Raw genomic sequence first — 71,890 nt, 5'->3', positions numbered from 1 at the left:
AGTGCAGCTGCTGGGGAACAAGAACTTGACAAATGAATTCGGGGAAACTGCACTGCTGTATTTATTTATTTTAGGGAATGCAAAAGTCTCCTGGCCCCACCCCCAAAGTCCCCAGATATTTTCTGAGTTGGACCTGGGAACCCTAGTTCAGAGGTGGCTTGCCATTGCCTGCCTCTGTGTCAGGTAGGGTTGCCAGCCTCCGGATGGGACCTGGGGGGTCTCCTGCTTTTACAACTGATCTCCAGCTAGCAGAGATCAGCTCCCCTGGAGAAAATGGCTGCTTTGAAGGGTAGCCTCTATGGCATTGTACTCCCCTCCCCAAACCCCACCTTTTCCCAAAGCCACCCACAAAGTCTCCAGGTATTTTCCAACACAGACTTGGCAACACAGACTTGGCAAACCTAGTCAGGCCCTGATATTCTTTGGAGGTCTCTATCCAAATACAGCAAGGGCTGACCATGCTTAGCTTCTAGAACTGGATGAGATTGGGCTAGCCTGAGCTAGTCAGGGTTTTCTTAGATTTTGTTTAAAGGGAATGATTCAGGGTGCTCAGGAGTCATGCTTAGAAGAAGCAGACTGGGAGAGCCAGTTTGGTGTAGTGGTTAAGTGCATGGACTCTTATCTGGGAGAACCGGGTTTGATTCCCCACTCCTCCACTTGCACCTGCTGGAATGGCCTTGGGTTAGTCATAGCTCTTGCAGAGGTTGTCCTTGAAAGGGCAGCTGCTGTGAGAGCTCTCTCAGCCCCACCCACCTCACAGGGTGTTTGTTGTGAGGGGAGAAGATGTAGGAGATTGTAAGCTGCTCTGAGTCTCTGATTCAGAGAGAAAGACGGGGTATAAATCTGCAATTCTTCTTCAATATCGTGTTCAGGCCTCCATTTTAATGAGGGGCTTCCTGATTTCCATTAGTGGTGGTGGAAAGTGCCATCAAGTGGCAACTGCCTTATGGCAACCCGCAGAGGATTTTCAAACCAGGACTTCCTTGATGGTCTTCTTCCATCAAAGTAGTAAGCAGGGTCGATACTGTTTAGCTTGTGAGCTCCAGCTTGATCTTACTCCATGTGAAATAGCCTTTCTAAAATTAAGAACACACGTGCCATCCAACTGCACAGAAGACTTTGAAAGGCAGTGATTACTGTTAAAAACACGAAGGTAAATACATCTATACTTTGTTTTAGTTCTAAATAGTAATTGTTCACTTTATAAAAGACCATTGTCAATGCAGATGTTCCTTTCATGTTATCTATTTAGGTGGGTAACTCTATAGCACCATTGAGGTGACAATATCTTCCCAGCCAACCAAGGTAATCCCAAACCAGTCTATGAAAAATGTAGAATTGAGGTACAGTAGATGACTTTGCTCTCAACATAGTGATCTCACTGTCTTTAAATATTGATACCAGAATTCTTCCACCGTATTTCCATAACCAGTTCAGTTTCGTCCTGGGCAGTCAACCAAACTGTTAGTGCGTAAGCCCAGAAAACAGAAAAGTGAACTCCCATTTGGTTTTGGGAAATGCTTGGGGGACTTTGGCAATATAATTGAAGTAACAGGGAAGCCAGCCTCCAGGTGAGACCTGGGGATCCCCTGGAATTACAGCTCATCTCCAGACTACAGAGATCACTTCCCCTGGAGGCAGTGGATCCTTTGGAGGGTGGACTCTATGGCATTGTACCCCACTGAAGTCTCTGTTGTCCCCAGACTCCATCCTCACATTTCCAGGCATTTTCCAATCTGAATTTGGCAATACTACTTCCCCCACCTCCCACGCTTGGCGAAGGGGGATCTGGCAACCCTAGTTGGCAACCGAACTTCTTTCCCGTGCCATAAAGGAGTGATCAGCAAAGGCATGTACAATCAAGGCTGTTGTGTATATCAAGGTTATTTTCTATTAATAATTTATTGGATTTTGGATATAGGACTGGCTGCAACTTTTGTGTACTGCCTCTTTAAGAAGCTATCCCAGCAGGCCTCAGTGCAAGCAGGTGGGACAGGTTCCTCTTGTCTGCTAGGAACCTGCTGGAATGCTGGCCTGCACAAGCATTCAGAACCAGGCCAAGGCAATCCTGGGCATAATGGACATCGTTATATTTTCTTTTTTTCAAGCCAAGTCATCTGCTCTGAAGTTTCAGTGTTAACCAATAAAGCATTAGGTTAAGGAAGCTGGGTATTTGGTGTTGCTGCACTATGCAACAATAGGGTTGTCAGCTCTAGATTGAGAAATACCTGGAGATCTGTGGGGTAGAGCCTGGGGAGGACCTCAGTGGGGTATAATGCCATAGAATTAGGGTTGCCAGCCTCAATTACAACTGATTTCCAGCTGTCAGAGATCAGCTCCCCTTGAGAAAATGTCTGCTTGAAGGGTAGACTCTATGGCAGGGGTGTCAAACATACGGCCCGGGGGCCAAATTGGCCCCTTGGAGGGCTTCTGTCAGGCCCCCAAGCAACTGGTTTTTGTCTGCTGCTTCCTTCTCCCTCTCTATTGCTCCCTTCTGCATCTCAGCTTGTTTTACAAGACTTGCTGAATCACCCAAGAGCTACAAAGCAAAACTTCAGTTTTCTCCATTGGTTGAGGCTCCTTCCCCTCTGCATCCTCTGGGGAGGAAGGGAAAAAGCCTGAGCTTCCTTTGCCAAGTTCCCTGAGTGCCATGGGAGAAATACAAAGAAAACACCTTTATGACCAACAAGTTCTAATGTTTTAAGCATGTATTAGTCATGTTTGTCTGTATCCTTTAAAAAGTTTATATCTCTGCTACCTAATCTTAAATAGGTACACACATGGCCTGGCCTGACATAGTCTGGCCCAGCCCAATAAGGTCTCATTTATGTCAGATCTGGCCCTCATGAGTTCAAGACTCCTGTTTTATGGCATTGTACCATGCTGAGGCTCCTCCCCTCCCCAAACCCCACCTCTCCCAGCTCTACCTAGGCTTGCCAATCCCCAGGTCCCAGCAGGGGTTCTTCCACTTTCCCAGGCTCCTTCCTGCCCCCAGTCAGCTGGCCGGCGGGGGGACGCGCCACCCCCACAGGACCATGTGCCTTTCCACCTCCAGAGGCTTCAGCCTCCAATTGAAAGGCTTCCTCTTGGGATGGTGTGTCTGTGTTACTTTGAAGAAGTTGGCAGCAACTCATGAGTAGAGAGGCCACTCCCTCGCTTCAGAGTCGCCAGAAACGGGGTGTGTGTGGGGGGGAGGGAAACGTCTGCTGAGCACTTCATTATTCCCTATGTGGAGATCAATTCTCATAGGGTATAATGGGAATTGATCTGGGGGTTTCGGGGGCTCTGGGGGAGCTGTTTTTTGAGGTAGAGGCACCATATTTTCCGTATAGTATCTAGTGTCTCTCCCCAAAGTACCCCCCAAGTTTCAAAACGATTGGACCAGGGGATCCAATTCTATGAGCCCCAAAAGAAGGTGCCCCTATCCTTCATTATTTCTTATGGAAGGAAGGCATTTAAAAAGGTGTGCTGTCCCTTTAAATGTGATGGCCAGAACTCCCTTGGATTTCAATTCTGCTTGTCACACCCTTGCTCCTGGCTCCACCCCCAAAGTCCCCAGATATTTCTTGAATTGGACTTGGCAACCCTAGCTCTACCTCCAAGGTTTCCAGGTATTTTCCAGCACAGACCTGGCAACCCTGTGATAGAGTCCACCTTCCAAAGCAGACATTTTCTTCAAGGAAACTGATCTCTGAGACCTGGAGGCCAGTTGTAATACTGGGGGATCTCCAGCCACCACCTACAGGCTGGAATCCCTAAACAACTATGGCTTCTAACGTATGGTGATAAAGCTGACATGACCAGCATGAATTGAAAGACATTAAAATAAAGAGCTTAAATAAGGTCTATTGTAATCTGAGAATTTCAACACATTTTCTGTTCTGCTTGCCGTAGTGGCCAATTCCTTATGCCAGTCTTCTGCTGGGAATAAGGGAGGAGGGGGGAACTGCCTTGGGTTTCCCTGTAAATAAAAGCACAACTCCCGCTAACAGAAAGGAGGCAGGATTTAGTACCAGTCATTGATGCAGTAACATGATTCCTGAGAATGATTCAATGGCTGCCAGAAGCAAGTTTTGTTAAGTACAAATTGGCCCCGGTGCAATTTGTGCATTTCGTTCTAGGGAATATCATAAATACAATTATACAAGAATCAATGTAAACATATACTTTTTGAAGCTTGTTTTGTACTGCCTAGAACAAAACAACATTTAAACCTCCACCCCCGCAAGGCATCACAGAGATAATCAAATACTAAATACCAACCTGTGAAATGTAGGCTGACTGTGCAATACTTTGAGCTTACCTTTTAGTAGGTTGATTAAAAAATGCTTATTCACAGAACACGTCATTTGTATAGTGACTCAAATGTAGTAAATGCCACGATATGCCAAAAGAAAAATATCAGTAGAAGTAGCTCTAAGTTCACATTGACCCCGTCAGACACAATTTAAAAAGTCTAACTTTAAAATACATTCAAAATCCAAGCCTGGGATAACAGCTCAGTATTTTTATGTAGATCTTGCACAGTTTTAAAAAAACAGTAACATTCTTCACTGCCCTGACCTGGATATCTCAGGCTAGCTTGATCTCACCCAATCTCATCAGATCTCAGAAGCTAGGGAGGGTGAGCCTGGGCTAGTATTTGGATGGGAGACCTCCAAGGAATACCAAGGTCGTGACATGGAGGCAGGCAATGGCAAACCATCTCTGAATGTCTCTTACTTTGAAAACCCTATAGGGTTGCCATAAGCCAAGTGTGACTTGACAGCACTTGCCAACATTCTTTATGACCAATGTAAAAGATTATCTTATCTCAAAATGAAATGCCATGAGGTTAAAGCAGGGCTGTCAAACTCTCAGCCCATGGGCTGGAACTGGCACGCCCAGGCCTTTGATCAGATCTGTGGTGACAATTCCCCCCCCCCTCCTGTCCTCACTCTTTGAAGCTCAGAGGCTGCCAATGATGTTCCCAGCTCTTTCTGCCTTGTCTTTGCTGGCTTAAACTGGAAGCTCTTCTGGGCTTGCAAAGCTGCAAGGAAAACATGGAATGGATTTTCCATTAAGGTCTCTGCTCTGGTCTACACAGAACCATTGAAACCCATTTCTCTTTCACCAAGATGGTACAATAAAAGACATTCCACTTTCTGGCTTACCATACGTGTTGGACACACAATGAAACATTATAGCGGTTTTAAAAATGCAGATGACATCTCAAATTGAACACAAGTGGTCTTAAGTTGAGATGAAGAGGTGAGCATGAAGTATCCCCAGCATTAGCTGAGCTGTTCTGATCTCATGAAATGTTTATGAACATTATAACCATTTAGATATTGCAATTCCTTGAGGGAAAATGTTGAAAACTATCTAGTTTCTGGTATAGAAATAAAAGTTCAGAGTAGCTTGGGAAAAACTTGCAAAAGCTGTAGGGAGATAACAAATGAGTAGCTGAAGAAGATAAAGGCTAGAAAGAAGAAAAGGAAAAAGGATCTGGTAAGGAACTGATCCTAGAGACAAGGTGGCTATAAGATTTTGAGAGTCAAGGCTTCCTTTGTTTGATGTGTCGCTTACTCTTTAGTTATTCTGCTTTAACTTCTGGTTTAGGGATCATGGACAAAACTTCTCTCCCTGAGGAGTATTTTGCTTATTTAGAGAACAGATATGGAAGTATCTCTGCTTTCAGCAGTATGAACATTGCCAAGGTTACCTTGCTCACCTGCTTTAACTTGCAAGGAACACTGTTGCATGAGAGCAGCTCTTCTTTCAAGGTAAAAAGATGCATTGTTCAGGCTTTGCTTAGGTGGGGGTTGGGGACTGCGGTTGTCTTATCAAGATTCAAGAATTCATTGTCGAACCGTCTTGAATGCCAGAAGGTGTCTGTTGACTGTAGTATTTTTTCGATCACTGTGAAAGCAGCAGTCAGCTATTTGCTTATTTTAAACCTGCTTTCCATCTTGTCATCCTGTGCTTTGCTTTTAAGGAACATATGGATGAAATTAAGTAGGTCAAAGCTGAACACAAAGCAGATGATTATAGGGTGTATCTCAGAAATTTGATAGAGGAGATATTGTATAAAGATGTGAGTCCAGAAGCTCCTAAGAGACCGACAACATTTTCCAGGGTATAAGCTTTCATGAGCCAAAGCTGAAAGCCTATACCCTGGAAAATATTGTTGGTCTCTAAGGCGCTCCTGAGCTCAACTTTTGTTTTGCTGCTACAAACTCACCCAGCTACTCACCTGAAACTGTCTTAAAAATTTGAATCAGGTAATAAATGGATGGTTGAAAAAAGAATAAAGACCAATTAATTTGGAATCTTGCATGTTATCTCCCTACAGCTTTTGCAAGTTTTTCCCAAGCTACTCTGTACTTTTATTTCTATACCAGAAACTAGATAGTTTTCAACATTTTCCCTCAGGGAATTTAAATAGTGGGAATTCTGTCTGAAGGTCTTAATGGAATTTGGCAAAAGATCTTTGTGATCTGGAGCTTTATTCTCCAAAGTCACTTGGTTCTGCACAAAGTATCTTTCCAAATAGGAGAAAGCATGAAAAATCTGCAACATTTTTCACGAACTGTGGAACATTAAGATGTCCATGAGATATTCGCTCTGGTGGCACAGCGTAGCAGTGAGATGGAATAGTTTGCTATCACCAGTATTCTTTCACTTCAGAGAGTCAGTCTTATCTCTCTTGCTGTTCTCTCTTGCACCATTCCTTGCCCACACCCAGGGCTTTTTTTTTTAGAAAAAGCCCAACAGGAACTCATTTACATATTAGGGCACACCAGGGCTTTTTTTGTAGCAGGAACTCCTTTGCATATTAGGCCATACTCCCCTGATATAGCCAATCCTCCAAGAGCTTACAGGGCTCTTAGTGCAGGGCCTGCTGTAAGCTGAAGTCCAAAGAAGCTTCAGGGTTAAAATAATTGTATAAATGCCAGATCCTTGCCTCCACCCCCTGCTAAATTTCACTTTGAACCTCTTTTAAAACAACGCCATAAGCCAATTAGATTCAAATCTAGTAGCATCTTAAAGACCAACAAGAGTTTCACGATATACGTTTTTGAGAATCCAAGTTTGCTATGTTCAATATTTGTCAGATATCTGGCATCTCGTATCTGACAAAAGGATCTTTGACTCTTGAAAGCTTATACTCAGAAACTCTGGGTGATCTCTAAGTTGCTATCTGAATTGAATCTGTTCTACTTTAGACCAACATCTCCCCACAGAAACTTAAGCCAAGGCCACCACATCAGAAGGAAGAGCATATCATGAAACTTCGACAGTTTGGGCATTCACTCAAAAATCTACAAAAGCAAAGGCCAAGATCCCAGGACAAAGTAATGCCTTGTTAAACAGTTCTTTATATGGCTTGAACCATTATGAATCTTTGAAGTTAAGTTATACACATTAGCATTCAGGTGTTTGCAAAGCAGATTTAAAAGAAAAAAAAACCATCAGCACATTTATAGCACAATCCAGAGGGGGGAGCGGAAAGTCTTTTGGGAGCAGACGAGTTGTTACGTGGGTGCAGGAAGGGTTTGCACCAACGTACGACCAGCACCGCCACAGTGGAGGGGAGTTGTGTGGGTGGGGGGCAGCCCGAGTGCTGCTCCAACCAAGGGCAGCGGCACCTGAGGGCTGTGCCCGAGCATGGGCGGAGGTGAGGTGGAGCGCGGTGTTCAGGCAGAGGAGGGGGTGGAATTGGGGGTGTGGCCAGGCTTAGGCAGCTTCCTGAGCAGTTTGGCTCATGAAAGGCCCCCTTGAGAGGCGTAACGTTACACTGGCAAACATAGCGGCATGTCCCATAGGCACTCATTGAAACCAAAAACAAAGGTCGCCTCCACTGCTGCAGAAGCTCGCAAACCCCTTAGGGAGTGGCGTGATTGCCTCACCAATCCTCTCACGCCTCGGCCTGGCGAGCCCCCTCCCTGGCACCCAATCGCGGCTCCCCCCTCCTATAAATACTTCCGCTCTGCCTCGCACAACTCAGTTGTTAGGGACAGGTTTGCACGGTGGGCAGCTGTCGGCGAGCTCCCAGCCATACAGACTTAGAGTGAGGGACAGGCAGGCACATTGGTGATGGGTTTTGCACCGCACAGTTGCTTTGACAGTATCTTTGACTTGCGAGGGGGAGACAGAGGTCTCTCCCCTGGGGCTAACTGCTTTTGTTTCCAGGTCTCCACAGGTTCTGGGCTCCCGGAGGCTCTGCATGCGAGGACTGTCACCCATGGCTGGGTAAGTTCCACTGCCCCCTGTCCTCCTCCTCCCCTCGCTCTCAACCACTCCGTGTGCAAGCGTCTCTGGCACTTGAACCTGAGAGTGGGCTGCAGCAGGGGGCATTTGCTGAGCCCACTCCCCTGTGCCTGCTTCCTTCCCTTGGTCTGCTCTTCTGCATTCCCAACCCCTGGAAGGGCACGGTGTGTGTGTGTGGTAGCTGGCCCGATGCGGGGAGGTGGGTCAGAGACTGTCCCTTTAAGAGAGCGCTCGGCTGAAATGCAGCCTGCTCTTCCAGCTGTTGCCTCTGCAGGTGCTCTTGATCTCTGTCTCTGTTTTGCAGGTGAGACTCCAACACAGAGGCTTCCGTGTGTGTTGCTCAACCCCCCCCCACTCCCTCAGCTGCTTCTGCCTGCCACTCGGAATGGAGCCCCACCCACAACGAGACTCCAGGGAGACTGTTGCACTCTGTTCCAGGAAAATAAAGTCTGAGCTGTGCCCTTTGTTGTCTCTCCAGCTTGGCATCAGCTGCGCATTCCCAGGGCAACCCCCCTCCCCGTCAGTGCCCTCTCCGAGGGAATGCCTGGGAGGTGGGCAGACTTGGTTTTTGGAGGGGGAAATGGGCTATGAGCCGCCACACTGCCCCCCATATGGCTGGATAGGGGAGGCGGGGTGCTGCCCCTCAGCCTTCCCGGGCTGATGGCCTACTCGACCGCACAGGGCTGTTGTGCGCTGGGCACTTGGGGGGGTGCTGAAGTGGATGCTTGCCCAGTGGCTCTCACTCTGAGTTCTACAGCCCCCAGGGGAGGTATTTCTTGCACATAGCAAGGGGCGGCAGCAGGGCAACCCTGGGGGGGGGCTCCAGGGGGTGTCTTTTGGACTTGGTCTGGCTGTTCCCAGACACACATTCCAGCCGCTGTCTAGGACAGGGAACTCCTGCACTTGGCACTTCCTGCTTGTCCGCGCATGCCTCTGCCCACCAGCCTGCCATTGGCAGAATCTCTGACAGCGGGAGGGAGTGGGGAGATTGACGGCCTCTCAGATGCAGGCTTTCCGCCTCCTCGCCCGGTCACGTGCAATGAGCTGGCCAATCCCATGGTCCCGCGCGAGGCTGTGCCTCCCCCACCTTCGCCTCGGCAGTGGGCCAATGGCATGCGCCTGGGCGGAATCACCATGGCGACAGGTTCTCTCTCGCTCATCGGGCTGCTCTTCTGCCTCCAAACGTAATGTCTCCCCTTTGGAAGTCAACGAACAGCGCCATAGATCCGCCCATGCCCAAGCGGCCAGCCACCACGTATGTCTGGATTGGGCTGCTCATCACTCAATTATGATTTACTGTCAGAACTTCCTTTGGCATTTGCCTCCCCACCCCCATGCAGGCACTACTGGAGCATCTGATGCCCCAAGAATTTCAAGTTCAATCCTTGTATGGTATAAATCTTGCTTTGGGCTTGGCCAACTGAACTGAAGGACTTCCATTAAGTAACAAAGACTCTCGTAGCACCTTGCAGACTAATTAATTGTATTGTGGTCTCCTAAGCCAGATATCTTTCCATCAGATGCCTAAAGGCAGGTGCACCTTGTGCCTGCTTTTGTATGCATGAAGTGCCCACAGGAGCTTGTACTACAAGGCTTGTTAGATGTTGCAGAATAACATGGCTGCCCCTCTGGCATCAAATGAGTTTGAAAATAGACTGGACTTCTGCTGTGCAGTTAAACAGAGATTTGAAACATGGAAATCAACAGGTGAAACTTTATGGGATGGTGCTAAGCATCACCAGTTGCTAACGGCTGCGGAACAACCAGCTGTTAAAGGAACAACTGCAGTGGTTGGCTCAAAGCTGGCAACTGTAATCCTAAGTAATATCTTACATGGGTGCAGGGCTTTTTTGTAGCAGGAACTCCTTTGCATATTAGGATACCCCTCCTGATGTAGCCAATCCTCCTGGAGCTTACAGTAGGCCCTGTACTAAGAGCCCTGTAAGCTCTTGGAGGATTGGCTACATCAGGAGTGTGTGGCCTAATATGCAAAAGAGTTCCTGCTGCAAAAAAAGCCCTGACAAACTACTACATCAAACAGATGTAGTGACAAACCACTACATCAGCCTGAATCTGAAATTCCACACATTCTCAGTCCAACACATGTGTTTAAGGTTGTCAACAGTAAGCGCTACTAAACAAAGTCCATTAATTCCATGCCTTCTCAATTCTCATGAAGATAGGCTGTTCTATCAATAGTTTATGCACAATCTGACACAACACAGCAAATTCTTGCAGTGACCAAGAACAAAGGACAGTTGGGCCTTCTCTCCTTTGTTACTTTTGTCAGCACATTGATTTAGAAAGCAATGCCTGGAGTGCCCTCTACTGGCATAGAAATCAAAATGTTACAGTTAGTCTAATGGTTGTCATGTCAATAACAATTTTCTGTCAGGACCTATTTTCTTATAAAACAGAGCTGAGTATATTACTGGTGCACAGTAGAAACCTAGAAGTGGTTTTAGCCATTATGTACACATAGACATTCCTGGAACTATTGTTTTAGCATTCCCACTTGTACACTCAAAATATTCTGGAAACTTAGATCCAAACACAAAAGGCCCAGACTACCTTTAGGGAAGAGAGCCCCATGGCACAGAGTGGTAAAGCTGTAGTACTGCAGTCGGAGCCCTCTGCTCACAACCTGAGTTTGATCCCAGCAGAAGCTGGTTCAGGTAGCCGGTTCCAGGTTGACTCAGCCTTCCATGGTCGGTAAAATGAGTACCCAGCTTGCTGGGGAGGAAGTGTAGATGACTGAGGAAGGCAATGGCAAACCACCCCATAAAAAGTCTGCCGTGAAAACGTTGTGAAAGCAACATCATCCCAGAGTTGCAAAGGACTGGCGCTTACCTTTTTACCTTTAGGGAGCCTTTAGAGTGCTGAGGTCCCCAATACAGCACCCACAGGGGCTGTGACACCTGCTGACATCTTTCCTGGCACCCACTAAATGTTTTTAGAAAGTGTGTTGGGTCAGGTGGGCTTTTGGCCAGCAGGACCTCTGATTGGCTGTACAGATTTTTAAAAATGCTTTGGTAGCATCTGCCACCTCAGTATAAAAATCTTCACTACATTACAGAAGATAAGCTGAGTGTAAGCAAGAAAATTCTTTTATATAATCTGTTCATTTTAAACGTCATCCAGCTAAGCAGAGTTTCTGCTTGAGATGTTGAAGAGTTACTATTAGATTTATGGATACACTCAGTCCCTAGTATTTTGTAGTTGGCTCTACCTCCTGTGGCAGACATTTAATTAGGATTGCCATGTCCATTGGACAAATAGGCAGGGAATAGGGAATGCACTTACTGGGAGCGGGGAGGGAAGATGCTGGAAATCAACACAATGTGCCACATCTAGGACTCTCTTGTTTATGGGAATATTCTATGGTAGAATTAGCTTCTTACCATAAAGTTTTGCCCCAAACCCAGAACATCACCCCCTCCCTGACATCACCGACATGCCTACATCACTTCTGGGTGATATAGGTATGTTGCCTTTGTTTTCTTGCCTGTTGGGGGGAGTAATTTTCCATGGTTCCTAATAGACCTGATTTCCCTCAGTTCCTGCCTCCTGTAATAGCCATTTTTTGGCTGTGAACACTACGCTGCGATAAAATTCCAGTTAGGACCCCTGCACTAGGACCTGTGAGCCCTAAATCCCCACTGTGCCACTAGGCTTTCCAAGCCCCCCACCCTGGCGGGGGCCCCCCGAATTTGCAGCCTCCTCCCCCGCTCTCCAAAAATCCGGAAGCGGGGGAGGTGGAGGGGGGGAGAACATACGTGTAGGCATCATGTTGTTGTAGAGCTGCTGATCTGTTTGTAAAATGTGTGCCTTTAAGGCTGCGCAGGAAACAGGAAACAGGAAGGGCTTCATTGGAAAGGGTCAGTAAAGTTTCCATGAAGAACAGCCCCTCCCTTTCTTTTGCTTTCGTTTTCATGGCAAGCAAAGTTCTGCAGGAAGAAGATCTAGTAAGTATTTGTGCATGTGAGAGAGGGAGGGGGCAGGGGATTCCCTGGTTTGGAGGCCCTCCCCCCCTTTAGAAAGCGTGGGGGGGAGGGAAATGTCTACTGGGCACTCTATTATTCCCTATGGAGAACGATTCCCATAGGGAATAATAGGGAATTGATCTGTGGGTATTGGGGGCTCTGGGGGGCTATTTTTTGAGGTAGAGGCACCAAATTTTTAGTATAGCATCTAGTGCCTCTCCCCAAAATACCCCCCAAGTTTCAAAACGATTGGACTAGAGGGTCTAATTCTATGAGCCCCAAAAGATGGTGCCCCTATCCTTAATTATTTCCTATGGAAGAAAGGCATTTAAAAAGGTGTGCTGTCCCTTTAAATGTGATGGCCAGAACTCCCTTGGAGTTCAATTCTGCTTGTCACACCCTTGCTCCTGGCTCCACCCCCAAAGTCCCCAGATATTTCTTGAATTGGGCCAGTTGCACGTGCTCTCTCTCAGCTGAATCTATGTCACAAGGTGGTGGCTGTAAAAATAAAATAGAGGAGGGGAGAATAGTATAAACTGTTTAAGGAGACTAGCAGAGAAAGCATGAATGATTTGATGGTATGATGGAATATATAGTATAGGGGAAAGTGGGGGGGGGCCAACAAATGGAATCAAGAACTAAAAAGGTTAGTTAGGGAAAAAGTCAGGGGCCAATGGCTAAGAACATAAATATAGAATAATTACAAGTAAAAATACATTTATTTATTGCAGAAACATTTAAAAACATATAAGGTCCCATCTCAAGACTCAGAACATAATGAAAGTGGCAAATTCACAAGAAGAAAACCACTTATGACCTAAAATGCTTTGGCCCAATAGGGCATTCCTCAGAGTTCAAACTCTGTAAGGTACACAGAGGCTCCAATCAAAGGTACACAGAGGTACACAATCAAAGGAGAATAAAGAAGTTGACAGGACCAAAAAAAATAAAAAAAAGAATTATGATAAGGAAGGAAGAAAAAAATGTTATTAAATAACAAAATAAAAGGATTGTCCAATTGATTATTACTGAAACTTCATTTTTTTTGTATTAACTTCTAATATGAAATCAAGGGACAGGGAAAATACGACTTCTTTCATGATGGTTGTGTTCTCCCCTTCTCTTTCTCTGACCTCCCTGGCTCTTGCCATTTCTACCATGACATCTGACTTCTCTTTGTGCCCAAGGTAGGTAGCATGTGCTGCTGCCATAACCAAATTTATATCTAAGTTTTTCATATCTTAAGTTGTTGCCTTTAAAAAAATGATTTATCACCTCCTCTCATCTCAAGATCCAGGAACAAAATCGGCAGTAACCTGACAGATTTAAATATCTATTTCAACAAAGGAAATCTCTGCTCTCTTCCTAACATTCAAACTCATAAAATCCATCTTAAGAGGCTGTTGCTGTTTTACCACTTTCCTTGAATGCCAGAGCTGAAGTGGGTGTTTTTAACACATCCTTCAAGACTAACAGATTGGTGACACTCACTGCCCCTTTCTGAAATCACTTTCTCATCCAAGATTTATGATGCTATGCTAGGTGCAAGTATGGCTCATCTAACAATAAACTACAGATGCTCGGTGGACATGCAGGCATCCAAATTTGGAATCACTTTTGTTTCTTTGAAATGTGTCCCTCATATTCATTGATTCTTTAAGTTTATTTGGCCCTCTGCTGGCAAGGAGTCTCAACAGCATTTTTTCTCAAAACCAGCTATGTAGTCTTCTAGTACTAAAGCTAGATTTTTCATAATTCCTGGTAAGAAACTGCCCATTTCAGCACCCATTTAAAGTGAAGCCTAGTTCATACAGAGGGTTAAACCAGAGGGAACACTGGTAATCTGTGCTTGGTCTGGGTTTGAAGTTATACTTGATGAACAAAACCAAAGAAAAATACTAGAACCACAAGGTCAAATGAAGAAGAAGAAGAGGAGGAGGAGGAAGAAGATATTGGATTTATATCCCACCCTTCACTCTGAATCTCAGAATCTCAGACTGGTCACAATCTCCTTTACCCCGCAACCCCCGCAATCTCCCCCTCCCCGCAACCCCCTGTGTGGTAGGTAAGGCTGAGAGAGCTCTTACAGCAGCTGCCCTTTCAAGGACAACTCCTACGAGAGCTATGGCTGACCCAAGGCCATTCCAGCAGCTGCAAGTGGAGGAGCGGGGAATCAAACCGGGTTCTGCACACTTAACCACTACACCAAACTGGGAGCCATGCTGGTCTGAAGCAGCAGAACAAAGTTTGAGTACAGTGGTACCTTTAAGACCAACAAAGTTTTATTCCGGATATAAGCTTTCGGTGTGCATGCACTCTTGTTCAGTTGTAGTTACTCTGAGGAAACAAGGCAAATGTGAATACCTCCTTTGTGGCATACATGGAGTTGAATCTCTTTGTTTTAGCCAATGATGTAACCCAAGGTTTGGTAATGGCACCACACACTAGGATGAACATTTTTGTTTTATCTACATGATTTTCACAATAGAAAAGAGGCAATAGCGTGGACAGAGAGGAGGTGAGTTTGGCGCAGAGGGAAGATGGGGAAGAATTCCAGTATTAAGGTGAAACAAACAATGTGTTGGTGTTCCAGCTCCAGTCCCAGAGGAACACATGCTATTAACTGTAACAGCTTGAGCAAGTATTTCCCTTCTCCCTTGTGAGAAATGACTCCTGTATTATTCTTGCAACAAACTGCACTGAGCAAATTAATTAGACAGCATCTGGTTGTAATTGTCTTCCAGCAATCAGAGCAAGGAGGACAGTTGCTTCCAGAGTCATTCTTTGGAAGCATACCATTGGCATACTCATCTTTTTTTTAAATTTAAAAGTGTCTGTTTCCTTATAATGAGTGAACATCTCTGATATATTCTGTTGTGTTCGTAATATTTATTTGCAAATATACAAGCAGAATGTATTGGAAACAAGTGGATTCCTAAAAGTGAGCTGCATACATCGGCTTCCCCAAAGAGAGACTAGTGACCCCAGTTCAGCTGTTTCTTCTTGAATTAATGTTAATATTTCTCTCATGCAGACATCTTGGTTAGGTAAGCCATTCAGGGGGGAAAACCCTTCCTAAACATTAGCTCCCACTTGAGGAAACATAATATATCCTCTTTGACCATTAGGAGCCCATCAGCTTAAACTAATGGTGCCTGCTTAAACTCCACCCCCCTTGGCCCGGTTATTTTTACACTTCTCCTTCGTGGCTCACTAAAATTTGGGGGTGGAGCCAGGAGACAGGGAATGATGTCCAAAAACTCTTGCAATATTTTGTTTAGGAAAGGTAGGAAAATAGTGGGATTTTGCAACGCAATTTTAAAAATAAAACATTAAGAAAAAGCACAAGGATTACATAGCAGAAAACTAAAAATATAAAATGTTCTTAGCCTGGGAAAACATGAAATGGCAGGGCATTTCAAGCTTCTCTCTCTGCCCCCCAGGAAAGAAAAAGAAAAGAAAGGAAAGGAAAGGAAAGGAAAGGAAAAGAAAGGAAAGGAAAGGAAAGGAAAGGAAAGGAAAGGAAAGGAAAGGAAAGGAAAGGAAAGGAAAGGAAACGAGGAAGGAAGGAAGGAAGGAAGGAAGGAAGGAAGGAAGGAAGGAAGGAAGGAAGGAAGGAAGGAAGGAAGGAAGGAAATGGCAGCACTGGGGAAACATGAAATAGCAGGGCATTTCAAGCTTCTTCTTCCCCTCCTCCAGCCCTACTCAGATTAGCAATGGCAAGATAGGAAAGAAGGAAACGGGGAAAGACTGACAGAAAAAGAGAGAGAGAGAGGAAGGAAGGAAGACGGAAAAAGACTGACTGACAAAAAGAGAAAGAGAGAGAGAAGGAAGAAAGAAAGACAGGAGAAAAGAATGACTGACTGAGAGAGGAAGGGGAGTGGGAAATAAAGCAAATAGGGAAAAAAGACTGATAGAAAGAATGAATGAATGAAAGGGAGGGAGGGGGAGAGAGTTGGAAACAAATAAGAGAGAAAAAGAAAAAAGAAAGAGAAAGAAAATAGGAAGGAAGGAAAAGGTAGGGAAGAAGTGAAAGAAAGGAGGGACAAAAGGAAGAAAGGAAAAGAAAAGAAAAGAAAAATGGGATGGGAGCAACTTACCTTTTAAACTGCTGACTCTGGCTGCTCTGCAAGCCAGGGGAAAATCAGGCCTAGTTTGCCCCCCGTGCCTCCCCCCGAGGCATCGCACCAGCCCCCGTACCCCCTCCTCCCTCCCTTCCCCATCCCAGGTCAATTTCAGACTGTGTAAAGCCCTCTGTTCCCCTCTCCCCACCGACCACAGCAGCGGCAGGGAAAACGGTGTGCGCCAAACGCTGACTCATCACTCAGGCAGGCCAGCAGCAGATCAAAGGGACAGCGTCTGAAAAGGGCGCCATGGCTGCTTCCGCCCCCCCACTTCCTGGATGTGTGGGGGCGAGAGCTGCCATGGTGCCCTTTTTGGATGCCGTCCCTTCGATCTGCCGCTGGCCTGCCTGAGCTATGAGTCAGTGCTCAGAACATGCCATTTTCCCCGCCAATGAGGTGGTCGGCAGCGGGAGGGGGACAGAGGGCCTTACACAGCCTGAAATTGACCTGGGGTGGGAAAGGGAAGGAGGAGGAGGCATGGGGGCTGGCATGGGGGCGTGGGGGGATGTCGGTGAGAGGCCTTGCAACCCAGGATTGAGGCCAGCATGGCTCGGGGCTAGGTTGCAACTTACAACCCTACCATTGGGAAACGACGCACTAGGATATTGTTAGGGGAGATGAAAGGACAGGACATGTTGAAAATAAGAGCAAGTTGAGAAGTTTCTCAAAAACATTTTGTTAACATTAGGATTGTATAGAGGGCTTTAGATTCATGTTGCACCTGTTAATTTGGCAAATCATGGGCAAGTCAATCCTTCAGTGCATAGGGCTTACTGAGACTTACTATCAGCTATCTAGCAATCTCTGGCTTTCATCCACATCCTTTAGATAATAAAAGCCCTACTGTGGTGGAAAATCTGAGGATTTTCATTGGTTGGATGCGGGCTATGGAAGATTGGCTCACACTCTGTCTCTGGCATGCCATTGGATGATTCTGCTCTCCCCTGCCCACCACCAGCCCCATCAGGAGAGAACCCCATCAGATGGCCACTGACCTCTGAGGGAGACCGTTCTCTGCTGACAGGTTCTCCTGGGGGCTTACTGATTACTACTGCCTCTCCTCAGAGCCTGTTGTAGGAAGTCTAGGACAGTCCGTCTCCTCCCACCCACCCACCCACCCACCCACCCACAAACAACACTGCCATGAAGCAAGCAGTGAAGCCAACAGTAAACTGTGAGAGACATGGTCATCAGACAAACAGTAGCAGTTACTTCTCTTCAGCTGACACAAAAGGAATGTTCATTCATAGCAGGGAGGGGGCAGTTCAACAGCAGCAGATAAACTGACACTATACAATGCACCAAGCCCCCTTTCCACCTGCAAACTGCTCTTTCTAGTCAAATTAGAGTACAGTGGGATCATATGATAGAATGGACTCCATTCTATCCTATCAGCCCATAGGACAGAATGGGCTCATAGTATAGAATGAACTCCAATCTGCCCAATGGGCCCATAGGACAGCATGGAGTCCATTCCACACACACACCCCTTTCTGATAACCTTGAAGTGGGGGAGGGCCTCCAAACCAGGGGATCCTCTGCCCCCAACTGGGATTGGCAACCCTAGAGTTCTGGCAATGTAAGCCATCTTTATGGCCAATAGTGGCATAAAGAGTTGACTACTCACCTGACACATCTGCTGCTCACATACATTTTGTAAGATTATTTTCCTTGAGCTAGTATTGCTGAATGGAACTATAGTCACTGGCAGTAAAGAGATGGGCAGTTTAGGGTTTGTAGAATCTTTCGGGATCAAGTGCCGTGTTCTACTGGAGAAAGTTTTCCTTCCAGATGGGCAGTTTGTTTAAGCAATATTAAAAAATTCAAAGCTATTTTCATTCCAGATCACCACACAACTTCTGGAGTTTCTTCAAGTGCAGTTATTTATCTGTTGGGTTATGCTCAGAGCTGTAAATAATGTCCTCCCCCTTCATAGCTGGATTTCAGAGTCTAGTGAAGATCATTTATAAATAAGGACCTTGATAAATCAAGCTGACCTCAAAATGATTCAGTTCCTAGTGTGGAGAGAAGGCAGTGCAAAATTTACAAATATGATTTATTTACCCTTGTTACCAATCTGAAGTGTGATATGACAGTCCATCACAAGTGTCTTCACTTCGTTAACAGTACTAAACCTTGACTGGAAACAGGGTTTGGAATTTAGCACCTGTGTATTGTATTTAAAATATTTCTTGCTTGGAATGTTTAAATTGTCTGTTCAGTAGAGCTGCTGCACTTCATCTCCTCAACCAGCCACCTGATTGTTTGGCAAGTAGTTTTGACACAGCTCCAGTGTATAGACTATGGGCCACATTTTTCAAGACAGCAACCATAAAATCACCTGGGCATCTATTCTTGCACTGTGGAATGTGGCAGCAACTGAAGATTTGGAAGGGACACTAGAGGAAATGTGGTGCTGGAAAGTGCCATCAATTCCATCAGCAGATGGTGATCCCCTTGAGTTTTTCAAGACAAGAGATATTCAGAAGTGGTTTGCCATTGCCTGCCTCTGCATAGAGACCCTAGAGAAGGGTGTCAAACAGGAGCCAAATCAGGCCCTTGGAGGGCTGCTATCAGCCCCTGAACAACTGGCTGTCATCTGCTTCCTTCTCCTTCTATCTTGCTTCCTTCTGCATAGCACTCTGATTGTAAAGACTCCCCATGGACTTCCCCCCCCCTGGAAATACTGAGGGAGAATGTTCCAAAGATCACTAGTTGCCTTGTTCATTTGTGCTTAGGGTGAGAAGAAGAAGAGTAAGTTTTTATACCCTACTTTTCTCTACCCTAAGGAATCTCAAATCTCAGCTTACAATCACCTTCTTTTCCTCTCCCCACAATGGGCACCTTGCGAGGTAAGTGGGGCTGAGAGAGTTCTGAAAGAACTGTGACTGGCTGAAGTTCACCCAGCTGGCTTCAGGTGGAGGAGTGGGGAATTAAACTCAGTTCTCCAGATCAGAGTCTGCTGCTCTCAGCCAGTATACCACACTGCATGAAGAGCAGGTGAACTTTTTGTATTTACTGATGATATAAGACTGGGTGAAAATAGGTTTTAAAAAATACAGGTGGTAATGCAAAATAACCCCATTAGTCATTTTTTCTTCACTGATGATGTATATTCTTCCCAAAACATAAATAAAAGGGAGCTATAAGCCCATCAGAAGCACAGTACAGCTGCAACAAACTAAAAGAAATTCCCAAGCATATTCTCATAAATTGAATTTGCTTGCAAATCTTTTGCTTTTAAAACAACATTCCCAGTGATGGATGCTCATGGGTTTGTTTTCAAGCAAGATACTAATGCTATTTATATTCTTGGTTAACAGGAACATCATTTCTGAAGCTCAGTTCACATGACAGCTTTTCCCCGGGATTGCATCATCCCAGTTCAGATATTCCTAAGAAACAGTAGGAGAGCTTCCATTTCCTCTCTCTATGGTTCCAGGGCTCATATAAAGGGGAAAGCACCATAGATTTTTTCTCCAGCTATTGCCCAAGACAGGGATGGATCTACCCATGGGAGGGTGTACATAATCCTGTTCCACCTTTGTAGATCTAAAAGCATGAGATGAAACCCAAGCCATTCATGTTTTGTCTCTCCATCTGTGTTGTATGGAGCAGGTGAGTTCAATCGCTGGCACCTCCAGTTAAAAGGATTAGGTAGCAGGTGATGTGAACATTCCCATCCTGAGACCCTGCAGGGCCACTGCTGGTTAACATTAGGGTTGCCAGCCTCCAGGCAGGGCTTCCCAGAATTATAACTGATCTCCAGACTACAGAGTTCAGTTCTCCTGGAAATAATGGCAGCCTCAGAGAGTAAACTCTATGATAGACCATAGATTCCAGGTGACATCCTTCCCCAATTCCCCTTTTCACAGGAATCACCTCCAGATCTCCAGGAATTTCCTAGGCCAAAGTTGGCCACCCTGGTCAGAATAAATAATACTAGTGAACGTGACTCAGTGTAGGGCACATTCTTAGGTTTCTTAGAACAATGAATTGTAAAGAAACTTTATTCTACAGTAACCTGGTGCACACAGCGGCTGCACTTACTCACTGAAGGTGGTGGGAGGAAGTGCAGGTACGTGCATGCTGCTGCTGCCCCCCTGCCTCCATGTCACCTGTAGGGTTCACCTTGCAGGGGGCTGGGTGAACTCTGCCTCCCCATGATTAGCAGTGTTCGAAAACATATCTGATGGTGGGGAAGGAGTGTACATACAGCCACTTCCTTCACTCACTCCCATCCTGCAGAGGTGAGTCTGTGCAGAGGCAGGGGGTGGGCCAGCATTCTTGAGCTGCCCTACTCAGTGAATGCATGAGTCCGTCATGTGTACCAAGCTTGTGTGTCTGCTGCATGAACGTTCCAAATGCCTAACATGCGAAATGAGCTTTCCGTAAGAACAATATGATTGAGACCCTTGGGGGATGCACAGTTGCTAGCCCACAATGACATCATGAATTTGAGAACAGTCTATTCCAGCAAGAGCGAGCCTGCATTCAGACCTGGGGAGCAAAAAAAAAAAAAAAGCTGCTTGTCTTGATGTTCTGCCCCTTTAAACTACTTTATATGATTGTTCATGCCTCCTGTTTTGATTTCTGGCAAGTGTTGCACCATTCCCACTCAAAGGCTTCAGGTCAGAGAAAGGGGGGGGGGGGGAGAGAATCAATGTTGCATGAATCATGCAGTAAGTTGTGGAGGTTTACCATGCCAGTTCTTTGGCCTGGCTGTTTGTTGTAGTTCTCTGGAGAGCTCAATACTGTATTGTCTGAATATTACTGTGGGGGGAGATCCTTTGTTCTCCGCGTGGCCGAGTCTCTCATTGTGTTTTGCTTTGTGCTGCCCTTTCTACAGGGAGAGACGAATGGTAGACTAAAAGTCCTGAAGATCACAGGTCCTCATTAAAATTGTAGCTAGTCCTCCCCACACTGGTACCACTGTTCCAATCAAAGCAGTTTCCAGGACACCACCTGCATTTGATAAGTAAAGAAGAAGAACAGGGAGGGAAGCTACTGCTGCCGTGCCAGTCCTTTGTGGACCAGAGCGCCATGTAACAAAGAGCAGTGCCAGCCCGTAATTCTCTTGATGGCCCATGGAATTAGAGAAGTAGACTACGCTCATTAAAGCCGCTCAGTTGATTATTACAGCAATTTACAATTTTGTTGTGCTGTTGCCATCCTCGTTGCTCCCAGTGGAACTGCCTGTACTTTACAGCAAGACCAATGCAATCAGCAGCAACCCACAGTGTAAAAAAAAAAAAAAAAAGGCGGGGGTGGGGGGGGGAGAGAAAAAGACAGAGTACATTTCTACATGAAGCCAATGTGAGGACCTTAATAAGGACAATATGCTAGTTCCTTTACAGCCAGCTGACAGGACCTAGGATAAATGCCCTGTCCTTTATGTTTATACCATAGTGTAGCTGGGCAGCTACAAAGCTCTTGGGTAAATAAATAAATCATTTTTAATTAAGAGACGTCAAGGGGAATTAAGTTCTCTGCTGGGTGGTTTGCATCTATTATAACTTGCTGAGCTTTGAGGCTACACTGGCCTAACTGAAGAACCTGGGTTCAATGGATGAATTTTCAGTGAGTCAACTTGGGCCATGTCAAGAGTTCCACCTAGGCTTCCCAATCCCCAGGTCCCAGCGGGGGATCCCCCAGTTTTACAGGCTTCCCCCCCGCCCCCAGCCAGCTGGCTGGCAGGGGGAAGCCCCATCCCCACAGTCACCATGTACCTCTAGATCTCAGGCAGGTTTAGAAATCTGCAAACAAGTCCATTTTTAAAATGTGTGCCTTTAAAGTTGAGCAGGAAGCAGAAAACAGGAAGTGCTTCATGGGAAAGGGTCGGCACTTGGCAACAGTTTCATCAAAGCACAGACCCTCCATTTGTTTTGCTTTCGTTTTCAGAGCAAGTAAAAGTTGTGGAGGAACCAGACTCAGTAAGTGTTTGTGTGTGAGAGAGGGAGGGGGAAGGGATCCCCCAGTTTGGTGACCCTCCCCCGCTTTAGAAAGCGTGTGTGTGTGGGGGAAATGTCTACTGAGCACTCTACTATTTGCTATGGAGAATGACTCCCATAAGGAATAATGGGGAATTGATCCACGGGTATCTGGGGCTCTGGGGGGGGTGTTCTTTGAGGTAGATGTACCAAATTTGCAGCATAGCATCTGATGCCATTCCTCAAAAGACCCTCCAAGTTTCAAAAGGATTGGACCGGGGGGGGCAATTTTATGAGCCCCCAAAGAAGGTGCCCCTATACTTCATTATTTCTAATGGAGGAAAGGCATTGAAAAGGTGTGCAGTCCTTTTCAATGTAATGGCCAGAACTTCCTTTGGAATTCAATTGTACTTGTTCCAACCTTGCTCATGACTCCACCCCAATGCCTCCAGGCCCCAACCCCAAAGTCCCCAGATATTGCTTGAATTGAACTTGGCAATTCTAGCTCCACCCTAGGCTCCTTTGGACTAAATGCAGATCCTAAGGAACTTTTTAATAGCTCTCAGATCCTGTTAACGTTCTTTCTTTCAGCTACAGCTGGTAGCTGAAACACTCTTTTTTCTGAAATGAAATTGGAGACATCCTTCACCCTGACACCTGATAAAGACAGTTACATGTTTTAGCATATGAATGGGTTGGCTCCACCCATTCTCCAGAGAGCCTTCCTCCACTCTAAGGGACCTTCCTCCAACAGAAGAGCCTCCTAAGTTGGGGGAAGCCTCTTTAAGTGGGAGAAAAGCCTCAGACTTCATTGAGTGAAAAGCTAAGCTACCTGCATGGGGGCAGGATCTCCAGTAATGTTGTGATCAATACTCCCGCTAAGTTGTGTAGTCTCGTAAGCAAAAATTCTGCTTTGTGAGCTATTGGCATTAAAGTTGTGAGTGAGCAATTTGGCTGCTGCATAAATTAGTTTGCTCTGGGGCCATCCTTCCTGAACTAAGACAAAAATGTGTTAGCCAAAGGCTAAAAAACTGTGAGCTAGCTCACACTTAGGCTGATTCCGCATTAGCCTTTGCTCCGGCTCCGATGTTGTGTTTTCCACAGGGCAGATGTTGGTTTCTGCATATTTTGACTTGGGGCGGCAGTTTGACCCGCCTCCAAAGCGGTGTCACCCTGCATTTAGGAGATGGTCATTTTGCAAAAAGTTTATTTTTGATGGGAATTCGGGGTTTGAGATTTATGTGCGCAACTCAGGACAATGCACTGTCAAACTTACGCGTCAGTAGTACACACCCACATAATTCCACACCCAAGATTCCGCCCAGTTATTATGTCCCTTAATTTTACTCCCTTTGAAAATTACCCTCCATTATCCGATAAAAAAAATTATTTTTTTTAAAACAAAGCAGGTTTCGTGTTACAACGCTCCAACATATAATGATGTAATGTGATTTTCTTCTTTTACTGAATAAATCCCTCACTTTCACCCGCCCGTACTCTTTATGGTATTCCACGTGATTTTGATAATATGTCATTGGATTGTGATTACAGGGATGATTAATGCTGCCCTCCATTATCCGGGAAGTACTCCGCCATGCCATTTGTTTGTTCACAAATTTCTTTCCCCCTCCAACTGAAATTACTCCATACTATTATACTTTTTTTTTGCCAATAATATCGTTACAACACAACAAAATAAATAGCAATGTTATGCAAACTACTTTTAAGATGTGCGATCGCCACCTTTATTGTTCCCCCGCTCGCCGTATGGCCTCAAATGGGAATTTGATTATGTTTATAGCTCTTTGTTGATGTTCTGGGGAAAATATTTTTGATATCCTCTCCCTTCAGGCATCTGTTTTTAATTTGTTATAGCTTTTAATCATCCATCATGCACGACATGCAAGCATGCAAACAGCGCTTAGAAGATAATTAAATAAAAATGGTGGATCGCCAACTCAGATTTCCTGGGGCTTAGATAAACTACCAATGGCGGGGCAAAAGGAAAACATGTGACTTTGCCAGTATTGTGCCCCTGGTATTATGTTGTAACGCAAAAAACAAAAACGAAAAACGATTGCGTTGTAACGCAAGCATGCATGCGTGTAAAAAAAAAAAAGGAAAATGCATGGATGAGTAAGGAGGGAGGGGGAAATTGCTCCAATTGTGGTGGAAACTCTGGGAGCAACAGTAATGCGGAATCAAAACACACAGAACAGATTGGGAATTGAATCCGGGATAAATCCTCTAGTCCAGAATCGGGAAATCACACCCACATAGAACAGCCCTGCAGCGAGAGGGAGGCAAATGCCAAATGCAGACTTAGTCAAACGCAGCTTAGAAGGAACACTGCTTGTGATATAACAAGTTATGTCACTTCCAGTCCAATCAGTGTGTAGATGCAGTGCTCTAGCATTCACCTCAAAACTCCATTGTTTAACTTGGTTTAACCATGGAGTTTGGGGGGGATGCTAGACTGTTGACCCATGTGGTGATGTTACTTCTGGGTCACTTAGGAAATGACATTACTGTATTGCTGGTAATGATGATCCTTTCCCATTTGGGGGGAGGATCATCATTGCCTGCCCACCAAGCAGCAGTGGGGGAGGAAGGCAGGAAGTTTCTCACCTAATAGGGCTGCCAGTCTACAAGTGGTGGCTGGAGATCTCCTGGAATTACAAGTGGTCTCCGGGTGACAGAGATCAGTTCCTCTGGAGAAAATGGCTGCTTTGAAGGGTGGACTCTATGGCATTATCCCCCACTGAGGTCCTTCCTCTCCCCAAACCCCATTCTCCCCAGGCTCCATCACCCAAATCTCCATGAATTTTCTAACCCAGAGTTGGCAACCATTTAAGTTTAGTACAAGCTAAGCTTTGTCTTTGCCTGGCAGATGCACCCAACAGGACCCTTCTTATGGCTACTACAGAACCAGAAAGCCCTCTTGAAGCCAATGCAATGACCGGTAGAAAGTGGACATTCAAACACCCTAGTAGGTTTATACAGTTTGTGCCGGGAACAAACTCTTTCTGGGTGGAGGGCATTTCTATCAGGTACATTTCATGTTCCTAATAGTGAATCATTTTTCCCCTTCATTGTTCCTCCCACATTCAAATTAGCTATATTAACTATATTAAAAAACAAGCATGATTTAGGTTAAATCTTAATTGGTTATTATCTGAATACCAGAAAAAGGAAACATTCATATTAAGTAGGGTTGACAGCTCTGGGGTTGGGGAGATAAGGGATCTCAGTGGGGTTTAATGCTGTAGAAGAGTTCACCCTCCAAAGCTGACATTTTCTCCAGAACTGATCCTGGTTGTAGGCTTCCCAACCCTCCCGCCCTGGCGGGGGACCCCAGGATTTCCACCCTCTTCCCCCGCTCCCCCAAAAAATGGAAGCGGGGGGAGAGGGGAGGAAACGGCGCCGAGCCGCGGATCCCACTGCAGTTTCTCCTCCGAGATGGGCCCAGGCTGAGCCCATCTCGGAGGAGCAGCCAAGAGGCGGCAGCAGCGCAGGGGAGGGTGAGACAGGCCAGGAGCATGGCGAGCCGCGAATCCGGGCCCTTCTAGGACCCGGACTTGCGGCTCGCCATGCTCCCGGCCCGCCTCCACCCCCCCTCCGTTTCCACCCCAGAGGCGGAGCGGGCGAGGCGGCAGCGGCGCGGCGGCCTCTTCTCTGCTCGCCGTGGCTGCTCCTCTGAGATGGGCTTAGGCTGAGCCCATCTCGGAGGAGCAGCCACGGCGAGCGGAGAAGAGGCCGCCGCGCCGCTGCCGCCTCTACTCTGCTCACCGTGGCTGCTCCTCCAAGATGGGCTCAGGCTGAGCCCATCTCAGCAGCCACGGCGAGTGGAGAAGAGGCGGCAGCTGTGGGGCAGCTCGCCACGCTCCCCGGCGCCGTTTCCCCCCTCCCCCTAGCTCCACCCCAGTGTCTCCTGGCTCCACCCCCAAAGTCCCCAGATATTTCTGGGGTTGGATTTGGCAACCCTACCTGGTTGTCTAGAGATCCAACTGTCATAGTGGGAGATCATCAGGTGCCATCTGGAGGCTGGCAACACTACTGGAGATTTTGTGGGTAGAACCTGGGGAGAGGAGGCTGCGAAGAAGAGAGACCTCAGCAATGTATAATGCTAAAGAGTCTACCTCCAAAATAGCCATTTTCTCCAGAGGAACTGATCTTGGTTATTTGAAGATCGATTATAATAGTGGAAGATTTCCAGGTGCCACCTACATTTGGCAACCCTACAAAAGGTTATGTTTGGTGTAGGTTATCATAAAGTCTTCAAGATTCATTCTTTTGGAAACAGTACTCTTCCTTAGTGCAGACATTTCCACATACCTCATAAAAGACACCACTGCTTTTTAGAGGGATTCTGTGATATTTAGTACTAAGGCCTGGATAGTGTCAGACATTGTTTTGATGAAACAAGTAATGTCAGTGGAGCTTAAAGCTTGGAGCCTCTCTCCAGTTTGTTCCCTGGGAATGCTCCTGGAAAGAAAATACTAGACCAGAGTTGCTTCTTTGCCAATGTTCCACCGAGATTAAGAACAAGTGTTAAATTGCTAGGTGTACCTGAGGTCAAGAAATGATACTCTTTCCCTTGAGGCTATACAATACTGTTAGCAAATTTCCTCTGTGTATGCTTATGGCACAGGACCAAAACAGATAATTGTCCATAAGCACTGAAGCAAGTTTTAACTCAGACCAGCAGCTTTCTTTAAAGATGCATTGCAAACAAGATCCTCATTTTTCAACCTGATTTTTAAAGATAAAACACCTTACTATGTTATGTTGTGTTAAGGGAATGAAAAAAGAGATGTTTTCAGTTCAGAATATTTTTTAAAAATGTTATTAAAGCAACTATTTCACACCAGCAATTATGTTTTATGTATGTGCAGGGCTGGGAAACATGTCCATTTATTTCTTTGAGTGGCTTTGCATTTAAAATTATAGATCACAGCAAAGGGGTCACTTTGATCACCCTTCTATTAACACTCCGTCAGTAAGCATAAAACAAAAAGGCCCACCTTCAGAAACCTGGCAAAACTATCCTGCCTACACAGCTGATAGTAAGAGTGGTGAAGCTAGGGTTGCCAATCCCCAGTTGGGGGCAGGGGATCCCTCAGTTTGGAGGCCCTCCCCCCACTTCAGGGTTATTAGAAAGTGAGGAAGGGGGCAGTGGGAAATGCCCTGTCCTTTATGTTTATACCATAGTGTAGCTGGGCAGCTACAAAGCTCTTGGGTACATCAATCAATCATTTTTAATTAAGAGATGGCAAGGGGAATTAAGTTCTCTGCTGGGTGGTTTGCATCTATTGTAACTTTGCTGAGATTTGAGGCTACACTGGCCTAACTGAAGAACCTGGGTTCAATGGATGAATTTTCACTGAGTCAGCTTGGGGCATGTCAAGAGTTCCACCTAGGCTTCCCAATCCCCAGGTCCCCAGCAGGGGATGCCCCAGTTTTACAGGCTTCCCCCCGCCCTCAGCCAGCCGGCCAGCAGGGGGAAGCCCCACCCCCACAGTCACCATGTACCTCTAGATCTCAGGCAGGTTTAGAAACCTGCAAACAAGTCCATTTTTAAAATGTGTGCCTTTAAAGTTGAGCAGGAAGCAGAAAACAGGAAGTGCTTCATGGGAAAGGGTCGGCACTCGGCAACAGTTTTGTCAGAGCACAGACCCTCCATTTCTTTTGCTTTCGTTTTCAGAGCAAGTAAAAGTTGTGGAGGAACCAGACCCAGTAAGTGTTTGTGTGTGAGAGAGGGAGGTTGTTTTTTGAGGTAGAGGCCCCAAATTTTCCTTATAGCATCTGGTGCCTCTCCTCAAAACACTTGCCACATTTCAAAAAGATTAGACCAGAGTATCCAATTCTATGAACCCCAAAAGAAGATGCCCCTATTTCCAAATGGAGGGAAGGCATTTAAAAGATGTGAGGTTCCTTTAAATGTGATGGCCAGAACTCCCTTTGGGGTTCAGTCCTGCTTGTCACAACCTTGCTCCTGGTCCCACCCCCAAAGTCCTCAGATATTTCTTGAATTGGACCTGGCAACCCTAGGTGAAGCAGAAAGGGCCACCAACCCTTGAATAAGCATAGTTTGGGGTTTTACAACCAACTAAACACATAGGCCATGGAATCATGTTAGTTTTGCAAAAATCCTCGAATCCCTATTTAAATTATTGCCCGACATGGAAGTTGGCAACCCTATTTTGAAGGAAGGCTGGCAATCCATAGAGAAGACCAGGTGACCCTTCAGCAACAAGTTGCCACACTAAAGAAAATTAGCAGGTCTGCTAGAGGTCCATCAGTAGCTATTAGCCGCAAGGTATAAATGGAGCTCTTTGTCTGGGGCAAGTGATGCTCTGAATTCTTGGTGGGGCTTCTGACCCCACTGGTGGACCTCATGATGGCACCTTGTTTTTTGGCCACTGTGTAGGGTTGCCAAGACCAATTCAATAAATATCTGGGAATTTGGGGGTGGAGCCAGGAGACTTTGGGGGTGATCCAGGAGACATTGGTGGTAGAACCAGAAGCAAGGTTGTGACAAGCACAATTGAACTCCAAGGGGAGTTCTGGCCGTCACATTTAAACTTGGAAACTTGGAGGGCATTTTGAGGAGAGGCACTGGATGCTATGCTGCAAATTTGGTGCATCTACCTCAAAAAACAGCTTCTGCAGAGTCCCAGATACCCACAGATCAATTCTCCATTATACCCTATGGGAATTGGTCTCCACAGGGAATAATGGAGTTTCCAGCAGGTGTTTCCCTCCTCCCCCTGCTTTCTGATGACCCTGAAGCAGGGGGAGGGTCTCCAAACTGGGGGATCCCCTGCCCCCACCTGGGGATTGGCAACCCTACCACTGTGTGACAGAGTGCTGGACTGGATGGGCCATTGGCCTGACCCAACATGACTTCTCTTATGTTCTTATATTGTCTGTATCCTTCAGCAGCACCTAGTTGGGTCTTCAGCATCAGCATTCCAGACGGTGGGGATCATGGGCTGCTAATGGCATCCTCCAGAAAAGAATGGCCTGTTGTTCCTGCCTCTGACAGGCCTGGTGGTGTTGGGAGCCTCTGCCTGGCATATAGTGCTCTACCGGTCACTCTAGTCCAGTGCTTTCTACTTGGATTGATGGCAGCTTTGCAGGGTATCAGACAGAAATCTTTCCTGGAGCTTTGATACTGGAGATGCTGTGGTTTGAACTTGAGTCCTTGGTGTATGTAAAGGATGTGCTCTGTTACCAAGCTGTAGTTCATTCAAAGCAGAACAGGACTTTTTCCTGCCAAAACCACACACAGGACAAGGGGGGAGCTTCTAAATTCCTTTCTCTCCAAATAAGATTGGGAAGTGGGACAGTATGGAAGCAGTGTTGTCCTCAGCAGGACTTTTTTTGTAGCAGGAACTCCTTTGCATATTAGGCCACATCCCCTGATGTAGCCAATCCTCCAAGAGCTCACAGGGCTCTTAGAACAGGGCCTACTGTAACCTCCAGGAGGATTGGCTACATCAGGGGTGTGTGGCCTAATATGCAAATGAGTTCCTGCTGCAAAAAAGTCCTGGTCCTCAGGGTACATCACTGAATATATTCATCCAGTTCTTGGCTCCACCTGCTTTGGGACCTACTTCCTAGAACTTTGTGGGCATCCCCCTTTAAGTTTTTTCTTGTTTAGGAGTCAGAAAGTTGAATGCTCGTTTTTGAAATTCTGATATGACTGTATTATACTTCTCAACTCTTCCCTTCCCAATGAACAATTACTTTTAATTTTTTTTAAAAGTGTATATATTTTCCTTGAAATGACTGGGTGTTGTTGTTTTGTTTCATATTTGTGTAGCAGTTTTGAGGAAAGGAATTTTTTTTAAAAGCTGGCAACAACTGGGAAGTTTGTGCAAGTCAAATTCTAATTAATGTAGATGGCAACAGTGTAAAAATGAAAATTCTGAACCTAGAAAATAACTTGAGGATGTAATTCAAATAAATGAAAAGGTACAGAAATCAAATTCCTGTTGCAGAAGAATGTCCTGTGTTTCTGTCTTTGGAAGAAAGCATAAAAAACTGGCCTGGCCATTACTAAATAAACTGTTGTGTGGAGCTGATGAGAAACTGAGATTCCTGCTTTGGATAAAATTAGTTTTCTCCAGTGTGAGGACATAACTACTTTTGATCTTCAGCTGAGTTTTCCTCAATTTACAGCAGTGATCCATTTTTCTTCAGACTGATCTACAGTAACCTAGACCAGGGAATGCATAGTGGTGACCTAGTTAGAAGACAACATTGAATGCTGCTAGGTTGTCCATCATGAGCAGTAGAAGAAGAAATTGGATTTATACCCTGCCCTTCATTCGGAGTCTCAGAGGCTTACAATCTCCTCCCCCTTCCTCTCCCCACAACAGATGCCTTGTGAGGTAATCTTTTTCAAGAACTGCTCTTGAGAGAACAGCTCTGAGAGAACTGTGACTGACTCAAGGTCACACCAGCTGCCTGCATGTGTAGGAGTGGGGGATCAAACTCAGTTCTTCAGATTAGAGTCCACCACTTTTAACCATTACACCAAACGAGCTCTCACTGTAGCTGGCTACAGTAGATTGGGCCTACCTTTAAAAAACTCATGCTGGCATACTATGAAAGGTGGCTTTATGAATGAGAGGAGAGAAGAGGACCAATGAGGTGGTCATTTAATTGGGCCCTGCTTGCTCAGCCTGTAAATCAGAAACAAAGCAGACTTCTGAGCTAATCTTTTCGGCTTTTGTCTAGCTTTGGGAAACAGAAACATTCCCGATGGAAGGTGCATGTGTGGACTGCATTTCCAGCTGCCAGACAATCTGCTTCTACCAATTAAGTTGTCAAGGAAAGACTTTTCACAGACAAATCAATAGTTGTTTCCCCCTGTTTGAATCGACTGAAAGTGAATACAATGCAAAGTATATAAGAAATGAGACACACTGTTTTTAGAGATGTCAGCATCTCACTGACTCTGTTCCCTGTAGAAACATCAACAGAAACAGATGTAAATGGAGCTGGAAAAATCCTGTTTTCTTCATGCCATGAACTAACTTCATGGCATTGGAAAAACTACAGTAGGATGATGGCATGTTCCATTCCAGCAAGGCTTTTTTTGTAGCAGAAACTCCTTTGCACCCCTGATGTAGCCAACTTCCTGGAGCTTACAGTAGGCCATGTACGAAAAGTCCTGTAAGCTCTTGGAGGATTGGCTACACCAGGGGTAGTTCCTGCTACAAAAAAAGTGCTGTGTTCCAGCAAGGTAAAAGTACTACTGTTTGTCCTATCAAAACTTATAATCAGTTTTCACCAATAAACAAGTTTTCACTTATTGGAAAGGGCAATGTCTGGTGTACAAGAAGACGACCCTGCAGGAGGCAGCAAGAAGACAATTAGTGAGGTCAGCACCATCTTTCCTGTTAAGTGTTATTCCTCGTCTGTCTACAGATGGCTACTCTTAGGGCAATTTTCTACTTCTTCTTGGAAGTGCCACACTCAGTCTTCCTCTCTCTGTCAGCTAGAGATGAGGAACCTATCTCTGTCTCTCTTTCCTATCAAGTATGTCAATTCCGAAACCAACCTTTTATCTTCTTTTTAATTAGGTTGTGCACTATTGCTGTGTTAGTTGCTCTGCCAACACCAGTTCCCCTTCATTTTTAGAGCAGAATAAATTTTCAGTTTCAATTTTTTTTTAATACATTTTATTCATCCCCTTTCAGGAATTCTTTCTCAGTCTTCATTGACTCATTCTTTACCTGTTGCATTGAAAGTTTACATGATGATTCCACTTGAGCCAGCAGCACGAACAAATTAATATACAAATCTGCCTTATAAACAGATAGTTGGTACATCTTATAAAGTGGCTTCTATTCCGACTGGTTCTTCAGGGTTTCAGACAGAGAATAGGCTTTCACATTCACATAGATTGAAGCAGGGACCTTCTGCATGCAAATCAGGAACTCTACCACTGAGCCACAAAGCTCCCCATGAAGTAAGCCAGATATGGATTCAAATATGTCCTGATTCCAGCACACTACTATACTAAGGTGTGCTGTAATTCTTAGTATACTAAACTAGGATTCTTGTCACATGAACGATGACATTATGTTGCCTCGTTTCAGGGATCTTATACATATATAAGCCCTAGTCAAAATAGAAGATGACAACTGTAAGGCTACTTGAGGTGACAGAATAAAAGCAAAAGAAAAAAAACCAAGACCACCCAAAATATTACTACCATCTGGCCAAATAAGAAGCTGTCCAGAGCTCTGTCACAGTCAACAGATACCAACAGGCCACATTATCTCTTTTTTTTTTTTTGCCATAAATTCTCAGCTGACTTATGGCAGTCCCATGGGGTTTTCAGGGCAAGAGATGTTCATGGGTGGTTTGCCATTTCTTGGCTCCACATCATGACCCTGGTGTTCTTTGGTGGTCTTCCTTCCAAATAGTGACCAGGGACAACCCCTGCTTAGCTTCCAAGATCTGATGAGATCAAGCTAGCCTGAGCTATCCAGGTGAGGGTCACATTATGCATAGGGTCTTTGATTACAAATTCTGCACTAACTTCTAGATAGATTAATCACAAAATCGTAGTCCTAAGACTTGATCCTATTTTAGCAGGCCAGGATGGATACTAGTAGAGACCTGAGACTGGCTAGAGAAATGCTGTAAAATGCAAGAATATTACTAAACTAAGCTTCTTTTAATCCTAACAAGATAGCTGCTGTTCTCAAGCAGAAAATTAAGCACCGCATTATTTCATAAAGTTTGAAGGAGCCAATGGACATCTTGTCTAAACGCTGTTCAAAGGTGGGTTATCATCTGCCTATCACCACTAGACACTTCATGCACATCGGAACATGTTATGAAGAAGGAGTATGGGAGGGCTCACAGCTCAGTGGTAGAGCATCTGGTTTATATGTAGAAGACCTCAGGTTTAATCTCTGGATCAGGTAGTAAGTGATATGAAAAATCTCTGTCTGAGACCTCAGAGAGCCACTGCTAGATAGAGTAGACGACACCAACATGGATAGACCAAGACCAATTTCGCACTAGGGCTTGTTCCGAGTGGAGAGCCCTTTTGTTCCCGGGGCTTCTCTCTGTTTTCGCATGAGTTGGCGTGCCATTCCCAAGTGGCAAGCAGAAATGACTTGGAAGGGGATCCTGCTTGCTGCAGAAGAGCGAACTTGCAGCTCCGGGGCAACTTGCGTGTAAATGGAGAGAAGCCCCAGGAGCAAAAGGGCTCTCCACCCGGAACAAGCCTCATGCAAAATTGGTCCAAGAGTCTGATTCAATATAAGGCAGCTTCATGTGTTCGTTCATATATGTTCACTTCAAGAGATGATTGCAGAACATTTGCTCCAGAAGTATGTGAACTTTGTTCAAGAAACTGGCAAGAGATCATCAGCTGAAAATATATGTTTCCACTGAAGCTCCAAATTGACAGAACACCACATGAAGCTGTAAGTAATTTAATTTATTGTAAAATATTACAGGCACTCTCGTGCTATTAGTTGTCACAGGCTGAGATGGTTACTTTTTGAAAGAAAATGTTTTTTTAACTGCTGGCCTATTACAGTTGGAATTTATATAAATTACTATGAAAATAAAAAGCTCCTTGGGGAGTACCGTGCATTATTTTGTCAGCAAGCAAAGAGGTATGCTGTATCTGTGCTATTCTGCAAGAAGCAGAAGATGCAGCTTCCATAGGAACCAGGTATGTTTTCTCTCAATTCAGAGGAAGAAAAGATGCAGAAAAGCTAGTGGAATTTGCAACAGGCAAGAGCTATAAAGGGTCTAATCCTCCAGAACTGTGGAGACTGTAGTGTTGTTAACTTCACTGGTGCATGATGCAGAGGTTGGTGGTGCGCTCTTGTCGTTGGTGGCAGCTTTGCCATGCACTATTTCTTCTGTGTTCCTTAAAGGTTTCAATAAAATGATGTAACATTTTGGCACAAATATACACCCCAACAAACCAAAGCTGGAAGCCAGAATTGCAAATATCTCCACAGCCACTTTGAACTTCCCTCTTGTGCTTAAGTAGGCCGGGACAAAGGAGATCCAGACAATGAAGAAGACCAACATCCCAAAGGTGACAAACTTGGCTTCGTTGAAGTTGTTGGGGAGCTTGCGCGCTATAAAGGCTGTGAGAAAGCACTGTATGGCTAAAAACACATCAAACCCAAACATGACGCACAAGAAGAGTATGGAGCCCTCGTTGCATTCAAAAATGATTCTAATATTTTGGAACTGGGTGTTTTTATACATACGGGGTGGGCTAAGTATGAGGTAGGCAGTACAGATGCCAACTTCAGTTAGGACGGAGAGGAGAACAATAATTTTTTGGAAAATTGGCCGGAAGAGCATTCGAGCTTTCTCAGCAACTTTTGAATTTTTGGCCAGGTGAGTCAAGAGAAGTGTGACAGTTTTTCCTAAGACACAGGAAAGACAAAGGGAGAAGCCCAAAGCAAGGGATACCTGGCGGGACTGACATGACCAGTCTACTGGCTTACCAATGAAAAGGATGGAAGTCATTAAGGTTATGACAAGAGAACACTGAATGAGAAAGCTCAGCTCTCGATCGTTGGCTTTCACAAGAGCTGTTTTCCTGTGTTTTATGTAGACTCCAGTCACTGCCAGGACAACACAAGCACCAAATACAGCTAGTACAATTAATGTGGTTCCTAAAGCATCATCATAACCCAGAAATTCCACCTCTTTATGTACACATCCACTTCTGTCAGCATTGGACCAGTAATCCTCCGGACACGGGGAACATTCCCTTGCATCTGCAGATGAAACAATAACAGAAAATATCTAAGTGCCGTCAGGCTTAATATGTGCTAAGATTCAGCTCCAGTAAGTGTTTTCAATGCCTATGTTCAGTCCTAGAAGAATAGAAGAAAGTGCTAAGACTCACCGATAAGGGAACACAATTTCTAAGCAGATCTGACCCTAAACATCCCTGTAAGTAAGCACTGGTCAGAGATTCTTAGGGCAGAACCAGGAACTAGTGTGCAGCTTCAATTTGTATGCTATACCCTCATAAGATTTGCTGCTGGAGCTTGGGAATTATGTAGTAACATCTGTTCTGCAATCTTAAACCAGATTCAGAAGCTACAAGGCAGAAACAGGACAACCCTCTGAGACCACCTGACCATGCTTAAGAATTTCATGAAAATCATGCGCCTTTTATTCCAAAGGAGAATGGGATGATATAACCAATCTGCAAAATGTACTAATTATCAAAGGCAGAATAATTCTTTGCATGTGGCATCATCTCACAGGATAGTACAATCATTTGTAGCCCAATAACAGGCTTTTGGGTCCATTTCTCTAGTTCTTAGGAATGGGCTACCAGAGAAGGTAAGCAGAGCCTCCTCTTCCTCCCTGGTCTCTAAAAAAGTCTGCAAGGTAACAGTGTTTCTGAAAAAATTGTTAATTTGTCCTAGAACATTGGTAACGCACCATTTTAAAATCAGAGTGTACTTTGTCCAATGTATTGAGTGTAATTGAGTGTATTGAGATAAGACTAGGATGGGCGGCACGTGTAAGAGCCTAGGTGCTGAGGATCTGAGGAAACAACATAAAACAACAACATAACAACATAAAACAAAAGCATAAAGTCTGTCGGTTTGAACTTGCTTATTAGATGGGGGAGAGGAGAGTGGAGAGCTTGCTTGGAGGTGCGACGGGGCAAAGGAAACAGCTGGAGAGGGGCCCCAGAAATCAGCTGAGGCTGGAACCAGCCGAACCGAGCAGAGCGTGCAGCGGAGGATGCTGGCGAAGGACGCTGCTCTGCGACTGAGATGTGAGGCTGCAAGAGGCTGCTGGAGGCTGTGGTTGCGGCCCAGGGTGAGCGGTTTGGCCGGGTGGTGAGGACAAAGAGCCAAGGGAGTGAGCGAGTGAGGAGCCGTGCAAGAGGCTGCCATTGAAATCGGAGCCCGAGTCGCGAGAGAGGTGGGAGTGGCGAGTTACAAGAACAAAGTGACCGGGAGTGGGGGGGGGGTGCAGAGGAGTGAAGACTGGAGCTTCAGAACAACGAGCTGGTGAAGAACTCAGTGTTAGGAAAGTCCGTGCAAGAACCAGGGGGTTGGGGCACCCCAGCCCTGGAGGGGGACGGGGCTGGCCTAACCTGGTGGCGAGTGTGACATGGAAAGAAATGTAATATCTAAGAAATTACACCTTAGTATTTGCATTGGCACCTTATAAAAGACGATCATTGTGGTGCCTTAAGAACTCCTTTAACACTGCATACCAGCATTTTGAAGCACTTTGATGGACTGTGATTTTACATTCTGTTACCTCTGCAACACCTCTGCACTTTCTGCTCTGCATTGGCACTTTAAAGAGACTGAGAATATCCTGCATGCTAACTCTGTCTAGCACTTCAAGAACTTTGAGCGCGCTAGCACTTTAAAATCTGCTCTCCAACTAATAAATTATCTGCAGCTGTGGATTACAGTGCTAAAAGCTGAGGATCCCACCCACTTATTATTATTATTTGAGGTTTTTTGATTATATTTGGACCTAATTGACTGTTTACCCACTAAATTGAGTTGAGATATAAATTTGGCCAATTTTTAATAAGAAAAAAAAATTTAGTTGGCTGGGATAGTTAGTAGTGGTTAGAGTAAGTTTTTAGCTAGGTCACAAGTCGCATTAGTAATCAGTAATTAGAGTATTAGGTTGAGTGGGTGGGAGGAACAGAATACATGATTGTATATGTTGTTGTTGATTGAGATAGGTGACCTGGTATTCTGTAAGATCGTTGGTAGCTGATGTCAGGTCAGGGGATTCCAGTGCTCCTGGGGAGGGAAAGTATATGGACATATGAAGCTGCCTTACACTGAATCAGACCCTTGGTCCATCAAGTCAGTATTGTCTACTCAGACTGGCAGCGGCTCTCCAGGGTCTCAAGCTGAGGTTTTTCACATCTATTTGCCTGGACCCTTTTTTGGAGATGCCAGGGATTGAACCTGGGACCTTCTGCTTCCAAAGCAGATGCTCTACCACTGAGCCACCGTCCCTCCCTCTAGCGGTAGAAGCAGGCAAAGTTGGAACGGAAGGAGACTGAGACACAAGAGGACTCGCTCTCCTTCCAGCCTGTGTCCCTTCCCAAGGATAGCAGGTAGGAAGGCCAAGTGGAAACACTCACCTCCGTCCCTGGTATTGTGCAACGCCAGGTCCATAAACAATAACATCTCAGTCCTGCAGGATTTTTTTATCGAGCAGGATATGGACCTGGCTTGCGTGACGGAGACCTGGGTGCGGGACAGGGAGACAGTTGCTCTCTCCCAAGTGGCTCCACCTGGGTTCTCTGTCCTTCACCAGGATCGGACTAGCAGGCGGGGGGGAAGGGTAGCCTTTTTCATTCGAGAGGATTGCTCCTTCAGGGTGCTTCCGCCGCCAAAGATCAAGGGAGTGGAGTGTGTGGGCCTGGTGTGGGATGTTGGGGACTGACTGATGTACCGTCCGCCTAACGCACCAGCCAGTTTCTTACCGTCCCTGATGGAGGCTGTAGCAGGCTGGGCATTGGAGCATCCTCGACTTATAGTCCTGGGTGACTTCAATGTCCATGCCGAGGACGTAGCTTCCACTCGCGCGACGGACCTAGTGCTTTCCATGGCAGCACTAGGACTCTCCCAATATATAACAACGCCCACGCACCAGGCTGGGCACACACTAGACCTGATCTTTGCGGCGGGAGTTGTAGTGGATCAGATTTCTGCCGAGGCAGTGCCATGGTCTGACCACCAGGCCTTGAAGGCTCGTGTGGACATACCACCCCTTTCCCGTTTAGGTGGTGAGCAAGTTTTAGCTCGCCCGTGTAGCCAGATGGACCCTTTGCGACTCCAAATGGCCATGCGGGATCCCTGGACCTCTGGTGACTCACTAGATGAGCTAGTGGAGATTTGGAACAACCAACTCTCCACGGCCATCGACAAGATCACTCCCCGACGTCCTCTTCATCCTTGTTCAAAATCTGCTCCATGGTATACCATGGAGTTGCGATCAATGAAACAGCAATTAAGACAACTAGAGAGATGATGGCGACATACTCGCGACGAAGCTACGAGAACATCCTATAGGTCATTTATGCGGACCTATGAGATGGCAGTTCAGGCTGCAAAAAATACCTATTTTGCATCCAGAATTGCATCTGTGACTTCGCGCTCAGCACAATTGTTTAGTATAATTCGGTCACTAACAACTCTATCACAGGGTAAACAAAATATTAGAGAATTGGAAATAGGCTGTGAGGCTTTTGCGAGTTTTTTTGCAAATAAGGTCTCGTCGCTCCAACGCGACCTTCCTGCCATAGTTAGATAGATAGATAGATAGATAGATAGATAGATAGATAGATAGATAGATAGATAGATAGATAGATAGATAGATAATTTTATTTGTATCCCGCCCTCCCCGCCGAGGCAGGCTCAGGGCGGCTAACAACATCATACAAATTTCAATTATACAAAAAAGCAAAAAACACAAAATTACATTTAAGCATTAAAATTCTGATTAGGTTTAAAATTAGTTAATTAAGTTAATAAAAGTGCTAATACAGTAAAGTTGATACAGTAAAAGAACTTGGGGCACCGAAGTCGACAGGATCTTTTTGGCTGTACGCCCTACGACTTGTAGGTTGGATCCATGCCCGTCCTGGTTTATAAAAGCTAGCCAGATGTGGCTACGTGACCCACTACAAGGTATTGTCAACAGATCCCTGGTAGGAGGGATCTTTCCCACACCTCTTAAAAAAACCATCTGCAGATCCAGCCGTATTGGCAAATTATCGGCCGGTATCAAGCCTTCCCTTTTTGGGTAAGGTTATAGAGCGGGCGGTGGCAACTCAGCTACAGGGATTCCTGGAGGACACTTCTGCACTGGATCCATTCCACTCCGGCTTTCGACCAGGTCATGGGACGGAGACGATTCTGGTCGCTCTCATAGATGACCTCATGCGACATCTGGATCAGGGCGGTTCAGCGGTGCTGTTGTTATTAGATCTGTCAGCTGCTTTTGATACGGTTGACCATCAGCTACTGACTAGCCACCTTGCCGATGTGGGGATTCAGGGGTCCGCCTTACAGTGGTTGGCCTCCTTTCTCCAAGATCAGGGACAAAGGGTGGTGATAGGGGAGGAAGCATCCCAGAGGCACTTTCTCAGTTGTGGGGTGCCACAGGGAGCAGTCCTATCCCCGATACTATTTAATATCTATATGCGCCCCCTTGCCCAGATTGTCAGGAGGTATGGATTGGGTTGTAATCAATATGCAGATGACACCCAGCTCTATCTATTGATGGGCAGCCAGTCCGAATGTACCCCGGAAAATCTAGACCTGGCCCTTCAAGCCATGGCTTCGTGGCTCAGGTTGAGCCGACTGAAATTGAATCCGACGAAGACGGAGGTTCTCTGTCTGAGCCGGGGTGGTCCGGGGGGAGGGGTTCATCTGCCGGCTCTTGACGGGGTGCCATTAATACCGGCTTCTAAAGTCAGGAGCTTGGGCATGCTCCTTGAGTCCTCCCTTACAATGGAGGCCCAGGTAGCAGCCACAGTTAGATCCACCTTTTTCCACCTTCGGCAGGAATGGCAGCTGGCCCCGTTCCTGGAGCACAACGACTTAGCAATGGTGATCCATGCTATGGTCACCTCAAGAATAGATCACTGTAACGCTCTCTACATGGGGCTACCCTTGACGCTAACCCGGAGACTACAGCTAGTGCAGAACACTGTGGCATGGCTGTTAATGAGACTCCCTCGATGGGAGCATATTCAGCCGATGCTGAAAGAGCTGCACTGGCTTCCTGTTGTGTTCTGAGTTCGTTTCAAGGTGTTGGTGTTGACCTTTAAAGCCCTTTATGGTCAGGGACCTGTCTATCTGCGGGACTGCCTTTCTCCGCATATTCCCCAGAGAGCACTGCATTCAGGGACAAAAAATCTATTGTCCATCCCTAGACCAAAAGAAGCCAGGTTGCATACGACATGAGCCAGGGCCTTCTCGGTGGCAGCACCAGAACTCTGGAACACTCTCCCAGAGGCCATAAGGGCCCTGCGGGATTTGTCTACATTCCGCAGGGCCTGTAAGACCGAATTGTTCCAACAGGCCTTCGACATTTAACCGAGAGAGAGCTGCCACTGGACATCATATAGAGCACCATGCAGAGTACCAATGGTCACCAGAACCGCTATACTGTACTGTATTAATACAGCACCATGAAATGTTTTAAATAATTTAAATATGTAATTATGTTTTATCGGTTTTTAATGGAAGTGATGTGATGTGAGCCACCCTGAGTCCGCTTGGAGAGAGGGCGGGATATAAGCTTAACGTAATAAATAAATAATAAATAAATAAATAACAGACAGAAGGGGTGTGTGTAAAATGAAAGGCCAGAAGGCCTAGCAACCCATGAGATAGTTGTTAAGACTGGGAAATGCAGTGATTAGCATACAAAAAGCCAATCACAATGGATAGGTCATCTACTTTCCCGGGAATGACGCAGGAAACTTATAATATTTCATACTGAAGGGAGATGGTTTATCTTTGTGGAGACAAATGGTAAAAATAGAGATGAACATTTACCCACCTTCTATTAAGACGCAAGATATATAACTGTTTGGTTATCTTCCTGAGTTAGAACCTGGGCTAGGGCTTTTAAAAATTCAGGACATGCACCTTGTTATGACTATGGACAGGTGCAGGGCAGCACATGTGGGAACTCAAGCCTGTTTTAGGATAGGTCAATGAGAAACCCTTGCAGCTGGGAGAGAAAGAGTTAAAAGGTTTAACATACTTTGTAAAAGTGGCACAGGCCAGGGAAAGTTGGTCTGCCTTGACCAACTCTATTTTAGAGCTCCAGCTTTTCTTGTGTTCATTTCTTGGAATGGAATGCCAAGGTAAAACCACTGACATGTACAAGTTAGTTAGTCCCTTGGTTCTTGTTTCTTTTATATTCATTTCTATACAGAAAGAGGTGCTGGAACTCTTAAGGCGGAAATAAAGAAAAACATTAACTTTTGTTATGTATATGAATCTATGTGTACCAAATGGTGTGCCAGCCTGGCTCATTGGAGCTGAAAGACTGAGCTTAGGGACTGAGGAACAATGGGCAGGAGGATCCAAATCTCAACTGCCCTGCTCCAATCACAGGCCCCCTGCTGGTTTGAATGACTCAATAACGTGCTAGCGTAGGAACCCAGTGTTGTATATAGTTGGCCCAGCGGGCCTCGTTTGTCAGTTCAGTTAGTGCAGCCACCACCATGCTGTACTTAATAAAGAGCTTGTTATCACTACCACCTCGCCTCTTCAATGCCTAGAACCCGCTATATTATAACATTTAAACATTTTTTGAGAATTTTGTTTCCACTAAGAGGTTCTGGAACTCTGTTCCACTGCAATCCCCCGGGGGAGGGGGGGGGAAGCCCTGCTTCTATAACATTTCTGATGTTCTGATGGGTTTCCTATGTTTCTGTGTTCTTAAAAATTAGAACTGCTTGTTAGTCAATAAATAGGGTTTTTTTTTTCTAATTTAAAAGAGAATGTGACCAAAAATTCTTACTCAAACTGCCTGGTTGTTCATGCATAGACTGAAACTCCTGAAAATGTTTAGACTGAAACTCCTAAGCGGGCTAGAATTAATAATCCAATCAGTAGATGGTGCTATTATGTTTGCTTACCAAGTGTCCCATAAGTTACTATTTGTTTATTTAGAAAAGTTATTTGTGACTCTTCAGAGACCTGCTCGAGGCAGCTCATGAAATAAAACCGGATAAATTTTTAAAAACCATCATTAAAATTAACGTTTAAATATTGAAAATTTAAAAATTACATCATTAAAATTATTAAGCCATTGCCAATTTAAAAATTACATCATTAAAATTATTAAGCCATTGCCAACACAGCCAATAAAAACCAAGATTGTAAATCAGCATAAAAACCCAAAGCATAAAATGTTTAGCAACCTAAATGATCTGAGAACTGATCAAAAGAAGATTGTAAAAACAAATAAAAAGGTCAAATCCCTAATTAAAAGCCTTGGTAAAAGGGAATGTTTTGGCCTAATGCCTAAAAGACAATCAAGCAGGTGACAATTTAGTCTCAAGGGGGAGAGTATTCCACATTTTGTTGGAAATTCAGCCATGTGATACAGGGCCAGATCTAGGGGGGGCAGAGGGGGGTGCTTGCCTGGGCGCCGAGGGGGGGGGTCAAATTGGGTATGGAGCCCATTTTATTCTATAGGCCCATAAGATAGAATGGGACCATAAAGGGGCATCATTTTTTAATTTTGCCCCCCCCCCCCTTAAAAAACACATAGATCCAGTCCTGGTGATACTGTGTGTGCTTTGGAGATTATTTGCAGTAATTTAATAAAGCTTCTGTCTTTAAGCAAGTTTTTAGTGTCTTAAAGAGGAATGTGGCAAAAGGGTCCCTTCATGTTTGATGTGGTATTAAAGCCGCCCTGAGCCTGCTCCGGCGGGGAGGGAGGGATATAAATAAAACTACTTCTTCTTCTTCTTCTTCTTCTTCTTATTATTATTATTATTATTATTATTATTATTATTATTATTATTATTATTATGTATATTAAAGCAAGCATAAAAAAGCAGATGAGAACTGGCCTTCAGATTTCCTCTTGCCTGTTGCAGAGCTTCTTCCATTCACTTTCCTTCTAGTTGACTGCCTTACATTGGACTCATTCTCTTTTCCCTTCTCATCTAAGGTTCTGAGTCTCCCTCTGGGGGTGGGTTCCCCCCCTGATTTCAGGGCCTCCAGCCCACCACCCCAGACCTGCCCCCAAAGAGCACTGGCATGCCGTAATGTGCCCAGCACAATGGCGACACCTAAAAGTGATGCTATCACACTGGGTACATTGTGGGGAGACACTCTAGCATTTGGGGGAAACTCTATGATAATCAAAGAAGATCCCCCCCCCCACCAGGAGCAAGGTAAGACCGGGGAAAACTGTTCTCATCCGATAGTTATCCTTGCAGTTGCAATGACGTTTTAAATTTCTGCATTACTTAAGTGAAGGCTCAGAAGAAAAAGAGAGAGAGAGAATACAAATCATACTGCAGAATATGTCCTTCTAATCTCTTCTGGGCCAGATATCAAAGTCTTCATGCTGGTTAGTTCTTGATAGAGCCCCTGGAATGCCTCTGCCTGTTCTTTCTTTTTGTGATCAGCTTAAACATTTAAAGGCCTTCCTACCTGTTTTGTTACTGAACTGTCCTTCGGCACATTTTATGCAGTCGTAACAGCAGGACGGTTTCCCTTGCTGGATCCCCTTTCGATAACCAGGTTGGCAATTGTCATTACATGTGGAGCGTGGATTCTGAAATGGTAACAGGTTAAGGAATGTTTAAGGAATCATCCAGAAAGCAAGTAAACACACAAACCTTTGGTGCAGTACTGCTAAATCGGGGTATGCATTCAGATCTAGATCTATGCCAGCTGAAAATATATCTGAAAAATACGTTATGTATTTTCAGGGGAAATTTGGCATCCCAAAGGTATCCAGGATTTTTCAGGAGGACTGGGTGGGGGGGGGGGAATCCCAGAAACACCTAGATATATTCAGGGATTATTGGAAAGATTAGCAAAGTTGCAAAAAAAACAGCTGCTCAGCTCCTGTGCTCAGCTGCTTTTCAGGCTTTTCTGCTGTCCCTTTAAAGGACGGTGCATTTAATGGGACTGCAGAAGAAAGCCAGAAAACCAGCTGAGTTGGAGGGCCTGTTCCAGCTGCTCAGATGTTTCTGACTGTCTTATGCAGTTCTTTTAAACTTTAAAGAGACTTCATAAAACAGCCCAAAAAACAGCTGAGTGGAAGGCAGTGCCTGCTTCCCCTGCTCAGCTGTTTTTTGGACTGTCTTGTGCAGTCTCTTTCAAGTTCAAAGAGTCTGAACAAAACAACCCAAAGCAGCTGATTGGCTGGAGCAGGCCCTCCCTGCCAGCTCAGCTATTTCTTGGTCTTTCTTCTGCAGCCCCTTTAAACAGGATGTGTTTAAAGAAGAAAAATTGCAAAACAACTGAGTGGCGGGAGCAGTCTATTCCTGCAGCTTTGCCTCTGGTGTTTCTTTTTCTTTTTTTCTTCTTGGATCTATTAGACCTGAAAAAAATTGGGATTTCAGAAAAATCCTGGATCCAAATACTTGACTGGTATCTGGATCCTGGTATTTAGATCCTGGAGGATCCAGTAGACCTGAACCAGAAAAATATTGCATATTCCTACTGTTAAAATGGAAATAAACTGCAAGTAAAACCTCAGGCAAAACAATGTTTATGCTCAAATCTGAATGTGAAAAACCTCTGCCTGATACCTTGGTAAGCTGCTGCCAAGTCTGAGCAGACAATTCTGAACTTGATAGACCAATGGCCTGATTCAGTTTCAGACAGCTTCTTATATGTCTGAGATATGGTAATGATTTTCTCAAATCCACCCTATAGTTCTAACAGTCCTTGTTGTCTATCTACTCCAGGCTGTCAGCTTCAACCATCCATATCACTTTCCCTTATCTCATAACACCAGTTGGGAAGGAGCAAAGAAAGAGGATGATTGTATGGAGGTGTTCAAGCATGTATTACTTGTATCAGAATGACACAGAACAGTCTGTTTCTGGGCAGGGTGGGGGCTTGATCTTTGGCCTTGATGCTACTTCTGCTGCATGTATACACACATTTCCCACATGCACTTACAAGCAATTCCCTATTTCAGGCTTAAGTTGATAAGTATACAGACATTTTCAGGGACAACTGCAAATGCAAATGAGCTGTCTCTTGGTCCTAAAAAAGGTAAAGGTAGTCCCCTGTGCAAGCACCAGTCGTTTCCTACTCTGGGGTGACGTCACATCATGACATTTTCACGGCAGACTTTCTTACAGGGTGGTTTGCCATTGCCTTCCCCAGTCATCTACACTTCCCCCCTCCCCCTCAGCAAGCTGGGTACTCATTTTACCAACTTCAGAAGGATGGAAGGCTGACTCAACCTGGAGCTGGCTACCTGAACCCAGCTTCTGCTGGAATCGAACTCAGATCATGAGCTTCCTGCAGCTTTACCACTCTGCGCCACAGGGCTCTTGGTCCTACAGACCCAAACATAAGCCCAAATATAAGCATTGGCTGAAGCATTTCGTAGAGCATAATTTATTAGCAGCTAGTATTAGATATGGAATCTGTATTCCAAATCTGAAGCAAGAGGGCAAAAAAATGACCTAAGCTTTTTAAAAAATATATTTACAGTAATTACTGTATGCTGTGGTTCTCAAGAGAGGGTTGCCATTTGTACTGGTAGATGGTAGGAAGAAGAACACACATCTTTCATCCTACTGCATGAAAACTATGAACTGGCAGCAATCCTATATATCTTACGAGAGTGATGTAGATAAATGTGAAATGGGTGGTCATGGTGGCACAGCCTGTCAACCTCAGGACATGTATATAGAGAGAAAGAATTCACTTACTGCTGATGCTGGATTATTCCAGAAGATAGAATCATTGTATACCACAAACTCAAAATTTTCCTCTGAAGTGCTGTCAAACTTTCCAACATTCACAAAGGCAATTTCACTTGTGCCATTCATCTGCCAGTTCAGAATATCATAAGGGGTATACACATCACCTTTCGTATCTATGTTTACATTTTCATCAAGCACTGTGAAACGCATCTCACTTTTCATGTAATACATTAACTATGAAAGGGGAGGCAAAAATTAGGTTGCTGCAAACTAATCACACAGTCACAGTCATACTATGCCTTAGACTTAGTATTAAATAGGACATAAAATTGGATGAACACATCAATTGTCAATGAAAAAATAAGATCGATAGATAACTTTCAGTGGGGCCTCATTTATGCATACATCAGTCCAAAAGCTGAAACCAAGAATAGGCAAAGCAGATGTTTCTACAAACCTGAGTAAAGCTTCATAATGAAAATGTTGGAATCAACTGTCTTAGTTCAACATCATAAGCACTATGCCACACTGGCTCTCTTGCATTTGATTTTTGTATCTAGGCTTTAATAATTCTGTAAGTCACCTTGTGTGATTGGGATAAACAAACAAAATATCACTAAACAATGTGGAAGTTTTCCCTGGAATGTGTTTTCTGACACTTTGTCTGTGCTGAATTTAAAAGGTATTATACAATTTGTAAGCATGGTGTAGTGGTTAAGAGCAGTGGGCTCTAATCTGGAGAACAGGGTTTGATTCCCCACTCCTCCACATGAATCTACCAGATAACTTTGCGCCTGTCACAACTCTGTCAGGGCTAAGGCAGTTTTGATTACATTTGAAAGTTTTCTCTCAATGCTGAAAGTAGATACTAATTTGAGACATAAGGTAGTAACTAGACTTGGGCATGAACTGATGCACAAATCATGAATTGGGCTGATTTGTGGTTCATTCTGAACCATTTTGGCCCTTGGTGATTTGTTTGGTTTATTTTTGCAGTTTGTTTTTCCAGACAGCCTGGCACTGATTCAGTCAATTCCTAGACAACGCTTTAGGTGGACTTCTGGGAGCTTTAAAAACACCCATAACAGTTGTCCATAGCTTGATTAGCAGCTCCAGGAGCCAGTCACAGAGGTCGTTTTCGCACTCACCTTCCGCCGGCGCGACCCCCCTCTTCACCGCACAGGATCTGCGCGGATTTCGCACTAAACGCTGCGGAGCAGCCAGAAAAGCCGGAAGCTCCCGGCGCAAAAGCCGCTCAAACTGAAACTGCCAAAAAGCAGTTTGGCGTTTGCGCGGCTTTTGTGACGGGAGCTTCCGGCTTTTCTGGCTGCTCCTCAGCGTTTAGTGCGAAATCCGCGCAGATCCTGCGCGGTGAAGAGGGGGGTCGCGCCGGCGGAAGGTGAGTGCGAAAACGACCAGAGCTCCCATTCTGCAGCATAAAAAGAGAAGAGTGAGTTGTTGTGAGAGCTGAAGCTGAGCTTTCTTGGGGGCATCTGCTTTAGGGAAGCTATAACTCAGACATTCCTAATCCAGTGTTCACTAAACTTGGAGGGCAGGTGGAGGACAGCCTGCTGAAGACTCCCACACCAAACAAACCAATGAACCATGAACCGATTCTGAAATCAAAGGAATCACAAAATGAAATGAACCACCATTTCCCTGGTTCATGCCCATTCCTAGTAGTAACCCACAAACAAGGGAGAAAAACAACTTGGAATTCTATAAGGAATAACTGCATCTGGCACTTTTTACAGCACCTTCTGTTTTGTACTGTTTAGAGTAGTTTTGTGGCCTTTTTAAAAAGCTAAAATATACTGTAATTATTAAAGTACTTTCATAGAAGAGAAAGAGGAATTCAATATGGTTCTCTGCTCCAACCTCTGACATCTCTCACTATCTAGTATATGTGACTGCTAATTCTGTTGATTTACAATGGGACCCACACCTATCCTTTCTACATCTATTACTCCCTGTCTGTATTAGACTGAGCTTTACACTTGAGATGCATAATGTAATTTACACCAAGGCTTGACTCCCTGCCAACCTTCCCCATAAGCTCACTCCTTCATATATCTATCTGAATAAGTGGGCTATGACTCAATGAAAGCTCATATAAAAATAAATGTTAGTCCTTATGGTGCTGCTGGACTTTTGTCTTATTGTTTCCCCTTGCAACAAACAAGTGCATACCTGCCATGGTTCAAATTCATCTATTGAGGCACACTTGCTATCGGTACCTTCAAATGGCCCAGATTCAAGGTTACAGATGCTTAATAGATGAAGACCGTAAGCAACAGCATAAACAGCTTTATAGACATTATACGTTATCCTAAGTTCTGAAACATCCAGGTAAGTGTTGTTAAGTTCTTCAAGTTTCTCCTCTCCGGTGCAGAAGTGATCAGAAGTAAAATTAACTCTGTTTTCATGGCCAGTTACATTTTTCCTGTTGTCGGTGTTATATGGTATGCTGGCGTTAGGCCAAGTGCAGTTGAATGCAGACTGCCAAAATTCAATGGCCAGATCATCATTGGGATCTCTGCCCGGGTGTATGTCGAGAAGAAATTCTTTGAGCCCAGGGATGTAGCCCCTTCGTACTCCAAAGCCTATGGCCCCGCCAAGGAGAGGAAAGTATTCTGGCTTTGCAATTAAGGCTGAAGTAACCCAAGCCTCACTTGCTATCCAAGTTTTGCTGCTGATATTGCTAATAATAAGCTCTTCCACTAAAGGATGAAAGTCAATATCAGAAGAGTAGACCACAATGACTGTGGCATTGGTGTCTTTTATGGTGGTGACTACCGTTTGTATTTTTGTCCTGGAGTAGATTTTAGGAATTGTTTCTGAGAAAGCGATGCAGATATCTCCAGTCTTGCCTAACTTCTCAATCTTCTCTTTAAATGCTTTTACGCCATATTTGCCGTAATCATCATCTGCTGCGATTGTTCCTACCCATTTCCAACCAAAATGCTTAACTAACTGAGCCATCCCTTGAGACTGCACGTTATCACTTGGGATGGTGCGGAGATAAGTAGGGAACTGATACTTGTCGGAGAGAAGTAAGGAAGATGAGGCATAGCCGACCTAGAACAAATAAGCAAAAATAGTGGATTGAAGCAAGTATTGCTATCTGATATGCTCTTTAGTTCTGTATATCCTTTGACACCCAAGGACTTGTTTGCACTCTCACGAAGGCAGTGGAGATGGTGGTTGGAGAAGGAAGTAACCTCACACATGGATAGCATGTGGCTGTGTTGGAGGAAACAATGTAGATAGGAATGGATAGCTCATTGTGTCAGAGTGGCCAAGACTCAATTCAGGAAGTTCACTGGTGCAGAGTATAGGAAAAAGAGATTGAATTGTTCGTCCATGTACCAGCATGTCCTGATTCCTAGGCAGTCATTTGTTCTCCCAGATCTAGCATGGCTATAAATGCTTTCAGGCCCAAGGAACAAACATAGGAGAAGGACGGGTACGTTTTACTAGGGACGAGGAGAGTTTTGACAGGTCCCTCCCCCCCAAAAAAAGCCACCATTAAGGGATAAGGGGATAGGGCTGCCAGGTCCAGGTTGGAAAACTTGAAATGTGGGAATTGAGCCAGGGGATGGCAGGGACCTTAGGGTACAATGCCATAAAGTCCATCCTCCAAAGCATCCATTTTCTCCAGGGGAGCTGATCTCTGTAGTCTGGAGATGAACTGTAATTCCAAGGGATTCCCAGGTCTCACCTGGAGGCTGGCATTGCTAGACCAAGATTTGGCTGGGAGGGCTGACATGGGCAGAAAAATATGTTCTACTTGTGACATTTCAGAAATAAAGCAACATTTTTTTTCTTTTGTGGCTCATAATAATGGGTGTACATGTTGTAACTGGAGAATATGGCCCATGTTAGAAGATCAAACTTTGTCCGGAGAAATTATGCATAGGCTCTGTTCAAGTCCAGACAACAGCTAGACTGTGGTCACTTCTGAGGAACTCCTAGGACACAATAATAGCCCTGTTCAGATGACATATGTAGATAGCCTTCAACACACATACAGGGGGAGTGGGAAGACATATACCAGCCCCATCCTGGCCTATGCGCAGTTTATTTAATATTTATTTGTTTCGGATATTTCTGTGTCAGCGCTTCACAGTCCTGCTTGAGGAAACTTACAATTAAAATAATAAATCAGTAATATAAAACAACAAGCCATTTAAAACAAGCCCAGGGAAATAAACACAGGGGGAAAGTCCATAAAACAGACCTTAGACCAGAAACTGACCAAAGCATCTGGAAAGATAAAACATATAATTAAAAGCTCATGTACAAAAAAAAAAATGTTACCAGAACACAAACATATTCTGGTAACATATTTTTTTACCTGAACGTTTAATGTCACCTGCATGCATTCAGACTCTATGTGAACAGGTTCTATCTGGGAAGTTTAAAAAATAGTTTTCAAGTTATGGTGATGGAATCTGCACATGTATACTTTGTAAAGACTTACCATTTGCTCAGTAGCAGTGGGCAGTCTCCTGCAGGTACCCTTAGTCCCTTATCCTCAATAATTTGAGGAGCAGGAGAAAACATGGAGGGGGGAATGGTCATATTGTAAAGACTGGTTTGAGAGTATGAATCAGAGCTCCATTGCCCCTCCCAGAAGTGACATCACATCCTCAGTGTCACTCTAAGAATTTTCCCAATCTCAGTGGTAAAGATCAGTTTATTTAATATTTATGTAAAGACCACAGAGAATGGGGAATTTGCTAGAGCAGCACAGAGAATGTCACAGTTACCTCCAATCCCACCATCTCAGGTAGTGCCCCTGAAATCTAACATTTGCCAGCACAGGACTGGCAACCTTAACTTTGTATGTGCACAAGCATTATACTCATGTTCTGTCAGCCATGTGTAAGCCAAGGGTGGAACCAGTGTGCTTGTTTTCACACAGCCCCTCATCATGCATTATGGAAAGGAAAGGTCCCCTGTGCAAGCACCAGTCATTTCTGACTCTGGGGTGATGTTGCTTTCAGAACGTTTTCATGGCAGACTTTTTATGGGTTGTATTATGACTACCCTATATATGTTAACTGAAGATGGTTGTTCAGTTGCCTATGTCCTGGCATGGTCATAGATTTGCATCACTGTTCAAAATCATGACCCAAATGACTGCATGACTGCAGTGATCTGGTATACACAATTTTGCAGCCACAAGAATTTGTTGTGTTGCTGTGCCCTTACATTCGAGAGTCTAAAATACCATATAAATAAAATTAATTTGTGAAAATAAATTTCATAGGTTATCAGCATATAAATTTGCCTTCAGCTGCAGACAAAACACAGGAGATTTTCTAACTTATCCATAGTGTATACTCAGCCAAAATCTGCAATAATATAGGTATATTTACACTGAAAGCTCATGTCTAATTTATACTAAACTGTCATGGTATCCTTTCAAAGAATGCAGGGAATTACTGTTGGGTGTTTCATTGTGCATATCCACTGACGCGTAAAGTGAATTGTTTTTACATTTCTGGCATCTTGTTTGATCTTTTACAGTTAAAATCTGATGAGATTGACGATACCATAGGAAAATAGTAAAGTCCAAGGATTCTTGAGGAAGCAATGGAGAGAGTTGATCCACCAGCTCCGACGACTGCTGCAAGAGGCGCCCCACTACTGCATCGGAAGACAGGGGTCGTTTCATTCTGCCCAGTAAGGAAAGCCAAAGAATTCTCAACTGTTTTGGACATTGTATAGCACGTATCATAGATCTGGTAGCCCAGAGTAATGTTTGGTAGAATGTCAGGATTTTTGTTAATGTGCTGTATGGCAAGTATCATGGCTTTGACCCAGCGGTAACCTCGGAAATTAAATCTGCAGAAGCAAAAGAACGTGATTGCATTCAGAACTGTTTGCCATGATGTTGCACATTTCCCCACATTTATCAAAGTCTATTCATACAAGTGAATACACTATAACCAGACACTATAACCAACTGTGTCCCTTAGGCATGCATTCATATGTGTAAACATAAATGTGTGAATATACAAGTTTTTGCTATTTCCTTTTGTTCATGAGGAAACTTTCTCCATTTTTTGCAATCATGGCACTTGCTGTATTAATAACTCATTCCACAGCCCTGCAAAATGGACTAGGTTATTTTTCCTTGTTGCAGATGAGGGAGTGGAGCTGAGTGTGATTTACCTAAGGTCACTCAGAAAGTTCATATCTCAGACTTTACCCAGCAAGTCTCAGCTTTCATCTGCTTTCTACAGAGATGCATAAACAGGGGCTGTTTGCATGGTCAGAAAAAATACTTAATGAGCATTAAGGTTATTTTTCCTTGTTGCAGATGAGGGAGTGGAGCTGAGTGTGATTTACCTAAGGTCACTCAGAAAGTTCATATCTCAGACTTTACCCAGCAAGTCTCAGCTTTCATCTGCTTTCTACAGAGATGCATAAACAGGGGCTGTTTGCATGGTCAGAAAAAATACTTAATGAGCATAGCCTAAGTAAGGAGCAATTGAAATATATGAGTAAAAGGAAGTGATTGAGTTGTTGACATAAGACCCTGATTCTCTCTCCCAGTGTGCCATTTGTAGTAGCAGAGAGATCTAGAGCAGGTGTGGCCAAACTGACTTGAGAGCCACATGTGGCTCTTTCACACATATTGTGTGGCTCTTGAAGCCCCCACCGCCCTGTCAGCTGGCTTGGAGAAGGCATTTCTCTCTTTAAACCACTTCGCCAAGCCAAGCCAGCCAGCAGCTTGGAGAATGCCTTTAAAGTTGCTTTCTTTCCACCTCTTCATCCCTCCCCATCTATTTTCCTTCCTGCCTGCCTGCCTGCCTGCTCTCAAACATCTGAAATTCATGTCTTGTGGCTCTCAGACATCTGACATTTATTTGGTGTGGCTCTTATGTTAAACAAGTTGGCCAGCACTGATCTAGAGAGTTTGTGTGTGCCATGCATATCTTCTGGGTTCTGAATCAGCACAATCAAAATCCTGTGCTGGCTAAAGCAAGAATAAGTAGGAATATAGACGATCTGCTAGCTGCCAGATCCCATACAAATGATACAGTCAGTTCAGCATGAATATACCCAACTGGCAATATTTTGTAGCTGGCATGTAATAATGTTGAACATTTGACATCTGACAACATTTGAATGATAAAAATAACCGGATATTGATTGAAGAAGTAGGAAATGTTCTGCTCATTTCTGTGAGTCTAATGTAAATCCCACTGAGTTCAGTGAGTTTACTCCCAAGTAAGCTTGTATATCATTGCAGGTGTAAAGTAATGTCATCAGTGAATCTGTTGTACAGAGAATCTGGAGGGGCATAGATGAGATCAGGTTTCAAAAGGGGACAGAAACAATTTTCTAAATTATTCTGTGACAGTATCCTAGAATTCTTTCAGGTCTTGTTCAAAGTTCATGTTCTCCTGTGCAACATTTTCATTTGGTGGAGCTCACAAAAAGTCTGTCCCTGAACACTGGAAGCAGACCTATGGGTGAACAGAATGTGGTAAGCATTTACACCAGAGCTTCACTATGTGCCAAATTCAGCTTGGATATGCTCAGGATGTAAGAATAATCATGCTAGGTCAGACCAGAATCCCATCATTCTAATAACAATGTCCAAATACACATTTCAGGAAGGATCATTAGCACAATTAAATCTTGCAGGAGACCCAAAATGTATCCCATTCATGGTTAGAATGGAAGAGCTACTCAGTGCTTCCCTTCATAGAGACAAGATTCCTTAGACCCTTGTAAAATACCTTCTCCAGAGGAGAATATTCTCTCCAGCTCCTTATGACCATGTTTCTGCCTCTAGCATCTTTGTGCTGCTCCTCTCTAGTTGGGTATTTCCCTCTCAACAGCAATGTGGATTAGGGTTGTTAACCTCCAGGTAAACCCTGACATTCACCCAGAATTACAAGTGATTTCCAGGCTACTTAGATCAGTTACCATGGGGAAAACAGCAGTTTCAGAGGGTCAAGTGTATGGTACACCCACCTAGATTATTGGTGAAATCCCTCCCTGAATTCCCCCCTCCACAGGCACTACTTCCAAATTCCCTGGGATTTCATGGGCCAGGGTGGAATTAGTTTTAGTGAGGCAGCAAGATTAGACACATGGACAGTCTCTATTTTGTTACTTTCTTTAATACTAGTAACACCAGGGCTTTTTTGTAGCAGGAACTCCTTTGCATATTAGATCACACACCCCTGATGTAGTCAATCCTCCAAGAGCTTACAGGGCCTACTGTAAGCTCCAGGAGGATTGGCTACATCAGGGTGTGTGGCCTAATATGCAAAGGAGTTCCTGCTACAAAAAAGCCCCACATCTATAAAGCTACAAGGGGGAAGGGGAGAGCAGGTGGAGTCTCCACAGGTGGCAGCAGCCATCCCCCTTCTGCAACTTACATTCAGGGAATCTAGTGATATTGGCCAAGCAATATAGGGAGTGAGGTTGGCAGTTATTTTTTTTTAAATACCAGACCCACCAAGGTGCAACCCCCTCCACCCAGAGCAAACAGTGCAAAATATACAGAGCAAGAGTCCAGTAGTGCCTTAAAGGCTAACAAAATTTGTTGCAGGGTAGGAGCTTTCATGAATCACTGCTCACTTCTTCAGATACAGAGCAGTGACTCACAAAAGCTCATCCCCTGCCACAAATGTTATTACTCTTTAAGGTGCTACTGGACTCTTGCTCTTTTCTACTGTTCAGAAAATAGTAAGACATATAAGGAAATGCTCATATGCAATTTCCAGGCTCCATTCAAGCTGAATCAATTTGAATAATAAACACATTTGAGACAGATCATCTGCCAGGGGAAAAAAAGAGATGAAATCAAACATATAAACAGTGCTCCATGAATTATTCACCATATTGCAGCAGAACAACACAGACATCTCTCTCTGAGACAGTAATTGCAATATACTGTTTAAATATCCCCTACCTACTGCTTCAGCAGCTAAAGGAATCCCTGGAGGAAGCAAAAGTAAATCTACTGCTCTCCCAGTTTACACAACAGGCAGCTGAAAAAGTAAGACCACAATTTTTTATTCCGTTTTGCATTTGGGATGTATGCAGGATTATCTGGTGATGCACAGCAACTTGGCTGCTATTTCTTTTGCCATCATTGGTGCCAGAAGCTTTGTTATTACTTGAACTACAGTGAATTCTTTGCAAGTTCTCAGCACTTCTCAGGCCAGAGCTGGCCTGGCAGCACTAACCCAAAGTGTGTGTGGGAGGGGGGAGTAGGGTCATCCGCTCCAGATTGAGAAATCCCTGATGATTTTGGAGTTGGAATCTAAGGAGGGCAGGGTTTGGTGAGGGAGGGACTTCAGCCATGTTATAAGGCCATGGAGCCCACTTTCCAAGGCAAACATTTTCTCCAGGAGAACAAATCTCTGTCACCTGGAGATCAGTCATAGTCCCAGTAGATCTTCAGCCATCACCTGGAGCTTGGCAACACCATCTCCTCTTCTCCTTTTTTCAACTCACAGCAACCCTGAGAGGTAGGTTAGGATGAAAGTATGTGACTGGCCCTACATCACCTAGTGAGCTACTCCTCCCTCAGAGACCAAAACAGCCCTGGAAAGGGCTATGCCAGAATTTTACTAACAAAAACGGAGCCTGGAATACTTTGGATGCCTAGCAACAGCCACTGAGGGGTTCTGTTTCTTAAAGCTATGGGGTTCCTTATCTAATTTGGGGATTTTTTACCCCTTCTGCTGTGTAGTTTTTAAATTTCAGATTTTTCTGCAAACCTGGGACATTTTTCAGGTTTCTAATGTTTAATATTTAATGTTTAATTCGATTTATACCCCACCCTCCCCGACGAGGCGGACTCAGGGCGGCTTACATCCGAGTCATAGGATGCTATGATCACCGTCATAAAACAATAAAACTATTTAAATAGATAAGTTAAGGGGGGAGTGGCTTTGACCAACATCCGGTCAAGAGCCTTTGCCTAACGCTCGCCCAGCTGGCTCCAAAGTTATATTCTTTTTACCTCTTCAACTATATTTTTTGAATCTTTGAGTGATGTCTCCTAAAGGGGTGAAGCAGGGTAAACAGAAGGGAAAAAAGGCGTTCAGTTTTTAACTGACTTCTTGGAATTGCCATCCACCTCCCACACAAGGTTGGAGTGATACGAGGAACCAGCAGGAGAATGTCCTCTCACATTGAATTTATTGACGCAGGCAATGTCTAAGTTAAGACAAGAAATACGAGAGGACATAACCTCTATATTACAACCATTGTGTCAGCGTCTGGATGAACTAGAGGATTCTCATAAACAAGTTACCCAGACAGCACAAGAAGCTTTAAAAAGAGCTCAAGAGTGTGAAGGGAGAATATCTGAAATAACATCAGATGCATGGATGAGGGAACGGGTTTTAACAATAGACTTTCATAACGGGAGCTGTGTTTAAAGTTTAGAGGTTTTAAATCTGATGTGGAAGCTGAAATTGACTTATATGTTTTTATGGCAAATTGGCTTGCTGAAGCAACTCACCTGGAGGCCGAAGTTCTCCCACTCATTCAAAAAGTATATTGTGTCGGCAAGGTATGTGAAGACAATTTGTCTTATACTAGAGATATTTTGGTGCAGTTTAAGGACTATCGAATGAGGCAAAGAGTCTTTGCAGAGGCCAGGGAGAGGGGAGGCTTGGACTATCAGGGGTTAAAGATTCAGGTCTTAAGAGATTAGGAAACAATTGGACTTTATGGATTCGAGGGCATTATGGAAAAAACAAACCATGGTAAGAAATGAGTTTCAAAGAGATTCAATAAACTCCGTTAGGAGACTGGCTAATTATCTCAAGACTAGGAAAGAAAAGCAAAAGGTGGAAAGTATAAAGATACAAGGAAAGGTCACGCAGAACCCGAGAGAAATTAGGCAAGTGTTTCAAGAATTCTACAAAGAGTTATACGCTAGGAGGGATATAACAGAACATATTGAAGAAAGTGGAGAAGTGTTGGAAGACATAGATAAAGAGAGTTTGGAGAAGGAAATAACAGTTCAAGAAATAGAGGAAGTTGTGAACAATTTAAAAGTGGGTAAATCCCCAGGGCCAGATGGCTTTACTGCAGATTTTTATAAGGAGATGAAGGAGTTACTGATCCCCGAATTACAACAAGTGTTTAATGCTATATTGAAGGGAGGGAAAACTCCCGACTCTTGGAGAATGGCTGAGATAACCGTAATATTAAAACCCCAGAAAGATCCTCGGGAAGTGGGTTCATATAGACCAATAAGTCTACTTAACCAGGACTACAAAATATTCGCTAAAGTTTTAGCAAATAGGTTAAGGAACATATTACCTTATATAATAAAAGAGCATCAATATGGTTTTGTGAAGAATAGGAGTATTGCACATCCTATAAGGAATATATTTAATGTATTGTACCATAAACATTCTGGGCAACTTGCTTTACTTAAATTAGATGTATACAAGGCATTTGATATGCTGTCCCATGAATTCTTATGGTCCATAATGAAGAAGTGTGGGATTGGGCCACTATTCTTAAAAGCCATTCAAGAGGTCTATAGGGAGGGGTCAGCAGTGGTAAGAGTAAATAACGAACATACGGATCAGCTCCCAATTGAGAGAGGTGTGAGGCAGGGGTGTCCACTTTCCCCATCCCTGTTTATAATGGCGATAGAGCAACTAGCAGAAAGGATCAGGAATTCAGGGAGAATAGAAGGCTGTAGAATGGGGAAGGAGGAAATAAAAATCAATTTATTTGCAGATGATATAATCATGACAATATCTAACCCGAAAGAAGCCATTAGGGAAACGAAAATTATTTTAGAGGATTTTGAAGCCATGTCAGGTTTAAGAATAAATATGGGAAAGTCTGAAATAATGTTCTTTAATGTTGGTTTGGAAGAAAGGAAAGAGATTAATAGGATAACTAATATGGGGATGGGAGTTAAGAAATTTAAATATCTAGGGATAGAAATTTATAAAAATATTAACAGGATAGTGGAGGGAAATTATAATAAAATCTGGCAGAAGATAGAGAGGGATATGCAGCAGTGAGGGAAAAGGACGATGAGCCTGACCACTAGAATAAAGAGTGTATCGATGTTTTCGATGCCAAGGTTGTCATACCTTTTTCAAACGATACCATTGGAGTTAGATAAGCAAAAAATGACTAACTGGAACACTAAAATAAGGGAATGGATATTTGGTAGTAGGAAACTTAGATTCCCCCAAAAATTGGCATATAACCATAAATCGGAACTTGGATGGGGAGTCCCAGATATAGTCAATTATTATGAAGCATTTCAGCTTAAGGCATTATTAGAAATAGAGAAGGAAGGGGATCAGAAATGGATAAGGTTTGAGAATGAAGCTAATAATGGGGTAGGAAAACATGGCATCTTTACGAACATGGGGGCGAAGGAACTTAATTTAAACATGGGACCAAGGAAAAATGGGCTAAATGTTTGGAAGAAATGGCAACCGAAATGGCTGAATCGGGTATCTAGATGGACGCCATTAGAAATGTTGATGGAAGGAGATAAGGAGCATAGGTGGAGCAAACTACTTAAGGCTAAAGGATTTAGAAGGGTAGAAGATTTGTTAATACTAGATAAGTTAAAACCATTACATGAGTTTCAAGAAGTCGTAGGAATACAATACTGGCTTAAGGCTACAGGATTGTATACTAAAGTTAAGAAGGAAGTTGAGAAGAGTAATTTAAATGAAGAAGAACCTATGGAAAAGTTTTATAAATTAATGGGTAAAACAAAAAAAGTATTAGTAGGCATCCTATACAGGAGTATGAATTCAGGCAACGAAGGAGCAATAAGCTACCTTCAACGGTCATGGAGTTTAGAAGGCCAAATAATGAAACGAACAGGGGAGAAGATAATGGAAGGTTTAAAAAAAGTTAAGATACATAAGGTTAGAGAAATGGAATTGAAATTTTTCACCAAATGGTATAGAACTCCGGCTACTTTAGCCAATATGTTTCCTGGGTTGAGCCCTAAGTGTTGGCACTGTAAGAAAGAGAAGGGATGGTATTCCCACATGTGGTGGGAGTGTCCTGAGGCCAAGAAACTATGGGATATGGTAGTGGGAATGATAAAGAAATTCTTTCAGGTAGAGCCGAGAATTAACTTTGAACTAATGCAGATGAGTTTATTAGGGAATGAAAAAATAGGGAAGAACAATCAAGATTTACTAAAAGCAATGATATCAGCAGGTAAAGCGGTAATAGCGGCAGGATGGAAGGATAAAAGTAAATGGAAGGAAAGTACTTGGCATAACTACCTCTTTGATTTTGTCCAATCAGATATAGCTGCTATAATGTCGCAAGAAGAATCATGGGAAGAAAGAAGATCAAGAATTAAAGAAAAGTGGCGGACCTATCTGAAATGGGCGAAGGAAGAAAGGAGAGTGGACATTCAGTGGAAGCTTCAAGTCCTTTGTCCCTGGCTGGAAGAAGAAAAGGATGTATAGACTAAGGGGGGTGGGGTGGGGGAAAATGTAAATGGATATCAGAAACCATGAAGAGAAACGGATAATGTATAATAATAATAAAAATATACATAGAGAAAAAAAAATAAAGATTCAGGTCTTTCCGGATCTCCCTCCTGAATTTTTAAGAATCAGAAGAGACCTCGATACAACAGCCAAACTGTGGGACTTAAAAATTAAATATAAATGGCTACAATCAGGCAAATTATACGTCCAAAAAGGCTCCACTTCATATACAGCATATGACGCAGCCTCGGGTGAATTATTACACTCCAAGTTAACTCCCTCTTCCCCTGCATCGAGAGTAAACAAGAGAAAGGAATGCTCTCCTCTCGTCTCTTTAAGGACAACCCATGCTTGTACTGAGGAAGATCATGTAAACTTGGAAGAAAGTATAGATTCTATCTAAAAATAAACTGAAGCAACAAGAAAATGGAAAAGTTGACGAAATTTATAATTTATATCTAAAGACTTTTCTTTCGGAATTTATGGTTGGGTGGGGTCAGCTGGCGCGAGCATTTGGGTAATTTCCCTCCATAGCTAATTCAGTCCAGGTGGAAGGAGGGAAGTATCTCTTCTAGACCTTAACCCTTGAGGTCTCCAGGGACTGAGATATTTTGTTAGAACTTAATTTTATTGATTTTTTTTTTAGAGTAGAAGGAATAATGAAGTTATAGAAGAAAGAAATATTAAATGATTGTGGTATTAAACTTTAAAAATGTGTTAGGGAAGATAGTATTGTTAAGCTTAATTATTCCTCTACTAAAAAAAATAATAAAAAATATAAATAGACATACATATATACACATTAAGAAGTATGGAATGGTAATACATGAAGTAATCTCCAAAGAGATAGATCAACTTTAGTTTATGTTAACTCAGGTGAGATGTTATTAAGTTGTGTTGTTTTTGATTTGTTATTGTTGTACACTTTTCTGTTGGAATAGGTATGAATTATAATGAGTGTATAATAAAATTTTTATTTATATGCAAAAAAAATAGATGTTAAAACCCATAAATTAAAACAATATACACAATATATACATCTAACACATTAGTTGTTCCTCATCGTTCCAGGATGGCGGTTATTCCAGAAATCTCCTATGATAGGTTGAAGACCTGCCGGAAGAGAGCAGTCTTACAGGCCTTGCGGAACTGGGCAAGGTCTCGCAAGGTCCTAACCTCTTCCGGCAGTTGATTCCACCAGGACAGAGCTGCCACTGAAAAGGCCCGATCCCTAATCTTGCCTCCCTCAGCCCGGGAATCACTAGGAGATGTTGGAATCCAGATCTTAGTACTCTCTGGGGAACATGTGGGGACAGACGGTGCCTCAAGTAAATGGGTCCTCGGCCATACAGGACTTTTAAAGTAATAACTAGCACCTTGTAACGAATCCGGTACACTATTGGTAGCCAGTGCAGTTCCTTAAGTGCTGGCTGTATGTGCTCCCACTTGGGCAGAACTAGTAACAGCCTAGCAGCCGCAATCTGCACTAGCTGGAGTTTCCAAGTTCGCGACAAAGGCAGCCCCAAGTAGAGGGCATTACAGTAGTCCAATCTCGAGGTGACCATTGCATGGATCACTGTTGCCAGGTCGCAGCGATCAAGGAAGAGAACCAACTGTTTAGCCCGCCTCAGAGGATTGTAGAATGATTGTCTTGCCTGTTCACATCTCTAGTCAACAGATTTAAGTATCCTCAGATTTAACTGGCTTGGCTATTATTATATACCAGGGATGGCCAAACTTGTTGAACAAAAGAGCCACATAGAATAAATGTCAGATGTTTGAGAGCTGCAAGAGATTAACGTGGCCAGTCTCGCTCTGGTCTGCCAGCTCCCAAGGTGGAAAGAAAGCAACTATAACTTCAAATGCATTCTCCAACTATTTCTATACTGGCTGGCTTAGCTTGGCTTGGACAAGAGATTTAAAGAGACAAATGCCTTCTGAAAGTTGGCCGGCAGGGGCTTCAAGAGCTGCACAATATGTGTGAAAGAGCCACGTATGGCTCCTGTCCTGAGCTACAGTTTGGCCATTCCTGAAATATACATCTTTAGTACACTGTTTTAATTGTTAGCAATCTTTAGTATGCTGTTATAATTGTTGGCCACTTTATAGCTCCTTAGTGGCAGAAATGCAAGGTATAAATGTTGTGGGTAAGGAGGACTTTTTTTGAGCAGGAATGCACAGGAATGTAGTTCCGGCTGGCATGGCATCAGGGGGTGTGCCCTAATATACAACTGAGCTCCTGCTGGGCTTTTTTGTATGCTAAGCAATGGTGATGTCAGGGAGTGTGATCTAATATGAAAATGAGCTTCTGCTGGGCTTTTTCTACAAAAAAGGCCTTGTGTGTAAGTAAATATAATACCAAAGAAGCTTAGCATTAAGAAAACAATAACAGAAAATGTCTGCTTTGAAAAGTGGACTCTATGGTATTATGCCCCACTGAAGTCTCTTCCTTTCCCAGACTCTACTTCCCAAATCTCCAGGAATTTTCAAACTTGGAGCAGGCAACCCTAGAGAAGAGCTACCTTAGTCCCCACTGTGGAAAAAGGTGTGATATAAATGAAAATAAATAAGAAATGTAGCCGAAGATGGGAGGCAGGTAAAAGGTAGGTTGGTGATTGGTTGAGAAGGAAAGAATGAGGCAAAGAAAGGACATAGGATAGGATATGGGGGTTGCTAGGAGGTAGGCTTCCCAACCCCCCCGCCCTGCCGGGGGACCCCTGGATTAGCAGCCTAATCCCCCGCTCTCTAAAAATCTGATAGTGGGGGTGGGGTGTGGAACGGTGCAGTGTCTCTTTCCCTGCCTGGCTTCAGGCTTCTCCCTTCCTCCGGGTTGCAAAGACCCGCCCACCGCTGGCCTGCTATTCGCTCCAGTCCGGCCTCCCTTCGCGAGGTGCATGCTGGGACTTGTAGTCCTTGCATCCTCTCTGGCTGCTGGGTGGCGTCTCCTCGGGGAGTCTGGCCGGTGGGGGGGGGAGCTCCGCCCCCAGAAGACCATGTGCGTTTCTACCTCCAGAGGCTTCAGTCGCTGATTGAAAGGCTTCCTCTTGGGATGGTGTGTCTGTGTTACTTTGAAGAAGTTGGCAGCAACTCGTGAGTAGAAAGGCCCATCCCCTTCAGAGTCAGAAATGGGGGGGGACACGTCTGCTGAGCATTATTCTCTATGTGGAGATTGATTCTCATAGGGTATAATGGGGAATTGATCTGGAGGTTTGGGGGGCTCTGGGGGAGCTGTTTTTTGAGGTAGAGGCATAAAATTTTCAGTATAGTATCTAGTGACTCTCCCCAAAGTATCTCCCAAGTTTCAAAACGATTGGACCAGGGGGTCCAATTCTATGAGCCCCAAAAGAAGGTGCCCCTATCCATTATTTCCTATGGAAGGAAGACATTTAAAAAGGTGTGCGGTTCCTTTAAATGTGATGGCCAGAACTCCCTTGGAGTTCAATTATGCTTGTCACACCCTTGTTCCTGGCTCCGCCCTGATGTCTCCTGGCTCCACCCCCAAAGTCTCCTGGCTCCACCCCCAAAGTCCCCAGATATTTCTTGAATTGGACTTGGCAACCCTACTAGGAGGTGGGGGAAAGGTAATAATGTGGGGAGGGGGAAACAGGGGAAAGCAGGGATGTCATTTCCCCCGTTGGGGGAAGGGGATCCCCTGTTTTTTCAGGTTCCTGCCTGCCAATGGCCAGCTGGCTAGCAGGGGGAAATTCTGTTCTTGAACACAAAGTGTTAACATCACATGGAAGTGACATCATCATGTCAGTGATATTTCACAATGATGCTCTGGTTTTTGGGCAAAACTCTATGGTTTGAGAGTAGTTTTACCATAGAGTTTTGCCCAAAAAAGAAGAGTGTCACCATGCAGCATCACTGACCTGATGACATCACTTCCACTCCCAGAAAATCCCTCTCCCTCCCTTGCTGGTGCAATCATTGGACCTGACAACCCTAGGGGAAAGTGATTTGTCCTCCACAAGACCTTAAGGATTCACTACCATACAAGGGGGCCATACAGTGCCACACAACTGGGCCTTAGTTTTCCTAGTAGACTGCAGTGAGGTAGCTGAAGATGAGGGAGGCAGATAAAGGTAGGTTAGCTGTTGGGTGGGAAGGAGAGAAGGAAGCAGGAAAATGGTGTGGAAATTGCTCATATGGGTAGTCTTTTCTTTCTCAAATATCAGAATGGGTACTATGAAATCAGCAGGATACAGTAGGAAGTAATATTAACCGCCTAGATGAGGATATCAATTACATATTGAATAATGTTGGTACATCTAGAATCTGATTTAGTTAGTTAGTTTATTTGATTTATATTCCGCCCTCCCCGCTGAAGCAGGCTAAGGATGGCTCATAGTAATAAAAATAATAAAAACAACATTGATATAAAAACATTAGGCTAAAAATAACATTTAGGTGCTATTAATTGGGTAAACTAAGTTTCATTTAAAATTTTCTCTATTTCTCTCTTCTATTCTTGATTTTGTTGACATTGTAACAGGGTTCTTTTTTGTAATACACTGAACTTCATTTGGTAAATATGTTTGCAAAATATAATTTTTTTAAAATGAAAAAGCTAAAAATACAGATAAACAACAGAACAGAAAATAGGAAATTAAAATTTATCCTGACATAGATAGCCCAAGCAAGCCAATCTCATCAGATCACGGAAGCTAAGCAGGGTAGACTCTGAGTACTTGGATGGGAGACCTTGGAATACCAGAGCCTGGAGGCAGGGTCAGGCTTTATGCAGTCATCTCTCTGAATAGGGGTCAGTCACCAGAGGTCTCCATGACTTCCAGGAGCACACACTCACTCATCACTCACACACACCCATGCACATAAAGATACGCAAAAAAAGGTCAGGAAATTAAAATTTATGGCAGGAAGGAGGTATCATTGAGGGAACACTAGATGAAACAAGAAGGTCTCCCCTGATATCAGTGGGTAGTACAGCTGCCCACTCCAGGTTGGGAAATTCCTAGAGATTTGCAGGTGGACCATGAGGAGGGGAGGGGGTGTCCTCAGCATGATACAAAGCAGTAGAATCCCCCCACCAAAGCAGACATATATTCCAGGCACTGTTGAGAACTAGGTTAGCACAGCGATTGGTCTGTGATCTGCAAGATACCAACAAATCTCACCTCTTTGAGCCAGTTTGGTATAGTGGTTAAGTGCATGGACTCTTATCTGGGAGAACCAGGTTTGATTCCTCACTGCTCCACTTGCAGCTGCTGGAATGGCCTTGGGCCAGCCATAGCTCTTGCAGAGCTGTCTTTGAAAGGGCAGCTTCTGTGAGAGCTCTCTCAGCTCCACCTACCTCACAGGATGTCTGTTGTGGGGGAGGAAGGTAAAGGAGATTGTAAGCCATTCTAAGACTCTGAGATTCAGAGTGAAGGGTGGGGTATAAATCCAATATCTTCTTCTTTGATAAACTCATTAAGTAGTCTCTTGCTCGAGTTCAGCTTCTATCTGCAATACAGCATAGTTAAGGATTTTCGCCTTCCTTTCTCTACTTGGTATACATGCAGAATACTTACATACAGATTAACATGAAAGTAGCCCCACTGGCTTCAGTGCATTTATTCTTGTGTCAATCACAGGCACTTCAATCACAAATGGCTACTCTCCTGTAAAACTGCATATAAGGATGTTTACACTTTCCCCATGTATTTCAAGGATGAGAAGCAAAGCAAACTAGGCTGAGAGTCCAGGAATCTCTAAGGGGCTGCTGAAGCGCTAAAGTGTGAGATTGGTTCAGTGAGGTAGCGCTCACTATAGGACATTTTTTTAAAGAACCCTCAGAGGAAGATCGTATGGCAGCAAAAAAAAAGACATTGAGGAAAGCTGCATTGCAGGAAGTGCTACAAGCAATTTAAACAGCACAACACAGCAGTTCAGAAGCGCAACAAAGGATTGAAGGTGGAAGAAAGCCATATATGTTAATAATGTGTCAGGTACCAATATATAAAATTTTTTGCCACTGTATGACACAGAGTGTTGGACTGGATGGGCCGTTGGCCTGATCCAGCATGGCTTCTCTTATGTTCTTTAATAGGATGCAACCAGGTTTGTATGAACTGGTCAATAAATTCCGCTAGCAGCTGGTTACTAAAATGGGTTCTCTGGAAATTACAGAAATAAACCATTAGTGACCAGTTACTGAATAGAATAGAGAGGCAGTCTGAAAAGGGGCTATATATCTGAGATTTAATGCTCTTTCATACAGGCTCTTTAACCTGCTTTGGTTTCTGAAGCCAAATGGATTTAAAAAAAAAAAAAAAAAAAGGTTTCACACACCTTTATGGAAAATTACTATTCACTCACAATTAATGAAGACTTAATCCAGGTTTTTCAAAACCTGTTTTGCTCTAAGTTTTGTTGTTGCTGCAGCACTGCTGAGTCACAGCAGACTGTCAGCTGAAAGGTTTGTCATGCTTTTAAAGGCTCCGCCTCTGTTTCTCTTCCCCCTTTGGCTATTTTTGTTTGGATATAGATACAGATGTTCCTACACAACAACAAATGGCCCAAGCAACAACTAAATTCCATTCACAAAGGGTGTCTTGCAAGCTGTTTCCGGAGAAGGAAATGAACACGCAAGCTGAATGGCCTGAGAGGGAAATAGGGTTGCCACCCTCCAGATTGGAATCTTTACCTACTCTGTAAGAATACGAAGGTGATATTCCTCTGTTTATATTTTGAATGGTGATTATCTTGTTACGATTTGAATCATTTGACCAAGAACTTGTAAGGATTTTTATATTGCCAAGGCTGACTGTAGTCTATACAGGCACTGATAATATATCAACATGCTAATAGATCTGAAGAAGAATTTTTGAAACAGAAAGGACACCAGACACCTGTTTTCACTTTAAATATTCAGATTGTTGCATTGGATTATGCACATTATTAACTGTTGTAAAGATTTGTCTGCTTGTCTTTTCATGTCCCAAATTTTTGTGGGTCATGCATAACTATTAATACCTATGTGCTACATTGTTTTGCAGATCATTGTACATATATTTGAGAATATATTGGATTTTATTATCAAATTGTCAGATCTATTATTCTAGTATGTGGTGATTCTCTTGTATTTGCCATACCACGTTTAATCCTTTGTTTGCTTTGTATCCTCCAGGTGGGGCCTGAAAATCTCCCAGAAGTACAAGTGGTCTCCAGATAACAGAGGTTAGTTTCCTGGGAGGAAATGGGTGCTTTGGAGGGTAGCATTATGCTACACTCGTGTACCTGACCAGGCTCCACCCCCAAATCTGCAGGAATTTCTAATCTGTGTTTACTAGTCATAAAAGAAAAGCCCCTGTGGATCATACACCCACATACAATAAATGATAAAATATCAATTCACAATGTTCTACGGTATCACAAACCAGATCTCCCAGAGTAACAGAAGTGGCATTTACTTCAACAAATTAACATTACACATAGGCCTTTTAAAAGCTTGGGAAACCGACCTGTGGCTCATATGGGGAAGGTTGTGCATGAGTGAAAGGCAGGGGATCAGAATCTAGATGGACAAGAAAGTGAAATCCCTGCATCTCTAGTATCATTCACATGCTCAGTGGGAAGCGCTACCAGCGCAACGCATGCTTGGCTGTTTGCTCACTCCCTTTCTTCATTCCTTGCTGGTGTGCCTACTGCTGCCTTTCTGGCCACGTGTTCAGCATTTCCTCCTGAGGGCATGGATCTTTTAAAACATTTAACTGTGCATGCACACATGCTACTGTAGCCAAACTTTTAAAGCATTCTCAGCCAACGATTTTTTTTTCTCCAGTAATCTACGATTAGCGTTAAACTCATATCAGTAGACTGAACCCACTGGTTAAGGAACCCCAAAAATTCAAAAGATGGAAAGTCTAAGCAATAGCGGAGCTTGTACACCAATGAAAGGAGGGGATGATGGAAAGTGCAAAGTGGGCAAAACGACCTGAATGTGGGCATGAGAGTGGCCTCCAAGGGACAAGAAAAGGAAGGGGGGGGGGGGGGAGGAAACCAAGGGAATCTGTATGCTTCAACAATCTGTATTATTGAAGGTCAAGGGTTGAGAAATTCTTGGAGATTTGGAGGCCAAAGCATAGGGAGGACAGGATTTGGGGAGGGGAGGAACCTCAGCAGGGTGTAATGCTTTAGACCCTACCTTCCAAAGCACCCATTTCCTCTGGGAAACAGATCTCTGCCACCTGGGGATCAATTGTAATCCTAAGAGATCTCCTACCACCACCTGGAGGTTGTCAGCTATATCCTCTAACCCAGGGTTTCCCAAACTTTTCTTTCCCATGGCCCAGTTATTTTTACACTTCTCCTTCATTGTCCACTAAAATTTGGGGGTGGAGCCAGGAGACAGGAATTATGTCATTTCCTGTAGTGTCCAGGACCAAGTGATGTCACTTCTGGGGCACACTGAACCAAAACTCCACCTTTTCCTGAGATGTCAGTTCCAGGGCACTCCCCCAAACCTGCCTCTTCTTCGGAAGTAAATTCATTTTCAGAAAAATCTCTCTGAAACTCATGCTGAGCCAAAATGGGGGTGGAAAGTGGGTGGGCCTCTTTTTCCACCCCCACATCTGCATGCACCTATCTGTTTGTGTGTTCTTCTCCAGCTTGCAAGTACTCCTAATGCCATTGTTCAATTGCCTGCACCACCTACACATCACTTCCTCAACAGCATTGGCCAGTGTATGCAGTTGGGAGTGCTGTTGCCATTGCCATCAGGAATGGCAGCACTGTGTACCACCCACACTGGGCCCTGGCAGTTTCTCTAACTCAAAATACGCTGACACATTTAGTAGGCCCTTCCTTCAGTTGCTACTACTGGAACCCTGCCTCAAGTTACATCCAAGCTTGCTTGGTTTCAAGAAAATCTTTCGACAGCTATTTTTCATACTTTTCTTTGGTTGAAACATGGGGAAATTGCTGTGAAAGGTAGCAGACAATTGTATTGCAATTAATGAATTAATTTCAAGTTATATGAAGTTCATACAAGCTTTTCTGCAGTTATCCCAAAAAGGATATTTATGAGGGGCTTGCAGCTTTTTACTGGTTGTGTTTCCCATGCCTTTAAAAGCAACCTGTTGTGCAGATACTTAGCCAGTGAACTACTTTCATCCTTTTTGATATCTACAGAAGGAGTTTAATTTTGGTGTCAGATAGCTGTTAAAAGCAGGACCAGTAAAATCGTGCCAAGTTCATAGCACTATCTCTTCCAGTGCAGTAATCTCCAATAATCTCTTTCTGCCCCACACCTCTTACTCTCATTCACTCACACAGAAATCTCATAGAAGGCCACCTGGCTACAACTGGGGGTGCCAACTTTTCATTGGCAGAGCTCATATGTCAGCAACAACAGTATGATGAACAGAAAAGTTTCATCCAGTAAAAATGGATGGAGAGAAAGAGAGAGAGAGAGAAAGAAGGGGGGGGCAAAGAAAAAAAAAAGCCTTCCTTACCATCAGATGACCCCAGCCAGCAAAAATTCTGCCATGGGGTTGTTTGGTAAAAAAAAATAGCTACTGGAATGTCCACTCCCCACCCCTCCTGGCTGAAAAACACACACACACCCTTCTTTGCTACCCAGGCCCCCCGGGGAAATCTCCCCAAAAGAACATACTGCAAGGCACATGAAAGCTCATACCTTGAAGAACACTTCATGGGTCTAAAGTGCCAGTAGATGGTACCTTTTATCTCAAACACTGGGAGCAGGGGAGAAGGAAGGAGAGGCAGCCCAGCTGTTCTCTGCACAACACAGAAATGGGGCGGGGCTAGTTTTGCAGGGGCCGGAGCTAGCTTTGGCTTTTCTTGTCACCTGGTAGTGAGGCTTCCATGGCCCAGTACCAGGTCACAACCCTGCAAATGGGAAACACTGCTCTAAACCCATCTGCCTTATGTTGCATTAATTTACTCTGCAAGGGCATCTCTTTAACTGATATAAAAGCCAGAACAGTGTCTATTCTCTTTATATCAGAAAAAAATCATCTCCTTAACAATTAAAATATCCCTCAGCAGTAATGAGGTAAGAAATATATATATATTGTATAAAATGAGGTAATATTTCTTACCTCATCACTGCTGAGGGATATTTTCATTGTTAAGGAAATGATTTTATAAAATATTTTATTTATTTATTTATTTATTTATTTTAAAAGTTGTACAAAATGGGAGTCTGTGTTCCCTTAGGTGAATTAATTCAAGCCATTTAAAGTGCTTTCCAAATCTCCTCCCATACTGGTGAGCACATGTGAAAGAACACATAGACATTTTTAAATGCATGAGTATCATTTTGGTGTTGAAATATAGAGAAGTCTTGTGGCACTGTAAAGATTTTTTTTTAAATTACAGAATAAATATGCACTGTACCGAGTTCCTAAAGCAGTAGGTATGCAGGATTGGTCATGCAATAGCATTTAACATCCCCCGGAGGCGCTTTACTACCCAAGATATGGTGGTTAGAGTGTCATCCTGGGATCCGGGAGAACCTAGTTTGAATCCTACGTCTACCATGATAGTTTCCTGGCTGACCTCAGGCCAGTCAACCACTCTCAGTATAACTTGGCTCACAGGGTTGTTGTAAAGATAAAATGGAAAAGAAAAGAATGATGCCATGATTTTGGTTTCATTGCTTATATGCATGAATTTACCTCCAGGTACACTAAAGACAAAATTTATCTGCAATTTGGATGGACAATTAACCAGGAGAGAAGCCTGAACCCTAAACAGTGACAGTTCCAGCATCTCCCTCTTAAAGTGTTAGCAAAAGACAAGAACTGGAATAAAAAGAGCAATTTTGCAGGGACTGACATCAGGAAACCAAAACCATCTTTTGTAAATAAGGACTGCCCGTGTTTTTTACACTGATAACTTGGTTTACTTGAAAACTCAACAATTCAAAAAGTGCAGGCAGTGGGAAAAACTGTTCTAGGGAATGAAGAGAGGCGTTAAGAGAGATATCACTACAAGTGGTGCACACACCTCTCTTGCCATTGATCTGTTTGCAGGGTTTGGAGAGCTTCCAAAACTTTCCAAAGCAGTTTAACCAGAAGTAAAAATGCTGTGCACTCCACACACACAAGGATGCTTGTGTTGTCCCACTTTAAATTCTCTTGCAGGCTGTGACTCTGGAAATAAACCCATTCTTTGCCCATTTTGTTCCAACAACAAAACGTACACCCACCTACCTATGCTCACCACAATTATCTCCCCAGCGCTGATGATGTAAGAGGGAAAGTATCTTACCCCTCACACTGTGGTGACATGGGTGGCGTACTAGTGGGGTCTTCTTCCAGGATGGTCCTGAAGTGCATTGGGAACATCCCTCCAATGACATGGTCAGCATTTTCAGCTTCTACATAGCCCCGTAAATCGAATTTCCCAAGCAATCTGCATTCTTCTTCCCCTTCAGGTTTTTCTTCTTCGTTAGCCGCCAAGCATGGCAGAGCAAACACAAATAATACTAGGAGCACCCACAACTGTGTGTGGGCCATTTTAATCACTGTTGTTTCGAAAAAAAGACCAGAGGTTTTTATGAAGCCTCTCGCATGTTTATTATTCAGCAGCCTGTGAAAGAGCAGGTGAATTCCCAGGAGATGTATGTAAAGTACTTCTCTGCTGCACAGCAGTCAAGAAAGGAAGAAGAGCATCTCATCTGCAAAATACAGAAAGGACAGGAAACATTCTCCTGATATTTTAAAATATATTAATATTGTCCCGTCCCCCCAGTGCCACACAATTTACTTCCTCAGCCCAATAATTTGTTAAAAAACATATCATTTTACGTGCTTTCATTTTGTTGTAAAAAAAAGGACAAAGCACTTGGTTTCTACTTTTGTGCAGCTAGTTAGGCCTGCTACCAAATGAATAACAACAGCAACAACAGCTATTATTTAAGAGCTAACAATTGAGCTGTGCTGACTAGGTTCCCAGTCTCCACGTGGTAGCTGGAGCTCTCCTGGGATTATAACAGCTCTCCAGGAGACAAATATCAGTTCACCTGATGAAAATGGCCACTTTGGACAGTAGTTGGGGCAGAGAGAGAAAAAGAAATATCTTTTGGAGTCTGACAGAAATGTCTACAGCTCAAAAGGAAGCACAGGCTGTGTTGCGGACTTAATTGGATTACATGATGCGACATGCAAAATATATTTCGAGGTTTACCAGAGGCTACCATAAAGAGCCTGCAAGCACTAAGCAATACCCTGTAGTTTGAGTTGTACTGGCCTATCATCTATTGTGCCTCCCAGAATTAATCTACAGCTCTGCTAATATCATATTTTCCTTCCCCTTGTGCCTTACAAGAGGAGCTGTATGTTCCAATTAGTGCTGAGCAGACATCTGATTATGTTCTCAAAGGGAGAGTGGCCCTTTTGCTGCTCTAGCCCATTCACCTTTAGCACATTACAGTCTTTTTATTCCATCTAGAAATGGGCAACACTCATCTGATTGGACAGATCCTAGAAAGAAATTGGCTGGGGGAGGGGAACGCAATATTTTTAAAAACTAGTGCTACATCTTGTCTAAGACTCAAAGTATTTTGTTTCTGGGACAACTAAAATCCAAAACACCGGCACAAGAAAGAACTCCTTTCTCATCATTTTGCCTCTCAGCATTGTATATCTGCAAAATTGCCATATTCTTTACTGAAAGGGGTCCTTTT

General features: G+C 43.9%; 1 protein-coding gene and 1 non-coding gene across 3 annotated transcripts; both read right to left on the bottom strand.

Annotated features, from left to right (window-relative positions):
- Nucleotides 1-33,808: 33,808 nt before the first annotated feature.
- Nucleotides 33,809-70,595, bottom strand: LOC132573394 (vomeronasal type-2 receptor 1-like). Of its 2 annotated transcripts, none has more exons than XM_060240898.1 (6): nt 70,474-70,595; nt 51,304-51,426; nt 47,933-48,820; nt 45,749-45,976; nt 43,500-43,623; nt 33,809-35,075 (listed from the first exon to the last, which is right to left on the bottom strand). In XM_060240898.1, exons 2-6 carry the CDS (start codon nt 51,304-51,306, stop codon nt 34,084-34,086), a joined length of 2,235 nt encoding a protein of 744 aa, XP_060096881.1. In that variant the 5' UTR covers nt 51,307-51,426; nt 70,474-70,595; the 3' UTR covers nt 33,809-34,083. The 2 variants fall into 2 exon arrangements, with proteins under 2 accessions (XP_060096881.1, XP_060096880.1); XM_060240897.1 differs by lacking the exon at nt 70,474-70,595 and adding an exon at nt 53,453-53,588 and having other exon boundaries at nt 51,304-51,595.
- Nucleotides 37,245-37,311, bottom strand: TRNAP-UGG (transfer RNA proline (anticodon UGG)). Its single transcript has one exon. It is a non-coding gene; the product is annotated as a tRNA-Pro (tRNA).
- Nucleotides 70,596-71,890: the final 1,295 nt, after the last annotated feature.

The sequence above is a fragment of the Heteronotia binoei genome, chromosome 6, assembly GCF_032191835.1.
Source record: "Heteronotia binoei isolate CCM8104 ecotype False Entrance Well chromosome 6, APGP_CSIRO_Hbin_v1, whole genome shotgun sequence".
Classification (NCBI taxonomy): Eukaryota; Metazoa; Chordata; class Lepidosauria; order Squamata; family Gekkonidae; genus Heteronotia; species Heteronotia binoei.
The sequence above is the reverse complement of the archived record's forward strand: the minus strand, read 5'-3'. Positions and strand labels throughout refer to the sequence as shown.

What these genes read in the sequence shown, in the direction of transcription:
- LOC132573394 (XM_060240897.1), bottom strand. Translation starts at nt 53,544, where the DNA reads ATGGTCATAAGGAGCTGGAGAGAATATTCTCCTCTGGAGAAGGTATTT. An exon ending in GACTTTACTATTTTCCTATG is followed by an intron (nt 48,821 to 51,303) that starts GTATCGTCAATC and finishes TATTTGTTCTAG; the next exon opens with GTCGGCTATGCCTCATCTTC. An exon ending in GGAATAATCCAGCATCAGCA is followed by an intron (nt 43,624 to 45,748) that starts GTAAGTGAATTC and finishes TTACCATTTCAG; the next exon opens with AATCCACGCTCCACATGTAA.